A 71946-nucleotide genomic window follows, 5' to 3' on the forward strand; every position below is an offset into this window, starting at 1 on the left:
GCAGGAGGGTGACTTTAGGACTGATAAATCCTTGTTTGTCCAATGGCAAGGAAAGCAGTAAGACCACAGAAGAGTCTGCACAGCTGCTACCAATACTCCTGGTTCATTCTGGTGTGCTGGCTGTTACCCTTCTCCTCTGTGCTGTCCTTAGCTTTGTGAGGGCAATTCTCTCCTCTGCTTGCTGCAGAGCTAATTTCACAAGGATCAGTGCCTTTCATGACCTGTGTCCTGAGTTCTGTTCCTCTCAAGCAGGGTACCCTCCTGGTAAGCCAGGGCAATGCTAAGCCCCTCACACCCCTCACCTGAGAGCCCAGCAGCTGAAGGGCATCATCAAGAGTGCTCTGAGAAAATGTGACCCCAGTCCACTCTCAAAGAGCAGGGATTAGCTGACTTTGCTCTGAGATGCCCCTGGAATGCTGCCCTCCATCAGCAGCCTAAAGCCATGAGCCACAGCTGGGGGATGACCCCTGCTGAGGTGGGAGGATGGCCAGGGGTGCCAAGTATCTCCAGCCTAAGTGTGAGAGTGGGCTGTCTCAGCCAGCAGGGATGGTCGTGGCTCAGAATGAAGGAATATTCCAGTCTTCAGCTTCTTGATTTTTACAGGTATCCTCAGCCTGATGGTTCCCTCACTTTTTTGCTTGAAAAGTGGAAATTAATTCATCTGAAATTCACCAGCAGTTCGATGGTGCTGTCAGTTTACCATCAGTGTGCAAAAGCTCTTCCTCCCCTCCCTGCCTTAGGCAGTTCTCAGGTTGTGCCTCCTCCTTGCCACCAATAAGGTGGGCTTCAAGGCCAGCATCTCCTTTTAGGCCAGCACAACTCCTCCATCCCCGGACATCCTGGTATCAAAGGACATTTGAGGGCCTTCTGAACCATTCACAAATGTGATTCAAATCAATCACATTGATTTCCAGGGGGTCATTAGACACCTCAGTGTTTTAGGGGTTCCTGGCCTAAGGGTTTCTCCATAAGTGAAGCACAACATTGTCACCTGGCTGCCTCAGCCCACAAGGGTTTATGAAATGCTTAGCTGGCAAAACAAAAAGCATTAACTTCTTGGCTACAGCCTTCTGCCAAAAGATAGGCAGGTCGTGCTCCAATGCAGATGTCTCAGGGAAAAAATGTGCAGTGCATTAGAGAGCTGTGACTCATAGAATAATTATCCTTGTTTCTCATAGTTTATTAATAATTTAAACCCAATCTTGATGTTATTGATCTATCATTGAATTGGAGATTTATTTCAGATCTGTAGTCACTGAAGCAGTAAATTTAATCCCCCTTTCCTCCCGCCCTTCCATCCACTAAACTCACTTTATAACTAAAACATGATGTTTAGGCTGTCTCAGTAATAGCACTGGAGAATAAGAGCTCAGAGGCAGTGGGTGGCAGAAGCAGCCTTAAGCCCACATAATACCAAAGGAGGGCATGTAAGGTTCTTGTTTTAATATCGTTTTGACCAAACCATGCTCTTCATGTGGATGAAGAGGGATGTCAAAACGACCAGAAGCTACTTGCTGGCATGTGCAGCACAATCAGATCCTGGACCAGTTTTGCCTGTTTTTCACCTAGATGTGATTATCCATGCCCATGGTTAACCATCAGTATTGCACACATCATCCCAGTTGTGTATCCCACTCTTACTCTGTGTCACAGGTAAGAGCTCACTGAGGCAGAAGTGCCTGCAACACATGGGCTGTTGCAGGGCACATAAGCTCTTGGGCCCGATAATAATCTCACTTAAACTGGCAAAAACCTGAAGCAGCTGCCTGGGTGTCCCAGGAGCACTATGAGTGTAAAATCCATTTATGTGCATGAAGGATCAAGCCTAGAGAACTATAACATGAAGACTCCTACAGCAGTGCTCACTGGGCTGTACCATGTGTCTGGTGAATTCAATAATACAGCAGCGAGACTTGGCCTTTTAAAAGAAGCCAGGAATAGAAAACAGCATCCTTTATGGCTGTAATGTGCCCAGAAGAGTGATTTTTTTGTAGGAAAATGAAATACATTTTTATTAGACCAATTGTAGTGTGCTGTTGGGTAGGAAAATGTGTTCTTGGCTGTACCAACTCTTTCTCAGGTCTGAAGAAAACAAATGTGCCTAAACACACGTCTGTTCTTTTCATCTATATTAATGGATACAATTAAATATATTTCCATCCTCTGCCAGCTTATCCTTGCTGAAGACCTTAGACCCTGCAGCTGGAACCACAACGAGTGGGGTGTCTTGGCCACCATTGGGGTCCCTGCAGCTTTAGAAATGCATGACAGGGCCAAGCTGTCACAGCTTTGCTCTAAAAAGCAAACTGGATGGGTATCACGAAACAGAGGGGTTGTGTTGGAGTGGTCAGTGCTGCATGCACCCACAAGTGTGTGCTCTTCGTGTGTCTGGTGTTTCTTGCCCAAGTAGGAGACATTCCTAGAGAAGAACAGCAGTAAAAGAAGGCACAACTAACTCAATGTAGTTTATGTTTTCCAGAGGTATTGTTTTAATGAAATAGTCATGAAGCTCAGGTTCCTTTGTTTGGATGCGGGGAGGGTTTGGGTTTCAGTCATGTCAGCTAAACCTGAAATAAGACCAGGGAAAGGCTGCTATTTCTTTAATCCTGCAGGACAAGGGATGCTGCCAGCAGTAACACATCACGGTGCAGATGCTGGGTGTTGCAGGGCTGTTGGGAAGGGAACAAGCCCAGGGAAATCCATGGCTGGAAATGCTGCTGGATGGCTGGGTCCCTGTGTCACTGGGTCCCACCTGCACTGATGGGACCATTGTCATTGGCAGGTAACAGCTCCTGCAAGGCCCAGCCTCAGTGGCATTACACCTTTCTCTTCTTTGGAGCCTGAGAGCCTTCTTTGGTGAGTTTTCACCTGAAGCCATGAATTCCTGGGAATTGGGGCTTTCCTGCAATTGGAAAGGAGTGACCTTCCTTCCTCCCCATCCTAGGTGAAGGAGGTGGAGTGAGCGATCACAGGCATGGGTACCCATCACCAGAGCAAGTCTGTGCTGTGAAGGGAGCAGATCTGGTCCCTCAAAAATACATCACCTCAGCTCCCAGTTTAGTCCCACACTAGGCAGTCAGGAGGGTATTTTCAGTACTGAGCAGCCAAGTAGAGAAGCTGAGCACCACTTCAGGATTCATATCCCCCCAGAACATGCAATTTAACATGTCTAGGTCTCACTGCACACCCTGCTGAGGAAATATCTTTTGCTGCCCTTTTAGGGTAGGTAACTAGAGAGCTGTGCCCACATCTCCTTCTCCCCAGTCTGTGTGCCTCCTATTTCAACTTGCTTGCTGGAGGTGTCTGTTCCTTGCTGTTGACAATATTAGGCTCCCAGTTCAGGTTGAGCTCCACCTTGGGCCCTGGTTCAGCTCACACAGAATGACTTTGTCTTTGTGGGCTGTGAGTGCACACTGCTGGGTCGTGTTGAGCTTCTCCTCTCAACCAACACCCCAAGTCCTTCTCCTCAGGGCTGCTCTCTGCCCAGCCGTATCTGTCCTTAGGCCTGCCCTGACCCACGTGTGGCACCTTGCACTGGCCTTGTTGAACTTCATGAGTTTCACATGGACCCACCTCTCAAGCCTGTCAAGGTCCCTCTGGACGGCATTTGTCAGGTCTCTAGAGAGTGGTTGTCCACAGCAGAGAATGTGGTGAAGTCTGCTCCAACATATTCCAGAATAAATACCAGGCAGCAGGAGTGACACAGGTGTAGAGTCACTGCCTGTGCCACTTCTCTTTCCCTCTCAGTTTTCCATCACTGGGGTGCAGCAGCTTGAAATCTGCAGAGGGACAATTCCTGGAAATCTGGCTTTATGCCTTGCCCTGCCCTGCAGCTTGTCCCAGCAGCCCCACTTTTGCTTGCCAGGCATTTGTATAAATAGGATTAACATCCACAGTTACAGTTAGCTAGGTTACAAATTACACAGGCTATCACGGCTCGTGCTTCAGGGCATACACTGATTACCATCAGAGGGGCAAAAATGAGTTTTTCCAATAACAGAATATTGTGTGATTGACTGGGAACATTACAGGGCAGAGTGGATTAGCCTTTGCCATCAGTATCAGTTATATGTCATTACCACATCAAAGCACCGGCCCGCTCCCACATCCAGCGGGGAAGGCAGCTGGGTCTCAAGGAGCAGGGTTGGTTGTCAAACCCGACACAGATTTTGAATCTGTTTATAAAACGTGCCTCCAGCAAGCTGTGCTGCCTGCTTCTGCCTGCCTGCCTCCTGGGCTGCACACCCTCAGCTGCTCGGAGGAGCCTGCCCACCTCTCCTTTTGCCTCCTGGGCTTTCCTGGCTCTGGTGGGATCACGGGGTAACAGCAGATCTGAGATTCACTGCAACAGGAGCCTGGGAGGCACCTTTCCTTAGAGGTCTGCTGACGCCATCCTCATGGTGTTTCCAGAGGCTTGCAAATGTCCCTGTCAGCTTTCTATTACGGATGAACAGCTTCATCCACTTTCAGGTCATCCCATTTCCTTCATCTTGGCAGCAAATGATTGTCTCATTTGAATGGAAGAGCTGGAGCTGACAGAAAATCTAAAATAAGAAGCATAATTAGCAGCAAAACTTTTAATTCTCCTTTCTAAGCCATTTCTAAATGTGTTAGTGCTTATTTATTGAACCTGGCACTTAGACAGTTCCTTTTAGTGCTAATAGGGTTGATTACTGGGTTGAATACTACAGCTTTGAGGAAATGGCTGCTCAGTATTCAGAGATGCCAAGTTCCCTCGACACAAAAATACCCACCTTTCTTCACAGGAAACGTGTTTTATTCAGCACAAATGTATTAAAATAAGGCTGTCACAGGAGTCACAGGACTCACAGATGCCACACCAGCAGCCCATGCATGAGTTGTGTGGCTGTGGGATGGCAGGGCTCGGCCTTTCTGGGGTTAAAAACTCCTTAAACTCCCTCCAACTTGGGCAGGACAGTGCCAGCCTTTGTGATGGGAACTGGGCTGAGGCTTGCTCCGGATCATTGGGTTGGCTCTGGTGCCAGGAGCACCCTGGGGGTGGCAGGACCCCTAACAGTGATCCATGGGGAGATCTGAAAAGGAGGATTAGGGGAGAGGGTAAACAACCAGAGAAGACGAGAAAGAGGAGGAAGATGAAACTACCTGGTTTCCCCAAGTTACAGTCCAGACCTGGGGTTTCCTACCCTTGCCCACTTGCAGTTCACACTCAAATCCGAGCCCCTTGTCTTTCATCCAGAGCCAAACAGAGCAGGATCTCCTTCCTAATAGAAATCTGGGGGCAAGAAATGGGGGTGGGGATTTTTTTCCCTAAAACAGTCATTATCAGAGTAGTTGCTTCAGTGTGTGTAATGGACCTTTTGTGTTCCCTCTCCTGCAAATCAATCAAGAGGACAGATGTCTGATTGTCCTCCTGTTCCAATGTATATCATCATTACCCCTATGTAGCTGCTGCAAAATAGCACAGGTGTCAATAAAAACAGAATCTGGACTTTCATTTACTTTCATTTAGGCTTTATAGGTGAAAATGGTAGGTTTTCAGAAAATCAGCCTCACCTCTACATTACTGAGCATGTGATGTTAACACAAGGCTGCTTGGGTGATGCAGAGCCTCCAGAAATAGGGCAGGCTCCTAAAATCTGAGAGTGTGAAGCCAGCCCGGCTTGATAAACTTCGCCAGTGGCTAGCCAAGTGCAATGAGATTACCCTGTTTTGGGGAACAGAGATCCTTGAGCTCAGGAATTTCTCCCTGGGTGTGATTATCTTATAACAGCCACTATCCCTCATTCTCATTTCTAGCTGGGAAGGAAGTGCAGAGTGAGTTTATAGGTTTGTGTCCACCAGCTTGTAGACTGCCAAGGTATGGCTTTTAAGGCAGCCTTGGAAAAGTGCACAGGACCACGACTGTCTCTGTCATTAAGGCACTGAGATTTCAACCAGAAGGATCACTTGCATATTGTGTCAGTGCAGTGTCCAAGCCTTTGTTTTTAATTTACTGGGGGAAAATAAGGCAAATCACTCCATTAGAGATACTTGACCATTAGACATACTGCTATACTTTTTTTTTCCCCTCCAGCTCTTGTTGCTCATATCCAGCCATTCTCTTTCAATGGTGCCTTGGAACAATAAACCCAGGGTGACCCAAGCCAGACAAAGTGAGATGCATGTGAGAGGTCTGCATGGAGAACAAGGTAGCAGCCCTTGGTTACCTGTTGCATTCCAGAACAACTTGGCCTCCAGCTGAGAAGCCTCATCCATACAGGTGAAGACTTCTTTGGGAGCTAAAGGAAAATGCCATGCACCTGCCTGTGGGTCTTGGTGGAAGACTTTTTAAGGTGAACATTGTGTCTGATGTGAGAACAGTGACAGGCGAGAGCACCAAATGCCTCAGGCTCCATTTCAGCCATTTCCCTTAGTGAGACACGTGGCCTGGCGTGAAATGCAGGACAGAGGGATGACTGAAAATGGTTCAGGCCCCAAAATACACCTGGCCCATCATTCTGCCCCGGATGAGGCCCAGCACATGCTCAAGAAGTAATACAAAAATAGAGAAAACATTTGTTTTTTCTTCCCAGAATACTTTCCATTTCCCCAGTGGTCTGTGACTCAGGAACCTCCTGAACTGTAGATGCCATCTCTGCATTTAATAGCCCTTGATGGATTTCTCTTCTATCGATCAGCTTACACTCTATTGAGCCAACACAAACTTTAAACACCCACTGTACCCTATGGCAAGGAGTGCCACAGCTAAAAATCTCCTTTGTTTATTTTGAACTTGTCACTTGATCGTTTTCTTTGATGTTCACTCTTCCTTTGAAGAGCACTGAATAATATGAACAGCTGTTCCCAAGTCACATCGCTCCTCCTTTCACAAAACTCGGTCATATTTCTTCCTCAGTCATTTTTTTCCTCCAAGATAAAAAGTCTTAATCTATTCAGTCATTCCCTGAATGGAGGCCCTTTTGTGCTTTTGATCATCTTCAATTGCCTTCCTCTGTAACTTTTCTATTTCTTCTGTATCATATTTGAGATCAGTGAATCAGGACTGCACAATGGCATTCAAGAGAAGGGAGTCCATGGATTTATACAGCAGCATAATGATTTCCCCTGTTTTGCTCTCTCCTCCTTTCCTAATAATTCCTAGTTTTGCTGTTTGCTTTTTTGATTGCTAGTGAGTCTTGAGCTGGTATTTGCATAGAGTTATCGATTATAACCTGAGGATTTTCTTTCCAAGTGGAAATAGCCATCTTGGAGCCCACTATTTTGTATGTAAAGCTAGGATTGTCTTTTCCCGTGCACATCACTTTACATTTATCTACATCAGATTTTATCTGTGATTTTATTACCCTTTCATTCAGTGCCAAGAGGGTCTTTCTGAAACTATTTACTGTCAGCCCTTTGCCTCAACCACGCTTAATATCACCAGCAAACATCTCCTCTCCCTGCTTGCTGCTATTTTGTGATTATTTCTGGATGTTTTTAAAGCATGGGACAATGTTTTGGCTAATTTAAGAGCTTTCTCTCTCAAATTTGAAGTACCAGCTCTCAGGCAGATGGGAGAAATGCCACTTAGCTCCTGGGGTGTCACTGGAGACAGTGGGGATAAGTGGCATTGTGCCTGAGCAGGACTTCTACCTCTCCCCTTGCACACACAGGCTGGGGGGTGATGGCACCTGCTGGGATGTGTGTCTGCCCTGAACCAAACCAGCCTAAGGGGGGCCCAGGCCCAAGGAGGAGAGCAGAAGCCCTGGGGCCCCAGGAAAGGGCACAGAGCAGAAGCAACGGATGGCAAAGCCTTTCTCTGAGAAAACCTCTGCACACAAAGTTGTGTTGAATGAGCAGGAGCTAACTGGGAATTCTTCCTCACACAAAGCAATCTAGGAGCCTGTCAAGCTTGCCGAGGGAATCCAAGGCCAGAGTCAGACAAGGAGCCTCTCTGCGTGGGAGGAGAACACAAGGAAGATGGAACAGTCACTGCCCTCTGCCCAGGTAAGGTGAGACCCAGCTCTGGTTGTTAGAGAAAAAGCCAGAAATGACCAGTGAGCAGCACTTGCCCAGTGGTGTGTTTTTCCTGGCAAGCAGGACCTTGCAGCAGTGCCTGGCAGGGGATCAGTGTTGGGCAGCAACAACAGGGGCTCTTCTTTCTGCTGGGAACATCCTTGTTTGGGAGAAGAGGCTGGACAGTTGTTTCTACCACTGTAGGCAAAAAGAGCCAGACTGAGCATCTCTCCTGCACCACAGGGGAGTGTGAAACTAATTCACCTAGAGGAAAAAAACAGAAAAGAGTTCCTCATCCCTGTCCAGTCCATCCAGGCACTACTCAGAGCCACAGGGTCACACAGAATAGTTTCCTTCTGCTCTCTGGTCCTAGTGAATTCATGTTACAGTCTCTAGAGCCTGGCAGTGCAGGATTTGCCAGCTCTTTGGTGAGATGCCTTTCAGAAAAGGCACATGGGTTTTAGAAAATGCTCTGTGGAAGTGATTTGATGCTCCCGCACCTGCAAGGGGAAAAAAGAAAGTCTCCCTTCTCTGATGATAAAGCAAAAAATTGCTTCAAAGGGCAGAGGCTCTCCCCTTTTAAGAGACTTCAGCTTGACCATCAGAAAACCCCTAAATGTGCCCCTTTGGTTCCTGTTACCAACTTTGCATTTGATTCAGGTCAGAACTGGGGGGTCTTTGCCTGTCTCTCTCGGTGGGAGGTTTTGGGGAGGAGTAAATAATAAATAACAACTCTTCTCACCACCAGAAAGGCAGCTGTGGATCATACACCAAGCACAGCTTTTGTATAAAGAGCAGTGACAGCAGCCTGTGTAACTCAGCCTGCACAAACCCACAATGCCTGCAAATAAGCTGGAGGAAGATGCAAAATGCACAGGTGCCATTCTTTGGTCCTGGTGGCCCCAGGGTTTGTGCTGTCAGCCAGCCCACCCAGCCCTGCACCACAGCTGGTTGACAGATAAGGAAAACCCATCTGGAAAGAATCCTGGGGAAAGATGGGCTGGGTTTAGGTGACAAGACTAATCACAGCTGAAGGCACTGGAATGACTACTAAAAATACTACAGAGAGGAAAAAGACCCTCACTGCTTTTCAGCATTATCATACAATCACAGAATGGCAGCATGGTTTGGGTTGGAAGGGACATTAATGATCATGTAATTCCAATCATCTAGTTCCAATCCCTTCACCATGGGCAGGGATACTTTCCACTGGACCGGGTTGCTCAGGGCCCCATCCAACCTGGCCTTCAGCAGTGGGGCAGCCACAGCTTCTCTGGGCAACCTCCAGGTGCTTCATCACCCTCACAATAAATAATTGCTTCCTAATACCCAATCTAAATTCACTCTCTGACAATTTAAAGCCATTCCCCCTTGTCATATCATTACATGCCTTTGTCTAAAGTTCCTTTCCAGCTCTTCTGAGCCCCCTTTAGGTACTGGGAGGTTCTATAAAGTGTCCCTGGAGACTTCTCTTCCTCAGGCTGAACAACAGGCTGGAGACAGGCTCTCAGCCTGTCTTCATAGGAGAGGTGCTCTAGCTCTCTGACCATATTTGTGGCCTTCTCTGGAACAGGTCCATGTCTTTCCTGCCATTCAGGGCTGGATGCAGCACTCCAGGTGGGGTCTCACAGAGCAGAGCAGAGGGGCTGAATCCCTCCCTTGTCCTGCTGCCCCCACTGCTTTTGATGCAGCCCAGGACACCTTTGGCTTTCTGGGCAGTGAGAGCTCATGGCTGGGCCATGTTGAGCTTCTTGTCAACAAATACCCCCAGGTCCTTCTCCTTAGGGCTGCTCACCATCCATTCACTGCTTGGGAAATCTCCAGTCAAGAAGGAGGAGGGCTGACCATGAACGTCTTCATTGCAAATGCCTTGCAAGTGCAAGCTATTTAACTTTCCAAAATGCAAATTTTCTAATTTCCTTTGAAGATTCTTCATGTTCATGTTGTCTTAAAAACTGAGTGTGTCATGACTTCTAATGCAGTTTCTCAGGGTTTTCTTTTTAAAGAAGAGGCAGGAGCTGCTTTTTTTAAAATTGTTTTTAAAGCTTTATGCCTTTTAAAAAGGCATAAAACCTTTTTCCTCTCTTTTTTTTCCCCCATTTTCTGAGTGCTTCACAGGATGTTGAAAGAAGACCAAATTCCCAAGTTGTCCACATTTTCATATGAAAAACAACTATAACTTTCCATTGGGCTCTTAAGAAGGAAGTATAAATATGCCAGCTGTGTTTATGTGGGAGCACAGATAATTAAATATAACCTATATTTCCTGACATATTTTATATATATATATATATACATATATATATGCATTTATGAAAACAGTCTCGATCTAGAGTGGCTGATCAGAAGGAACAGCCCCAGGAAAATGGGAGTCTACCCATACTTTGTGAGCATGGCTGTAGCATAAGCTTCTTCCTGACAAAAACGAAACGTGACAATCCCATGGCAATGGCAGGGAAATGGACTCTACCCACTTCCATACCACCCACCTCTCTTGCCCTCCAAACAAGGCTGCTCCATTCAAGCTACCCTGCAGGGTCAGATCCAGGCTCCTCAGCCAGGAATCACAAGAAGTGCTCCTGCTCCCAGGCCAACAAAAGCTTTACAGGGTTCAGGCAGCCTTGAATTCATGAGTAAAGACATCACCACTGAGTGCAGTAAGGGATGTGGATATCCTGGGACATCCCCTCCAACCCAGCTGCCAGGAGAAGCAGTGGCCCAGGCCCTGTTGTCCCAGCTTCTGTGACCCTGGAAGGGTAAGTAAGGACTGGAGTTCTGCCCTGTGAGCCAGGATCTGGAAGGGATCTCCCTGACAGCTCAGGCCCCTGCAGCATGGCTCCTCTCTTCCCTGCCTGCTTCTCCTCGCCCTTCCCCAGCCAGGCAGCATTGCAGTTTCTGTCAGCATGCAGGAAAATTACCTGTGATTTATCACACAATCAATGATTTTGTTGGCTTTTTTATTTTGGACATAGAAGCACATTATACTGCTCTTCCACACTGAAATATAGGGGTAGCAAATCTGCCTGCCTGGGACTGTCTGTCTTTTTAGCCTCATAAAAAGCCTGAAAAATGAAAGCAGGAACAAAATCGTCAGTTTGTTGCTTTTTTGTTCCCCTCTATCCCTTACAAGCAGGAAGAAATTCTTAGCTATTCTGCAGAGCCAAAGCCTGCACCTTCAGGTTATTAAATTGGTGCCAGAGCTATGGCTGGAGTCACCCACTTCAAGCATACAAAATGCCTCCACCTGGGAGCTACTGTGGACGAGTCCCTCAAGTCCCTGCCACAGACACAGGCACAGTCCCTTTCTGCAAGTGAGAATTGGCTGCTGCAATAACAATTATCTCTCTGCTTCCCTCTCTCCCAGGTGCTTCCCCTGCTTCCTAGAGAAGCAGGTGGTAATGCTGCTTATTTCTGTTAGAAAGTATTCAGCCCTGCTCCCTTGTAATGCTGGGAGCTAAGCCCTTAGCAAAGAAATGTTTCCCTGTTCCTTGTCAGTACCTTGCAGGATAAATTACTTCTGTGTCTGATAAAAAGAGGGCCCTTAGCAAATTATATCATCAGAGAGCAGCTAATAACATAGAATAAAAAGAGTTATCTTTCTATATGGAATGTGAAAGCACAGAAGTGAAGGATGAGTTTTCCTCAGTTATTTGAAACGGTTTAATTAAACAGTAAGCAAACAAACAAAAATACCCAAGGTGGGGTTGGAAGCACAGAGTGTGATGGTCTGGCAGAGCTCTGGGGTTGCTATCAGTGGAGAGGGAAAGAAAGCCTGGGGCATCATATCCCTTCCACACTTCCAAGTGGAGCCCCAGGTGGCCACAATGGAAAAATGTAGGCTGGTTGCCTGCACCTGTAGGGGGAAGCTGCAATAGGGTTGGTTAGCTTTAGGTCAACATAGCTGCTGGATCGTTTCTCATCTCCAGTGAGTGTTCCTCACTAAAGAATAACTTAGGTGACTAATTTCTTGCAGTCTAAGTTGTTATATGAGGTGAGTGATGACTTTAGTAAAAGCTGCAAGCATCTGAGCCATCAAATAATAATTTTAACGTCCCATTCCCAGTCTCCAAAATTTCCCTTCAGAGATCTTGTATCTGGGGGAATCACTAAATCCCATCTCAATTTTACAAGTCCTCTCTGTGCTGAGGCTAATTAATGGACATCTTAAATGTCTAACCAGCTATTACAAATCATTTTAAATAGCTTTTGCAATAATGCTTCCATCAGCCTCCTGCAGTCCTGCCTTGGCCTGCAGACATGTTGGTGTTCCATCCATCACACAGCAGCCAGGTTTTACGGGCTGACACCCAGGAGATCCCGAGCAGCACTAAACGTGTCACCAGTCCCTCCTGACCTCACAGGACCGCACGCTTCCCATCCGTGTCAGCCACGTGCCGGCTGCTGGCTCCCCTCCGAGCTGGGGCTGCTGCTGCAACACACCCAGCCTCACCCAGCACCTGCAAACTAAGGGCAGCGCCAAGTGACCCCTCTGACAGCTGTGAATAGAATGTGACCGTTCTGATGGGAGGAAAAGAGAAAACTGACAGCTTGTCCTGCTCACCGACAGGCTCAGGCTTGCCCATGGCCAGTGCTGTTACACATCACAGATGCAAAGTCGGCTTTTTTTTCTCCTGATGTTTTTTCTGAGCTGCAGCACAAGGTAACAGTGAGGGAGCCACTCTTGCAGCCTGTTGAGAATCAACTTCTTCATGCTCGGGCAGGAAAAACTCAATGTGACACATGCTGTGAATGATAAAACTCGCTGTGTGCCACAGCTAGGGAATGCCCCAGCACCCAGAGCCACCTACCCCGGCTGTCATGAGATAGGGAATATCAATTTGTATGCGTAAATATGGGCTGTTTTCCCTCACATTGCTGCCTTTCCCTCCTCTCTGTAGTTTGGCAGGGCCATTTCCCATACCCAGCCACACACACAACAACACACACATGCATGGAAGACCTACTCTTAGGGACATCCAGCTGTAGATGTGCAACAGGAAGAGAGGGACTGTGGAAAGATGACAGGGGTAAGAAAGATCACGGTGTGGAAGTTGCTGTGGAAAATACAGCTGCTACTCCCTGGATGGAACTCAGTCAGCATACCCAGCTTTCACACACGACACAGCACAACCTAAAGGGAGGGTGGAGAGAAGACACCATGGCCGGGCTCTGTTGAAACCCTTGCAGAAAAGGGAACTCAGTGGTACTTTCCAGCTGATAAGCCCCACAGCAGCTGGAAACCAAGGGAGATAAAGGAAGCTATCCTGCTGTTTGATCAGTGACCATGGTGAAATCACTCACCTTGGACTGGCACATGTCCCTATCACATGGGTCCTAGCTTTCTTGGGGTGTTGGCAGACCGATCAAACATAAATGGTTTGAGTTAATCTCCCCTTTTCACATGACAGGGACTTACACACACATACATACACACAAACACAGAGCCCATACCCCACCCAAGGGGTTTTTTTGCCCCCCTCAGGGACTCATGGCTCTCCAAGGGGCCATCCAATTTCTGTAGCATGCACTGACCAAAGGACAAAAACTTACCAAAAAACAGCCCCTCACTTGATGCATCAGGCCCCAGAAGCAACTCTTGAATGGAAAAATGGAAGTCTGGTCTAATTGCAGACAAAATGTGGTACCTGGGACGAGGAAGCCATTGGGTCAAAATCCACCCAGCTGTGTATTTCTCCCCAGGGCCACCCTGGACCCATTGTACTGGGATCTACTTGGGGCAGGAAGGGGCCACCAGAAGCACTGATTTGCCCTGACTTCAGCCAGCACTCGCAGTCCTCCTTTCCAGTCCATCACCATGGAACAGAAAGGCCACATCATCATTAAATCCCAGATTTAGGATCAAATTGATTTACTGTTCCTCAGGCACAACAATCCTGTCTGTTTCAATGTGGGGTCCCAGTTCCTGGTGAGCACTTGCTGTTGATATCCCTGCCTGGCGAGATCCTGCCTACCAGCCCCTTGGAGAGCAGCAAGGAAACTCCCCAGTGGGGACAAACCTGGGACTGCTGCATGGGACTGGTCACAAATTTTCAAGCAGAAAAATCACTCAAAATTTGGTTTCATTCAAAACCAAATTTCCTGCCTGTGTGACTCCTAATGAAATTCCCTCCCAAGAAAGCATTAAAAGGAGCTGAAATGCTGTCACTGAAGGGTGAGAACAAGACTCACAAATCCATTTTGAAACACTCTTTCTTTTATAAGCATTAATATTAAATGTCAATATAAGTACAAAGTTTCTGATTTTATCTACACAGCATTTCATTTAACATGAAACAAGCACATGGGGAGAAGAACACCAAAATCCTTTGGCATTTGTTGTCACCCAGTCAGGTTTCCCTCTGACCCTTAGAGGTGGAAATGCTGCTCTGGCCAGGGTTGGGCCCTGTTTGGCGCCAGTGTGCCTGTCCCAGCCTACTGCTGTGTAACCCTGTCCCTTACTGGAGGCAAACACAAGTGGTCAGCACTGAAATCACATAATGCCCATGCTCAGTTGGGGGCTGAGGCCTCAGGTGGAAGGATTCAAGTTCTCTTCCCTGGTGCAGGCACAGACCAAATGTCCTTCAGTCTAAAAACATTCAGCTCATGAGCCTGCTCTCCAATAATCAGTGTTGCAATACTTTTGACAATCTCTTTCTCGTTGATATCACTCCTTGCATTTCGTTATCTTCTACCTGCAAGAAATACTGAAATGCAAGAAATGAGTGCTCATAGCAAGGAGTCACATCAGCATTTCAGACCAACTTCTCCCTTATCAGGGCGGTAACAGTCACTCTCCAATACAAACAAAGCTCCTTTCTTCTAGCTCACAATGCCCATCTGTACACCAGGTCCTTGCAAGCAGGTTTTCCTCAGCTGACAGCATGTGATGGCTCCCAGTCTGACCAGCAGGGTTACACACAGTGTCTTGAAGCACGTGGCTTTCATACTGCAGCTGAGAAATCAGAAATCTGGGAAATGCTTGTGCCGAGTGTGACCAACGAGCTTGCTTTGGCTCTCAGCCAGAGACACCTGGGCTGGTGCAGAGGGGATGGCAAAGAGCAGCCTGGGCACAGGGACTAGGGACAATGCAAGGGAGGGAACATGAGGAGTCTCTTGGGTTTCCAGGCTCAGCTGATGGCAATACCCATGGCTTAGTGGCATAGTTGGCCACCACTGGAAGGGACCAACGGATTCTTTTTTCCTTTTGCTCTATTTAGAGGTCTTTATATCAAAGAGCTGACTTGCTCCACAAACTGGCTTTGTTTTGGGGCTCAATAAGGATGAAAATACACAACAGTAGGATAAAACAGTATTTGTAGACAGAGCTGGAGCTACCTGCAGTCACCAGGATTTGCTTCAGTAGCACCTTTCCCCCTTTTCACACCCACATCACTTTGTCAATAACAAATATGCAGTTTGAGAAAAGGACTATTAAGTTTTGCTTGGAAACACATAGCACAGTGTAAGATTGTGCTGTAAGCATCACTGTTGACCAAAAGCTGGCCAGGCATTCACCTCATTTACAAGATGCAATCCAAAAGAGCCAGACCCCTAGAGGAAGCTCCAAGTGACCAGGAAGCTTTAGTCACACATCACTGCCCCATACCTTCTCAGACTAGTAAGAAGCCAAATTCCACAGGGAAGGAGAGCTTTTACTCTGATAGTTCATTCAAATTACATTGTGAAAGCCAGAGGGTGAAGGGAAGCTTCATGCTGATATTACAGGGGACAAACCACAAGCTTCTGCATGATGCGTTTTATACCACCAAAGACCAGAAGAGCACCACAGGGTAATGAGAAACTCTGGGTAGATGAGTCTGTGAGTAACCAGGCAAGAACAGTCATCAAACACAGTAAAACTTGTGTTTTCTGCCACCAGCTCCCAAGCTCTTAGTAAAAGCCAACTTAGTTAAATATGTTCTTGTATTACAGTTGTGGTTCACAGTTGTAGTTTCTGCCTCCTAACAAAACTGCAAGGAAAGAGACCATTTAGTCACACAAGACTGCTTGTCAGTAAAGAAAATACAAATTTACTTTTATTATAACCATAAAGAGGCATTAATTTAACAATTAGCTGTACATTCAGCACTCAGATATATATCTGTGCCAAAAAAACTCTTCTCTTACTGCTAAAAAAAGAACACTTCTCAGCAATGCACAACTTGTGCTTACAGGATGTTTATTGTCTCTGTATTACAGTTATCTCGACAGACGAGCCTCAGGATACAGAATAAAGCTTTACTCTTGGACCAAAATAGGAGGCAACATTTTTATTTAAAAAAATTAAAAACAGCAAGTTTCTAGTCAGATAATATAAAGCATCTTAAATTAATCTTTTGAAAGTATTTGCACTATTTGTAAACATAACTATCTGAAACTGTACATGTTTAAACAAATGTTCATTTAGCAAACAGGCTGTATAAACTGATTGCTCTTCTAATCCTTCCACCAGCTGTCCTAGAGCTGTCTGGGTACTCTGAGAGAAATAGATCCCAAGCACAGGAGTGACTACTGCCATGGTTTACCCTTCACATCTCTTCTGTACAATGCCTGTATTTAGTCAGTCATAACTCTGTACAGTGACCATGCAGTCCTTCTGAAAAAATTTATAAAAAACAAATATACATATATTACAATGCACTGGACATTATTTTACAGCCTGTATTTCTAAATAAGTAAAGGGAGAGGGCAAATTTTTCTCCTTGTTAGTTCCTTTACTTAATTTTTAAGGAGTCATGTAAGGTCCTGTAAGTACCATTTATGTATCTCAGCAATACTGCTGTAACACTTCTTGTGGTAGCTTTCAATCCTACCATCCTATACTCGAGCCTTGTTATTTATAACAGGACAATTATTAAATCAAAATATCATCGATGTGCAAGGAAATTTCTTCATATTCAAAAGTAAAGAACGGACTTTAAAAATAAGTTAAAAATCTGTCACATCACCCACTACATTTCCATTTTGCAGTGCTGCACAATGAAGATTTACACACTGAGGCACCCTGAAGTGTTCATTCCATTAAGGATCAGGCATTTAGCATCCAGCTTTCCACACTAATGTCCAATTAATGCTCACTCATGTTCACCAGTTACGGGTATTTATCCTGCCTTTACAATGCAGATCTGACAGCCTTGCATACGTCCCCACACCCCCTAATGAGCACTTTCTCCACGGCACAAAGGCTGTGCAAGTTCTAGACCCTGTTCCCACTTTAAACAATGGGACACCACCATCTGATCTTGGGAAAGGCAAAAAACCCAACTTTGCCGTAAAATTAGGGAGCTGAAAACCTCAATGCTAAGCACTGTTGTAAAGCATCTGAAAACATGCAGTTCCCTCAGAAACAACTGAAATTATGTTGCACAGCTTTCCATTGCAAATCCCAAGGATCTGAGACTCTTCACATAGAGAAAGGCTAGAGTACGACACTGCAAGGCAGACCTCACATCTCCCAATCACAAGAGTGTAAGAAAGACAGCCCATCCAGTGTTTCAAGAAACATTTCACATGTGGGAAATTAAGTTTTTCCAAGCAAGAACCTCTGAATTACTTTCAGGCATGTGGTAGATTACCAGGATTTTCAGGGAGGTTAAAGAAAAACTCAGGGCATGCCTGCTTAAGTCAAATTGTCATACCAATGTGATCATCTCCCAAGTCTCACAAATACCTATTGCTGCTCTCATTTGATTCCCTGCACTGTATTTCCAGCATCTTTTGGAAGTGTGACTTTCTATTGCATATATCAGGTCATTAAGGGAAAGCAAGAATGGTTTTTATATTAAAAAAAAACAAACAAAAAAGGTTTTGAGTTTTGAAAATATCTGAAAAAGGCAGTAATTGAGCTTCCATACGAGTGGTCAGCAAAGGGGTTTTAGTTTCATTTTCTTCTAGCCACTGCTCAAGCCAATGAACAAGAAGACCTTTACCAAATCAACAAACCCGTTCATTCTGGGTTTTTTCCCCTAAGCAGGGTTAAGCAGCCTGGGTAGTTTTGATGCAAACTGGACTGGACTGTGGGATCCTTTGTTTACTTCAAGCAAATGTCTCTGCATTCTCTTCACTGCCTGGCATTTGGCTGAAGCTTATTCCAAGCAGCCTCACTGCTGGGCTACTTGGACATTGACAACAGTAAGTTCACCTGAAAGACAAAATGAAAGCCTACATTAGACAGAGTAGCCAAGTTGCAGAACTGATGTGTCATATTTTAACCTTTAAACAGGATTCCTAGGAAGCAGATTAATCAGAAGATAGGTACAAAACAACGGCCAAAATTTCCAGTCAAATGCCTACTCACAGGCTTTTGAAAATGCAACCCTTGACCATGCTGACCACTTATTTCAGCAGTCACAAACTACTGGGATAAACTTCCTAAGATAACTTCATGTGCTGTCAAGAGATTCCAAAAAACAGGCCCACTGGCAAAAAAATGTTTACCATTTACCTCACAGTACTTGTTTCCCATAGATTACAATATGGCTTCCCACACACTTCAGTTTGTAGGATGATTGATCCTAAAGTTCATCAGATAGACAATTAGAGGAAGCCATCTCCAGGATAACCCCATCTCCTTATGGTGCATCACTCCCACTCGGCACTCCAAGACAGTTATTGCACATTCCTGTGGCCACACGCACTGCAGGCAACACCCTCTAATCCATAAACTAGATATTTACCTGTTTAAATACTGCACCCTGCCATAATCAAGATACTCACATTCCCTAGACTACTGAAGTCAAAGTGACATTTTTAAAAGCCTAGTTGGCTTCTGACAAAGAATCCTAATACAGGGAATTTTAAACCCAAATTATCTCTGAGACTAAAGACCATGTAGGGTTACAGTTCCTTAAACATCTGCACAGTTTTCCAATACAATTCACTTTAAATGCACTTTAGTGATTCATTCTCATGCTTCCTAAATGTAAAAGTTGTTGCTTTCTGTATTTGTCAAAGGAAAGAGTGCCTTCAAATGCACAGGTTTTTAAGAGGCATATTCACTGGCTTTGACACCTTTCCAAGAAGACAATGCCAGGAAATGGCAAGACTCTTCTACAATGCTGTACAACTCAATCCCCAGCAACATCAATCACCACCTTGGTTTAAGAAAATCTATCAAACATTCATTAAAAAAACCCAACCAAATAAAGTCCCCTCCTAGCAGAGAGTCTTAAGATCAGATAAAGCTCAAAGTTTAATCATCCAGGATTAAGGGGGATAAGAAATAAATAATGATTCTGAACAGTGGAAGTATGAAAAATGAAAAAAAAAATCAATGTTTATAAAAGCCAGTCACATGAAAGAGCAACTGATAAAATAAGGAGCTTCAATATATACCTGTTCCATTGAAGGGCAAGCTATGATCTGGAGGTCTTCATTACTAAATTCTTCCTTTAACAGAGCATGGAGTTTCTGGAACATTTGCTGAATGTTATTCTTTCAAAGGAAAGAAGAAAAAACAAAATCAATATTAAAAAACACAACGCCCATCTTAAACATGAATCAGAACAAACACAATGTACATGGAATAGTTACTGAAGTGACCAGGTAGGGAGAAGCAGTCAAGCTTCAAGAACTTTTCTAAAACAAGCCCCAGAACAGCTACAAGGAATCCACAGTAACTGTGAGATAAAAACTTCAGCTGAGTTGTGCTAAAGCAAAACACTGAGTCCTAAAGACTTAACCTGGAAGCTTAAAACTCAAGCTTGCCTCTTCTGGTGGTTTACAGCAGGTTTTCCACTGAATCTGTATCATCCTCTCTGCGTCCAGTGCTCCTCCCCATGCATAACTGACCAAAATCTACTGGTTTGGTGTGAGACAGAGTTAATTTTCCTTATGGTAGCTCATTTGGTGCCAAGTGGAGGATGTACTCAATAAAGAATAGCAGTTAACTTCCCTGCAATATATGTGTGCTGTGCAGTACAAGCATGAGCAGTACAGATGCTTGGATTTGGTGTTTCTCAGCTGAAGATACCAACATGAAACATCTACAGTAAAACATGGCCGCAATACTCACCCTGACTGGCTTGAACAGAATTAATTCTGTATCTTTATTGGACAAGTATAAGGACATGCTTCGTAAAGTTGATGGTAACTTTGTTTTTATTGTCTTGTAAGTGGAAGAGACCAGATCGTTGATCTTTGCTGAAAGTAAAAGAAAAGAAAATAGGTTTAATAGGCTAAAATGGAGTTCTGCTCACTGAAACCTACACTCCAGAAAATCACCTCTGCTCTCCTGGGGCGGATCACTACCACAGGTTTGAGTGCAAGGGAGAGAGGGGATGCTGGGCTGTGCAGTGTCAAACCCATCACAGGATCACAGCCTGCTAGACACTGCTTCCTTTCCCTGCAGAAAACGCACCTACCCCATTTCTGAAAGCTACCACAATCTCCTGAGGTTTCTAAAATCACAGACGTATAATAGCAATGAAGTTCCACATAGGCTCCCTCCCAGAAAACTTACCTGGAAAAGAAACTGTTGGGCAACAGTGCTACTAAAGAGAACAGAATATCACAAATTCTCCTTACTGATCATAGACCCTGTCTGTGAGAGGAAAGGCTGCAAAGAAATCTGGATTTTGAATTAACCAGACAGGAATTTTCTGTCCGACAAGACCTTCTTTTTTATTGCTAAGAATTTTAATGATTTTACAAGATCATTGCTTAAAGGCCAGGGGAAAATATATTTTGTAGTTTTAAAGTACTGAAGTTAATATCCTGTGTGGCTTTTCCCCCCAACTTAAACTTCTGCCACATCTAAATTTTCTGCCTAATCCCACTTCCCAGACAGATGACTGCAGGAAACAGCAGAAGCTCTGCTTCGATCTGCTTCTACACACATAATTATCTCCAAACAAACATTAAAAATACTCCTGAAGAAGTGGGAGATGTTAAGCGGAAGCTCAAGTTAGCCCTTGAGAGTGTCTGACCCATGGAGCAGCACTGAATTATGTATGAACATGGCTGGCTTTGCATCTTAAAAATATGATGCAACAGAAGGTTCCAATATATGATTTGGAATAATCAGATTTTTTCACTCAGAAGCACAACTTAGTAATGTGAAGAGCAGAACAACCGAGGAGCATCTAAAACTGCTCCAAATGTTCCTATGAAGCATTTCCATTTGAGTTTTTAAAAAAGAGGGAAACAAACCCAGATTCCATTTTTGCATAGTGACAGGAAAACTGAAAACAAAGCAAATACCAAATGTACAGACAATAAGGGCATCAATGAGGCTTCATTCTTTCCTACAAAAGCAAAAGCTTTATCATAACACAATCAATTAATTCCTTAAGCACATTCTGTATGCAGTCGCAGAAATGCTGTTTACATGCAAGAACAATCATAGCTCAAGACTCAAGGTATTCAGCTACTGCACCAATTCAATACATATTCTGAGGTTTGTCAGGTTTTTAGAACTGTCTTAAGACATTTCAAATAGCACACAGGTTAAAATGGAAGCTAGGATTTACAAGAAAAAGACAGTTATATGCAGAATTTTTCAAAATTAATCACCGTCTCTCAGTCCAAGTTATTCTGATCACCTCTTCAGATTTCTAATAGTAACATGAATATAAACCAAAGTAAATACCTGGTTGTGCCCAAGGTTGCTGTGAAAGGCTGTAATTGGGACCTCCTTGAGTGGCCATTGTTTTCAAAGCAGCAACCTAGAACAAGTAAAATCAACAAAACTATGCTTCTTTCAGGTGAGTTCACAACAAAATGACCAAGTAAAAATTACACAACTCTCTTAAATACCACAGTGCACAGAATCTCCACTGCTCTGTCTCTTCTACGACCTGACTTAACAACACACAGGGGAAGCAGCTTGACAGAAATGCAATTCAGAATTACAACTGTGATCAATTCTTGAAAGTAAAATTCAAAATGGGATTAAATTTACAAAGATGCTTAGGCACCTAAGGATATAAAACCTCGAAAGAGACTTATCCTTAAGCAGCTTAATCAAACTCCCCAGATTCCTAATGAATCATTGCGATCACTCTGACAAGCTATCAATCTCACCAGTTACCCATCTATATTTTAGGCATGCCACTGACCCCTATCCCAGCATGACAGGCATGAGTAAATTTAATACTGTAATCTTCTAAATTCTCAAAAAATCAGCAGCTGGGATATCTGCAGTCCATGCAATGCTGTAGCCCCAGCCTTTGAGGGGTCAAGTCACTTATTTTCAGGACCTAAGGTTCAAAATAGATCCTGTTGTGAGGTTTTCTCAAGATACCTAGAAATCCTGACCTCTAGAGCAGGTTCTAGAAAGAAATGTACTGTAACAAGACATCTAATACTCTAAGACCTCCCAGAAGAACGCACATGACCCAAGACTGTTTTTGAAGGCTTACAAATACAGTCAAAGTAGTTCCCGCAAAAAGAAAAAGCTCTTCCCAACCTTCACACACCTGTCACAATTCAAGGAAAAATGAAAGCTTCTTGATCAAAGAACACAAGGGCTGCTTTTAAAAACAAACTACAACATGTTCCTTTAATCCATTAATCTCAAAAATGCCTGAAAAATTGCTGTTGGAACTTAAAGGAAAGCACATTATCTTCAGCTAATCACACAGCATTAGCAGCTTGTCATATACACATTTTAAATACCAATTCCCTTTATCCTACCAGTACTCCAGTTAGGTTAACAAACATACAGCACATTTGTACCTTTGTCATGAACTCCTCCAGCTGTTCTATAAACTGTTTGGTTTGCTGCTGAATAAACTGCTCACAAGCTGATTTCAGATGACGATCTACGTCTTTCTTGGAGTCGATATAATGTTCTCTGATTTCTGGAGTACCCTTGAACAGAGAATGACAATTCTCTTCTTTTTACTTGCCAGAGATCACCACACACTTAAATGACCCAATTTTTCTTAATGCAATAAGACTCTGCATTACCTCCAGTAAGAACTGTATCAAGGCGTTGTTGCTGTTCAGTCTAAAAAATCTTGAAACTGCCTTAGGATTCAGGATTTTAAATGCTGCATCTGTGAACCAGAAAGTCACTCACACTGTAAGTCAATGCCACTCAGCTCCAGGAACTACAGACTCTAATCACTCATTTATGCATAAAAAACAGCCCAGCATGAAAGATTATGACTGTAACATTAATGATTCTAGCACTGCTTGGAGTGGACGCACAAATGCACATGCACAGAAGCATGCAAGGCTTAATTCACTATTTTTCAATGGCATCTATGGTACACCTGTACCTAACAGTTACACAGTCTAAACAGATAAATACATTACAAGAAAGTAACAAGTTGCTGATATTAACTGCAGTGCTATGAGCATGAAAACTGTGTGAGGTCTCCTCTTCTTGTTACTGTATATCTAGTGGAAGACTTTTACATAAGCTATTTAAGCATTTACAAACAATATGCAAAATTTTGCACACATTGCCTGAGGACACCAACTACAGTTGCATGAAATAACTTCGAATTTACACTTTTATCCTCTGTGTTTAGCTGCTTTATTTAGGACTAAACAACAAAACATCAAGGTTGATAAACATTCATGTTTATGTTCTCTACAGAAGTCTCAGGAAGGAAAAGCAACAATGTCTGTAATTAACACAAGATACTGAAATTACACCTATAATCTTATCAGTATGCTGTCAAGCCAAAATCTAGTCAAATTGGGAAAAAGAAAATTATTAGTTCCAGTATAGCTTTTTACCCTATTGTCAGCCATTTATCATCCTACACATCCATGTACTTTTTTTTTTTTTTTCATTTCAAAAGGAATTTTGCACTCTGTATAAAACAGGGGGAGGGAAAAAAGACATATGAGTAAAAAGACATCAAATAAAGAGAGAATACCAAACACAGGTTTGTAGGTTTTGCACTGAACTAAGAATCTGCAGTTCACTCCTATGCAGTGAAAGGTGAACACAGAGCAAGATTGCTGGTAAAATAATTCAGAGAACAAAACCAAAATTCCAAAGATTTCCCAAAGTCTTGATTAGAAGACTAGAAGCTAGTCCTTTTTCCCACCAAATATTTCAGCTACATGAACCTTAGCATTATACTACTTCCAAGAAATTGGGCAAAAGCATGACTTTTACAGCAAGCAGTACCGCTTCATCTGTAAATACCAAATTAAACCTTAAACCTGTGTGCAGGAAGTTTGACTAGAACACAGTAAAACTACTAGTCATGTTATTTTTCTTCTACAACTCATCCCAAATATAAAAGCCCTACTGGCTTATGCTACACCACAGTAAGAATTAAGCACAACATACACCTTTTCAACACCACTGCCACCACCACCCAATATAAAGAAAGTGTTTTCCATTACTTACCACTACCATCTGCAAAGCACTGGCTGGCACAAAAATTTATTCCATTAAATAAAGATAGAGAACAAACTTGTATGTCAGCCAGGGCAAGACACCAAAAGGATGTATTTGCCCTTTAACCTCCAGTCAACTAGAAACCACTCAACAGGTGGGAGGTTTCATTAATGTTCAAATGCAACAAGTGAAATGGTTAGTGTAAGAAATGCTTGCTTCAGAATTAAGAACTGCAGCATATTAGCAGGAAAGAGAAGTTATTTCTTCAGCTTTATCTTCTGGAATGGAAGGAGAGAAACTTGACATCTTTCCAATAATTTTTCCCATTATCCTTACAACTTGGAAAGTGCATGACAGCTCAATTTTGTATTGAGAGCCGTTTTCCTGAATTTTACAAGGGAACAATAGTACAATTTCAAAAACCATGACCATGGCCACTACTTCTGTTTTCCTACAAGAGACATGCTTGCTAAATAATACCATAATAACGACACTGTTTATTGAATTTGCAAAATAAGAAATTCTTCTCAAAACAAAAACCTCACAGAAAGGTCCAGGAAATCTTAATTTGCTCTTCCTAAGTTGACTATGTATTGTTAAATTCTCCTGCTAAGCAGCGGTAAGGAAAGACATTCCTTTTAACTGGTCAGAAAAGAGGAAAGACATCTCTCTGCAATAGAAATGTAGATTACTTAGCTGTTCTTAAAAGAGACTGCATAAATGAGTTAGGTCAGCAGCAAAAGCAGGCAAATGCATTTCATACAAAAATAAAGAATTCATTAGCTACATCTTGAATTGCCCTGACTATGACAATGGTTTTGGGTTTTTTTCAGAGCAGCTAGGAACAAAGCAAGAGATTAGAAAAAGCATGCAGGTCATTGCAAGTGAACATAAAATAAACCCAATTTTTTTGCTGGCACAAAGGGAGGATAATCCCATCCCATTCTGTAGCCAGCAACTGTTCAGTACCTCTAGTTTTCTTAAGGTCCAGGGAAATTTCCTTAATGGTGAAATCAGTGTGGAAAGGAGCAATTTGTTCACGAAGAATCAGAAGGTGTTTTATTAAGAAGAGCTGTCCATCAACTTGGGTCTACAGCACAAGAGAAAGAACATGCATTATATGTAAACCCCCCCCCCCAAAACAATTAAATGAAGAGCAAAGTTTCAACATTTCCACTCTTATTAGTTAACAAGCTTTTTCCATTAGTCTGTAGTATCATTAACTACACTCTGGGATCAACAAATCCTGCTTCTGTACCATTCCTAATACACTGCACTACAGAAGCAGACTTTATTGCCATTTCTTAGAAGAATTAGATTACACAGCCATATTACTAAATGTCCTCATTAAGTAAAGGTATCCACTATTTGAAAGATACAAATTTATTCCTCTTCAGAAAAAGGAATGATTTCATGTAATTCATATAATTTATAGTTGAAAAACATGAGGCTGTAAATTTGTTTTCATCATTACAATTACTAAAAAAGTTAATGTTCCTGTAATAACCTTGATTAACTGTGCTGTTCTGCAAAGGTTTTACAATGCATTTTTCCCATGTCATTAAACACAAAGCTTAGTTAATTTCTAAACAGTACAGCAAAGATACAAAGAGTAAAAGAAGGCCAAGTTCACACCATCAAAATGATCAGTTTTGCAGTGCCTGTTATTTTAGCTACATGCTTCATGCTGTGTGTTGATTTTAATCTTTAAAGTTCATGGCTCATTGAGGTAAAAGGAGGAGGATTCTAGAATTCAAATTTGCTTTTGCAAGCTGGAGGAGAACTTTCCTTGATATAATGTTAAACAAAACAGAAAAGAAGAAACCAGATTTAAATCTGCTGTTTCAACAAATAGAAATTTCACTAAATGTGAGTGGTGGAAAGGGCTTCTTGAATTGTTTGGGTTTGGCTCTTTTTTAATTCTTATATGCATAATTTCACCAGATAACATTAAATTATCGTGCATCATGAACAGAGTGGTAGAGATCCTAGTTCTGGGCCAACCTACATATGGTTTATTCCAGGACAAGTTTTATTCTCTGCAATACTTTTAAGTCAATGCTGGCCAGGTACAGAGTGCTGGAATTGGTATTTAACTGCAGAATTCTGAATCAGTTACACAGGAAATAGTTACCTGCTCAAGCTAAAGGGAAGTGTAGCTTGAATTTCTTTTTAAAGATACCATGTTTAACAGATATTTTTCAAAGGAGACTCAAAAGAGATACTTTAAAACAGATATTTCCAATCAGAACTAAAACCTTTTCCATTACTAAATATTTATTGCTTCTAAAAATCCAGTAATTTTAGCCTATTAAGACTTGTTGTTGTTGTTGTTCACTTCCTGGCTGTTAGGAATTAGCTAATTACTACAGGATTTAAAGGAACTGTGACAGGAAAAACAAAGTTTACTCCAACTACTTAAGCACATTTAAAGTTTAAATGACTTGATGAATCTGCACTGAATTCTGAGCAGCACATGAGATCAAATCTTTTGATAATAAAGTTCTGAGCAGAGCATACTTAAAACTCCTTCCCAGTGAACATAAGTTAGAAAGCTTTTTGAAAATTCAAACAGTGGAGGCAGAAAAAAAGAGAAAACAGTAACGGGCAGTGAAAATAAATACAGAGAGCAAGGTCCTCTAGCAGAAATTTCTCTTTAGGCATCACTTCACTGAATTCCCATGAGTTAGAGCAGTCTGCAAACATGATTGCTATGATCTGTATTCCACCTTTTCAAACAGACTAGCATGTGAACCATTTATCTTTACCCTGCAATACATTAACCGTAACTAAGAACTGGCAAATCCAGCAAGTCTCTGGGGGCAGAGCAACATGGTTTGACCAAGATTTTAACAGAATTCTGAACTGCTGCTTCGTGACTTTAGATATACAAGGGGCTGGGGGCTGTGGAAATCATACCCAAAGCACAGATTCTGACCTTGTTTTTGCTAATGGAATCAGCAGCTCCCAGCAGCGACTGGATGCAGGCAGATAAGGCCTCTTGCGATAATCCCTGAAACACTGCCCTCTGCAGGGAAGAGAAAATCAGACCAACAAAAGAGCTGTTAGCAAAGCTTAGGCAGAATTTTAAGTCTCGCACTGTGTGAGCAATGTGTTTACCAGCTTATAAAACTCGAGATTAACTAGCTACAAACATGTTGGCTAAGTGCAGTGACACGGGATGGAGCATTCACGTACAAAAGCCTGCTACAAGCACTCAGGCTGGATGCAGGTACCGACACAAGCACTCCCTGCTCACCCTGCAGCTCTGAATTGGCATCTGGGTAGCAACATGGTCAGTGACACCTCACACATTCAGAGCCAACAGCATGAATGGTGTGTGCTGGGTAACCCGACCAGACACTTCTTCGTGTCAGGGCGACTACCTGTGCGTGCAAGCTACATCTGCAAGAGACACGAGATCACTCAGTCAGCCTAACCTCAGGCAGACTCAAATTACCTCACATTTGTGACAGCTTAGTAAACAAACATGACAGCTGCCATGGCCCAGGGGACACAGAACAAGCCCTTAAGTGGCAGCAATATGATCCCAAGGCTGAGCCAGCCATATAGGAACACAGCTCATGCCCACCAGCACTACAACAGAGCACAGGAGAGCTCCGACTGCCCCAGACTTCCCAGCGCCACTCCCTCCATTCATGTCTTCCCAATCTACAGGGAGCAGGCAAGGGGTACCAGCTCTGCTGCAGTGTCTCAGGAGAAAACTAAATTAACCTCTGTGCTGAAACACCGAAAACAAGCCTTGCAAACAATGCAGAAATCACCTCATTTACAAAGCTCTAGCTGAAAACAAGGGCAAATATTCATCTGTCCTTAGTGGGATTGATATTTTAAGCAATAAAGCATTAGTATCTTCCAGCTTCATTTTTAGCAATAGCATCTTGGCAGGAGTTTGATGTAACACCCATCAAAGATATTTTTATATCCATTAAATGTATCTAATAAAGATACAACACATGCAGAAAAGCAAAAACACTTGCATTAGTTTCCTCAGAGATTTGTCAGCCTTATATGCTGTTAAGTGAGCAACACAAAGCAGATTTTAATGGGAAAGTCTTAAAATATGTGTTAAGTAAACACTGCTTTTGTTTCTGCTAGACATGAAGATTTCCACTGCCTTAAACTTTGGAAATGTGTTCCTACATTCTGGAACATGAGGAGATGTGCCACAAAAAAAAAAATTCAGAACGTTTTCAAAATGTAGAAGTAGTAGAGTCATCATTTTTAAGACAGAGACATCACACGAACACATTCATCCAGTAATTTCAGGAATAAAATCATTCTCTATAATTGACCCAGAACTTTCTATTTGTTCTTGTCCTACTCACTGCTCTGCTTTGGTGAGACCAGTATCTTGAACATCAGACATTAAATTATTTCTGTAACAGCAAAAGTAATAGATGTACAAATCAGTGCCATTTTTCTAATTCTACAAATATTAAACTTGGAAATGATGACCTAAATTTGTCAGTTCACTTGTTTTACATAGAGATAGCAGCAGAAAGACCAAAAGATTAGAGGCCAGTAATCGTCCATTCCTAGTTTATATTAAAATACTTAAGACATGGTGCCCTACACACTTTGTAACTTCAGCTAGAAATTAGATAAAGAAATAAAGAAATTTTTTTGCATACATCTATACATCTGTACAGTTTGGAGAGACACACTAGAGTCCTTCTGACAGTAGGATACCACATTCCATGCAGATCTGCAGGTGAAATCGTGCTCTGATGCCTGGGATTAAGGGATTCAGCTGAACCTGTTTAAAAGCAAAATACACACATGAAAAACTTGCCCATCTACCCCTTCAACCAAAGAACATGTAATATTGACTGCATTTTATATTCTCTACACAGAAATATGACATTTTATTTTACCCAAACAGCTGATTTTATTTTTTTCTTCTGAGCAGGTCAGTACTAGATTTCTAATGTGAATAGAGCACAAGCCTGTGAGAGACATGAATTTGCTATCTGGGGTGGCCCAGCTTGACCTTTCTTAATGAGTTAGTTTTACAGGCATGTCTCCAATGACACACCCACTCAGCTAAACAGCTGAAAGGATAGAACAGTTACTGAAAAAAAAATTGTACAGGAGAAATGAGGAAAAGAAATGGTTAGAGATCATGGAATTACAGGAAATTTAAAGGAAAAAATAAAAAAAAATCCTATTTTATTTTTTCAAGCTTTCCTTTCTGTCAGGGATAATCCTACATGGATGAAACAGTTGCAGAAAATATAGGACTTAAACATAATTTTAATAACTGTAAAAATAACAGAAAAAACAACTTTGGCATGAGTTTGTTGCAAACATAAAAAAGTGCTCCTCCTGGATAACCTTCATAATAACTCTGTATGCTCAAAATGGATTTTCACAACACCTGATAAAAGTCTTAAATCATTTTCATTTTGTCCTTAAATCAAGCTGGGAAACAGCTGAGTCAGTAGCATCAGAACTCTGATTCCAAATAGCAACTATTTTAAGAAAGTAAAATTTTAGGAGTTTCACCTACTGATAGAAAATGCACTTGTGTTTATGTGATCAGTGCAGAAATTATCTGAAATAATCTAGTAATATCTTTCTACCTCTTGCAACTATAAATTTATTGTCACAGTAATTAGAAAGCGTGTAAAATCTTATGCTATCAGTTTGAGGTTCCTAGGCTATTTATTAGTCACTTCAGCTACTCCTGCAGGCACGGAAATGGGAGAGAGGCACTTCTGAAGGGCAAATAATCCCAATTATCTCACACACATATCTTCAAATTATACCATATAGGTTCCTTCCATTTCCTGAGTGCAGGTGAGATTTACAGGACTTGCAAATTCCATACAGCTGGGGTGAAGTAAGATGAACTCCATTCTCAATGGGATTTGTGGATACCAGCTAGAAACACCCCTTCAGAAAAGCAGGGCAAAGCAAGCCAAAAGCAAGAAACTACCATGTTATCAAAAGGAATACAAGAAACAAGTGAGAAAGAGCTGAGAAAGATGCTGCTGGGGAAATAACACTATACCACTCTGAACAATGATAAAATAAAAGGAGAAATTCTTCATGGATCTTCGACAATAATTTAAAAATTTCTAACACTCAAATGACTGGCATCAGAACAGCCACATTTCCTGAAATTTTAGTCCAGTTTGCTGTAATTTACAGACACATGGGTCACATGTTTAAAATGTCAAGGACTAAATTCTGAATTATTGTAAATACCTATAACTTAAGAGATGTGCCTGACACACTAAATTGCCTTTCTCATTTTAACACAGTTAACAAACAAAAGCATCCTCAAGTACACATCTTAATGGCAGGGATATACAAAAGCCCAGGTTCATACAAAATACAACAGATGCTGTTGGCTGCAAAAGTAGTTGCTTCACATAACGGATTGCACTGGAAGCACAAAGAAATGGCACCAAAAGAAAAAGATTAGGCCATTTCTCATTAAAAATACAAAACTAAAACTTTGAGACAAAGTTCACCTCTCAAAATCGCTTACGAATCTGTCTAGGAAAATAACCCTTTAAGATACATGCAAGTTTCTCAAAGATGATTCAAGTTAATGTCACATTCCATGAGCTTCATGCACTAATTTGACAACATGAGAGAGATTTCATACCAGATTTAACTAAGCTGGAGGACTCGGGATCTTCTAGCCGGACATCTGAAAATGAAGCTTCCGATGGCACCTTCTTCTGCTCCTCTTTCAAACTCTGTGCAATTTGCTGCAAAGATAGATACACAATAATATTTTAATATCACATAACACTGCTTTGGTTACAACAGATAAAAGCATAATGAATTGCAAAAGAAATCAGCTACACTCAGCTTCATGTGTTTCAAAGACATTTAGAAGAAATAGTGAGATGTTTCCAAATCAGTAGCAGAAATACTGCAACATGATAGATTCGCAAATATGTATCTGTGTAAAGCACTGTTCTTTCCATTTTGCCTGTTTTACTGATCTCTCAGTGATGACCTATAAAGCCACTTAGAAAGAAAAGTTCAAAATAGGGTAACCCAGTTCAACACTTACTTGGATTTTAAACAGATCATTTTTGATGGCTGTATTTCCATAACTGATATGTGCAGATGGCCCAAAAGTACTCTCTAGTTTATTCCCTGCAGGAGTTCAACCAAAAGCTTTTCCCTAACATTACTCAACATTTCCACACTTCAACCTTTTCAACTACTTGGTCTGCTTCAAAGCAACAAGAGGCAACAAGAATGGGCAAAGAACTGCATTAATATTTGAGCAGAACAGCACAAGAAACACTTCTGCCCCGTGCTTTTAACATTTTAATAATTCATTTAGTAAGACAGAAGGTCTCTCTAAATAGCAAGGTTTTGAGGTTTAGAAGCAATCAAGTAGCAAAACGCATCTCAAACCAGGCAAAAACTGAAGCCGTACAAGGACATATGAAAAGCAGCATAATTTCTCAATTTGGAATGAACTTTCTCTTTAACTGAAGGGCCATAGGACTTTTGTTAGAAAATAAGGCCTCATAAAGCTCAAACAGCAGAATTACTTCCCTAAAGAGGCTTATTAGCCCTTAAACTTTCAATACAAAGACCATGTACTCAACAAACTCACTAGCTTCAGGGTTTAAAACCCTATGGATATCCCACAAAATTGCCAAGGTACAAACTGTAGCACAATAAAAACTTTAGATGTGTATACAGACAATATCATGGCAAAATGAGTTCACTACTGATAATTTTCTCACAGTGTTTTGTCTGTTTGCAGGCAAGAATTGAGCACAGTAAGGTACAGTTACACAATGTTAATTTCTTTCAGCCCACAGCAAAACACATATATTTTAGGTAGGTGGGTATGTAGGTAAGATAGATAGGTAGATAGCTTCTGTATTTTTTATAAGTAATGTTCTGATTCCAAAGTCAAACTGCAGCTTCTCTACCAACTGGTCAGCTGGAACTAAGTCCTACAATTTTCTAAGCACCACCAGCTATTCTGACAGCAAGGTGGAAAGCAGAACACAGCAATAAAATTTGGATCTTGCCAGTCCACGTTTGAAATGCCGTTGTCAGTCACCTAAGTCCTTTGATAGCTTGGGCCTCCCATTACAAAGTGAATGGCAATAATTATTTGGAGAGGGATTTTTACTATGATTTACTGCTTCCATGCAGTCTTCATGCAGTTGCAGCTTGTTCTAGTCAAAAACTCATTAAGGGTTTCTCATTAGGCATTTATTTCTTTCTGAAAGTTGTTACATTTCCAAAACATAGTATTAACACTTTAAAATAAGTAGAATTAGTCTGATCCATTTCAACACGAACATTAACACAAAGGGCTTGGAATGACTGAAAAAATGGCTAATACTGATAAGAACTTGAAAAAGGCTTCTGGAAGCCACTGCTAGCATGTTAAATCATCTAAAGCAAGTCTCCTCTCACACCGCCTGAGCACAGGATACACACATGCCTACCAAAAGCCAGTTGACCAGGAATTCTGAAAACAAACTTGCAGCTAACTGGGACTGTCTAAAGTATCTCTTCAATTCCAACTCAACTAGAAAATACATTGAGTCTTACGAATGTAAACGAAAATTCAGAACCTTCAAGTTTTGATAAAACTGTTAACTGTGAGAACTGTTGCCATTGTCACTAAGTTTGACATAAAATGCTGATAACTAGTTTAGGGTCATAATTTAATCAAGAAGGTATCAATTTAAAAATGCCAGTAACACTAAATTCACCTAAGAACAGGAAAACCCAAGCTGCAAAGCACCAACTGCATACACTGCATGTACAAAGTCAAGGCCAGTGACAAAGCTGAGGCTGTACCTCCATCATTTCCAGCTTGTCAGGATAGGCGAGATCGCCTGGCGCGGGCTTGTAGCCGGTGATGTCGGTCTGAATGTAAATGTGTGTCCTGTAGACAAGGCGCTCCTGTACATCCTCCAGCATCTGCTTGACACCAGCTGCAAACGCACCCAGTTGTTCAGCTGACAAAGGTAAGAAAAGGCACAAACTTGTTAATTACAAAACAAGCTTACAGAAACACAAGTTCGAAGTACCACATATAGAAGGACCATAAAAACCTGGCTTGCTGCAGATGGAGTCAGGCTATTTTTGGAATAGCGGCAGGCATGCAGAGAAATTTGTGATAATCAAGGAATTTACTGAACTCCATGCTGCACTTGCTATGGCTCCCCAGATTTTCATTAGGCTATGAAAATGCAACCTCACACTATGACATCAGATGCCTTGCTAGAATTAAGGGTTCTAATTATTTCAGACCTGGGTACATTAAGTGGAACTTTGGTCGGAACAACAAAACAAGGTGGCTTTGGTTCTATCACAGCCAATACCCGAGGTGTGACTGCTGGGAGCTGATAAAAACAGATGAACCAAAGCAGCTCATATCGAACTTAAGAATTATCGTATCAGCCCAAATTTGTGTAGTAGGAAGACACTTCTTACAGTAAGCAAAAAAAAAAAAAAAGTCAGCAAGTTTTTGCTCATTCCCAGCAGTGTTAAAATTATGCTTCCAAGAAAGTGAACAATTCTTCATGATTATTGGCACAGCTTCAGCAACAAAGAGCTTCACTGGGTGATATACCAGCTACCAAGGATGATTTCTGTTTATTGCCTGGTGCAATAAAGACTGCGAAAGGATTCCATTATGCACTGGTCATACTATGAAATGAGACACCAGGTCGGCTCACTCCTATGAGAGTTGGAGTTCTGCACTTAGAAAACTCCAAAATCTATGGTGCTACTTAACTCCTCTGATGAAGATACAATTTGTAGCCTAGGAAACATGACATTAAGGATTATTGAAAAAAAATCCGTCTGCATTTCTTTATCATTATTATGCAGAAACCTCTACATGGATGATGCATTAGCAGGGCTAAGTCAATCAACTTGTTCATTTGAAAAGCTGATTTTAAATCAACCCTAGTGCATGCATGTGCACTGGGTGGATGCTTGCTGGCATTTGTACAATCTAGGGAACACAAGACTAATATCAATACATAAGTTTATACAATGGTATGCACAGATCCAAAGATACAGACCTTCATAATAAATGAAAAAGCACAATTAATTTTACACAAACATGTCAAAGATGAGGTTAGGTTAAGATCTACTAGAAAGAAATAAGCATCTAGAATTTCTGACTATCCCATTAAATAATTTCACCAGTTCAGAAGACACTAAAAGCAATCATCTTCAATCTATGAGTTACCATTGTTCTGTACATGATCCTCAAGCATCTCATTTTTGAGAATCCCACAGAGTTCAGAAAGTGTCTCTAAGTGAATGACATGGATGATCATCGGCCTCAGGACATCATATAATGAAAGACACAACTTCTCTAAGAGTTCACTATGAAGGAAAAATAAAACAAAGCTAAATTCAGGATCTCATAAAAGCAAAAGAAAATTTTACCACAGACACAGATCATTTTGTGGCAAAGATATCTGAAAGGAGAATGAGAAAACAAGTGTCATAGAAGACTTAGACAAGACTGTTTAAAACATAGACCCATTATTTTCTACAAAGTAGGAAAAGTTTTCCTTTTAAAAAATGTGGCATACCAACAGCTTAAAAATGGTGTTACAGCTTTTAATTAATTTTAAAAAAATTTAAAAACCCAAATAAACCAAACAAAAAACCTACACAGAACAACCAACAACTCAACCTGTCATAAAGGGAAGATGCTGCAAACTGGTTTACTTGGCTTCTGTGGAAAAAAAATGCTCCTGCTGAGCTCAGAATCACAACCCAGATTTTCCCTTGAGAAAAGGCTCATCTGATTCCAAGTACTCAACACTGTATTAGAACCAGAAGCACACAAAAAGGGATGCAGGAGGAGAAGCTTGGTAATGTTTTCTGTAATAGCTACCAACATCTCAGAGCACACTTCCCAATCCAACTGAAGCTACATCAATACAGTGACACACCAGAAATCCCACTGCAATTTAGTTTTTTCTTTCATGTTCAAAGTGATGCACATCTTGGTTAAGACACCAGCAGCAGTCACTCTAGACATTTTTGCCATTCTCAATGCTCCCTTCACTAATCACATATTAAGGACTAATGCTATTGCCAGTAGCTGAAAATTCAAGTAATTTCCCAGTCAGAGTTGGGAATATAAACATCAAGAAGATTAAAGTAATCACAATGTGATAAAGATATTGGGTTCGTTGCACCATTTGTTTTTCTAATACACAAAGAATATCTATCAATAGGACAAGGACACTTCAGCTCCTCAGGCAAGGAACAAAAATGCTCATGGAAAGAATACTCAGAAAAAAACACTTTGAATGTCTCTTCCTGTGCATCCTATAGCACTATAAGCAACTTGATAAAACAGTAACTCTCCATGTTAAAAGCAGGAACAAAAGAGAAAGTTTCACCAGCATTATTATTAAATACAATACTCAATTTCAGATCTCTACTCTTGGGTAGAATTTTGGTAAAATCTTCTCTCTACCTAGGCACCTGGCTGTAATGTCTTCAGAGCCCCTTAGCATTCCAGAAAAGAAAATCAGGCTATGTATTATGTTAAGAGAAACCTAATAAAGTAGGTACTATTTGAAACATTTTTCTTAAAAAAAAAAAAAAAAAAAAAAAAAAAAAAAAAAAAAAAAAAAAAAAAGGAAGCAAGTTCTTTGGAAAAAAGATAATTACATTGAATAAAAAAAAATCAGAAGTCTATTCTTATTCTTGGTGTGAATAGCACTAGTGACAAAATTTCTGGCTGAACAACATTTTACACTGATTTCAATTAGGGATGTTTACTCCAGGATTTGGACTGAGATAGCTAAACTGATTCTTAAGCAAATTTATTTCGGTCACCTCAAATTCTGAGCATGTTCCACACGAGGCCACAATTCCTCAGAAAAGACTAGGCCTACTCTGGCACTGTGGTTTATCCCACTGTGGTGAGGCTTTATGCAGTTCTGGTTTTCCTTTAGCTTTGAAGGATGGGGAGGGTAGTGGGCAGTCTTTTTTCAGGTTACACACTTGTTCAACTCAATTTAAGACATTGCAAAACTCAAAACCAGAGTCTCAGTTATATTAATAGGAATACACTTTAGTTAGGAACTTTATAGCAAGGAAACATGACCTACCCGAATTTCAAAATCAAGTATCATTACTAAAACTGGAGGAGGGGCATAATCTATTAAATTGCTTTACTATTACAGTTCTGTTGTAAAAAACCAACACTTTTACAATTCAATTACTGTGTAAAGCAACAACCTGTCCCTCTTTTAGGTTTACACAGAGGAGACTGGGACACTGTTCTCATCAGGCATCCACTACCCTGCCTTCTGGTTCAGCCCAAATAAAGGCAACATGCAAATACTTCTTGACATTAAGGGCAGCTCATTAAATCCTTCTGGAAAAATACCTAGAGTTCATCAGCCTAATTTCAGACTGAAGCAAATGAAAGCACTTGTGCAACAGGCTGTGCAAAAGAGGCTGTACAAAACCAGCTGCAGACTGTATAGCTGTAGACTTCTATAGCTATTTTCAAAGGACCTGAGTAACTTACAGACTACCTACAGAGCATTTGCAAAGATTATTTATGGAGAATGGAAACTATCAGCTTTGCCTGAATAAAAAAAGAAAACATAAGAACAGCAAATTCTGATGCTTAAAGTGATTAAGCTGTTTTTTTTATCTTGCTAGTTCTTACCACTTGAACACAGGCCTGTTTGCCATATAATACTGTCTGCTACATCACAACACACTAAATACAACATGCAGTAAAACAAAACCAGCATGTACCACCTACTCCAGTTTTGGTGTTGGTTTTGTGAAAAACTCATTGTAAAGCTGGTGTTCATCCTGGCATACATGGACCATAAAGGCACAACCACTTCGTACCTGTATTCACAGAAATACAAATACTTGATTATTAAATTCTTTTCCTTGCATCAGTATCACAAGAGATATTACAGGTATTATTACTATATATTATATATTGTGTTGTGATTATTACAGCTATGATTAAACTGAAGCTTCATAAAATTCAAAAGTAATGAGATGAGCTCTCATCAGACTATGGGCTGAAAAGATTTTACTAGCCAAATAAAAGCTCACTGTACAACTTTTATCCCATTTTTGTTTCTGAAATTCAAGTAACCACATTTTATGCCTCTTTTTTATCCTCCCCCCTCTGTGAAGTTTGTAACACTGCAGAGTTTTTACAGAAACAGAACATGTATGGCTTGAAAATATTAGTAGAATGTTAATGATTCAAACTCACAGACAACAGTAACAATTCTGCATGTAAATAACTGAATTAAGTAAGTTCACTTCACCTGGGGGAGAGGGGATTTAAACGTAACAAACACCACACAACACATGACTACTTTACCTACCAGAGCACAATGATCTCTGTTATTCTGACTGGTTAATTCTGTAACAGTGCTAGCAATACTTGGACCAAGCAAAAGCTCCCGCTGGTCGAGGTAACATTGATGGATTTCATTGAGAACTTGCTGATACCTAGCCAAGAAATTAAAACAGTAACTGCATCCTGAACATCATTTTCTGGTACACAAAACACATTCCAACACTCTCTTTAGGTCGATGTAATTTCCATTTTTAAAACTTTCTTTTAAACAAATAATGTGTTTAACAGTAGTTAAACAAAAGTAAGTATTTTCAAAACTTAAAAAGTGTTGAAGATAAATTAAGCAGACATACTCACTCTGGCATTTTTTCAGATCTTTGCTCTACTTGTTCAATAAGAGTCTACCAAAAAAAAAAAAAAAAAAAAAAAGAGAGAGAGAGGAAGAGAAAGAAGTGTTATCAGTAAATTACTTTTTGGTAGTAATTGGGAAAGAGTTTGTAGTATTTTTCCATGGATACAATATGCAATCTTTGGACATTCACACTTGCACAATATGCAATCCTTGCATTCACACTAATAAATTCAAGCCTCATTTTCATAACTTCCTTTTTAAAAATTAGTTACCAGCTACTTACTCTGACTTTGGGAGCAGCTGCTCTGAATTTCACATAAAACAGTGTGAAGGCATTATCAGAATTTGGCACAGCTGAAGGATCCTGAAAGAAGAGATGAGTAATTGGTTAAAAAGCAAAATACTATATTTGGCTTCTAGTTTATAATGGTTGGGATAATTAGGCTCTAAAACAGGGTATTGGTTCTTTATGCCTCCAGTGGAACAGCTCTTTGCCTCTTCCTACCAACAAAGGCGTGCTGGTTTCAGAACTCAAAGTCAGATGGAAGAACAAAACCCAACCCAAAAGTTTCATCCAACAGCCTCTACAGGAAAAGGAACATTTCAGCAATTATGACATTCTCCATTAGAGACAATTTTCTCTGGACCTGCCAGAGTAGTACTGACTGTTGGTCCTTAATACACAGTAAAATAATGGAACAAATTTCCCTTTTATCTGCCAGTCCCAAGGCAGAGAAGCTAAGTCTCAGCTTGTATTCAAGCTCCAACCAGAATATCAAGTCTTGAGGCAGCTCCCCAGCCCAGCAGGGCAGACGGCTTGAACTTAGACAAATGCTAGCACTAACAAAGCAGAGCAGAGATCCAATTTACACACCAAGCTTTCTTCCCCTTATCTCTATATTACATGCCAAGCTTTCTTCCCCTTATCCCTACTGAAGCAAGAGAGAAGAGATGGACTCCCTTAGAAACATCATGGGGACAGGAAATCCACTATCCCCACCTCCTATTTTCATCCCTGTGAGCAACCCCATCATTTTTCTACAAACATACATCAAAACCTCCATTCATATGTGTGCATCACCAAAGAACATCCAGATCTCAGTCCCTTTCCAGTCCTGACAGTCTTGTTCTTTTACAATGGGAAAACTCAACACTTGATCACGGGTCCAGTACTGCACTTCTAGCAGAAGGAGCCATTTGATTTTTCAAAGTGTACAAAACATCCACAAAGCCCCTGCCTACATGGGAAGGAAAATGTCCTCCTTCCTGACTTAAAACTCCAAAGCACCAATTCAAATCCAGAAATTAGGTTACACACTTCTTTCTGTAGACATGCTTACAATCAGAGATGTTCAATTTTGTTTAAGTTCAGCTCAGTTTTGCCAATCCACTGGCACCAAACCAGGCTATGATACCTTTTGTTTTTAATAAAACCTAGTTTTGTACCAAACACGAAAAATGCTCAATCCCACTTAACCAAGATCTTCGCTCCAGGAGTACCCTTCCACAAGTTTCCATGAACACTGCCTAAAATTCCCTTCTTTTAGGTGTGCCAGTTCTCAATTCTAGCATCTTTCAGTTTCAGATTATCCCTCAGGACACCAAGTTTGCCTGTAATAGAACGGAGCACAAGATACCTAAGAATTATTTGGAGAAAGAATCAAAGTGTGTGGGAAGAGACATTCCTGTCTCCCTTGTGCTCTGCCAGAATATTGCAGCATAAGACTATCAACATTTTAATGAGACCAGAAAACCTCCCTGCTCACATTTATACCTAAATCTCACTGGAGTGAGGGGGAGTAAAGCGCTGGGACAGGATGTCTCTTCCCTGGGACACTCTAGTGCCACTGTCAACATTTTAAAATGAAACAAATACTGGCAAAACTAATAGGAACCTGGCACAGTTGTTATCTGCACTACACAAACCACTGCAGAATAAATGAACATTTACATGACCAAGAGCACCCAAGAATACTTACTGGAATGTAATACTGAAATGATCACAGCATGTACTCAGAGTTGTGCTTTACAATTACCATCCTATAACACCCAGCCCCTGTATACTTTTTTCAAGTATTCCCTTCAATCTCTCTCTGTCTCCAAAGCAATCCTTTTCCAAAACAAAACACCACAGTACCTCTATATATTTCTATATTTCTATATTTCTCTTGTATACCTTCCCCATTTGGCAACAGACCAGCAGCCAGCTCAGAGCCCCAGTGCACACTCTGGTTCAGGAAAGCAAACTGTCTGACCATCTGGTGTCTCTAACACAGTCCTTCATCCACCCCTGGCCTTCACTAGCTCGCTGCTCACCTACTTCAATTCACCAATGTAACCTTCAATTTCCAACGTTTTTTAATTATTATTACTTTCAAATCTTTTGGATCACTAGGCTGAGTATTGGACAACCTACACAAACACCATAGCACTGACCTATTTTCACAAAAAACTGCTGACACATCCCACCCTCAAAAAAATAAAAAGAGAACTGTTTGATTTTCTGTTATAATAGAAATTTCAGTACATCTCCACCTCCCACTTACTGATTCACCTTACCCTTTTCATTAACTGGGTTGTGAGGTTCTGTAGTGTATTCACAGTGTATGTCTTGATAAGGTGCATAGCTTTAGAAAGGCATTGTTTAAACTTAGTCAAATATACAGGATAGTCTTTAAAATTTGGCTGAAAGAAAGAAAGAAAAAAAATCCATTTCAAATAAAAATAGTAGACATCAAAAATCTACCCAGAGTTAAAATACTCACATAACTAGCTAGCTTGTACAAACTAAAAGCAGTATTTTACACAAATTAAGCAGAATAATAAGTATCTCCAATAAAAATTTCCAAAATTTATAAAGCACCATCCTTAACTTCTTCTTGTATTTGGCAGAGAAAACTTTTTATAGGAAAAAAAATTAAAAGTATGAACACACAGTTGTCACAATTTAACTAAAACAAATACAGAATGACTTACATGTGATGAAATATATGCAATACAATCATCAAGCTTAGCCAGCATTGGAATGAATCCTTCACTGTTCACGGACAGCGTAGGGGAATTCAATTTCTTTGGAAAACAAGACAAAGCATCATTGTAAGGAACCTAAGTACATTACTGTTGGTGACTAAGTTCAAAAGACCAGTACACTTTCATTTTCTAAGACTATTAACAATGAAATAATACTTACAGTGTTGATGTTTTCCAGCTCATTAAAGTAAGAAAGTTTCTGCTGGATGTTTTCAGCCAGGTCAACAAGTTCTGACTATCAAAGAAACAATATATACAAAAAAATCATCAACCTAGCATGTAGCTTAAATAAATATATATATATACACATGTGTGTATAAAATTTTTAAGCCTTCCTTTCCACTCTCAGCATGGATAGTTAAATACCTCCAAGTAACTTGCTACTAATTAAATACAACAAATGACGCAGAATACAGCAGTGCTCTCTTTGCTCTCTTGCCAGAGACTGACACATTATTTTCAGTAGTGTATTTAAAATAATATATACTACAGATTTGTCAATATCCCACAGACAATGCTGCATACAAACAGCAGTGCTGCCACCAGTATTATGGAGAATTGTAGAAATCCTCAGGACTGGAGTCTTAAAGCGTTCTCTTATCCAGTCTGACTATAAAAAAAAAGTTTGTTGTATCACTGTTGCAGCATTCTACATGAAAAAGAAAGTATCTCCGAAATAAACTTCCAACTTTAAGGATCTTGCAGTAATCAGCTCAAAATACTTCTGCAAGTGATACAAATTATTAATTTCAGTACAGTTTGCACTTGTCAGGCATCAGTTACAAAAGCTGCCCTCAGCTAGCTTTTCATTAAACCATAAACTGACACGTACAGAATATTTTACTCAAGAGCCAGACATCCCAGCTGCAGGTGAAACACACCCAAAGTATCAGGTCCAAAGCAAATGGAACGACTGTTATCACAGCTCACATGTTTTCCCAACCCAAGAAAAATAAACTTTCATTCAAGATGTCTTAGCAATTCCCAATAATCCTTCCTTCAAAGATTACCTGCTCTTTCAAAAGCTGTTCACAGGCCTCATGCAGCGTTCCTGTCTTTGTGGACACAAAAAGATACTGTTTTTGAAGTGACTCCAGGTGCTGAAGGGCACTATTCACATCATTCAAGATAGCATCACACTGCTCCTGAAAGCCAGACAAGTAATCCCTCATCTGTCTAGAAAAAAGAGAATCAACAGACAACAGAAGTAAAATTTCCCTTTTTGTATTTGCAAATCCAGCTGCCTGCAGGGACACTTTTCTCTCCCTAGGAATAAGACATCACTTGCACCAAACAGGAGTGCACAATAAGTAGATGTTTCATCATCTCAGAAATAACAGAGCTGAAGGGTCTGGAATAGCTACTCCATTTCCCTGACATTCCTTATAGCAAGGCTACCTAGAAAGCAGCAGCTTGCACCACAGCTGGTCTGGAGCACGATATACTGTCTAAATGGGCACCACAATCACAGTGATTTCTGCAAGCAGTCAAATTCTACCTGCCTTGCTCCCAACAGGGGTGTTAATTTGGGTCTCTTCTATATAATTTTCAGTTTCCACTTAGAAATTACTTTTTCTCTCCTGAAGTAGCTGAAATTATCTAGAGGATTCAAGCCCTACAGTGAGGATTGAAAGAGGCTTAGATGAAACAGATCCAGTGCCTAATATCACCAAATTTGTCTAAGGCTCAGTGCAGACAAAAACTCCAAATGATAACTAAATGTTAATGTCAAGCATTCAGCTTATCTAATCATATTAAAAATAAATTACTCATCGATGTCAGATAAAATTTGAGTTCTACTTTACCACTTACAAAGCTGCAAGTAAACAATTCCCTGTATCCATGTGCAACAGGCAAACCACTTATTTATTTTCCTCCTGCACACAGCAGCACACTAACCATCCTACAAACCACTGTGCATCACAGCACACTTGAGCACTTGTGTGCACCACTATGAACATGTCAACTGACAAAGTGCAAGCCTGCTACTCCTTTGAGGTTCTTAATGGTCAGATCACAGGATCAGTACATGCCTCACCCTCTGCTTTTAAGAAAAGTCAAGTTCTCAAATGTCAAAGCACAAGAGAAGGAAACAGCCCAAAGAAAAGCAGAGGAAAAATGGAGGAGGGAATACAGCAGCATCTCTTTGTGGCCAAGGGCAAGTTTGTGAAGTCTCAAGACAGAAGCCAGTTTCCATAAAAGCCACCAGCAGATCTAGCTAAGCCATTCAACTGTACTTTAGACTCCCAAGGAGTAACTGCCAAAGTCAGTGGGAAGAGGTTCTTCTGAGCCTGATGGGAAAGTCAGTTACACAAAAACAGATGAGAATGGTGAGACTCAAAACTGGAGTTGTGCAAAGTGTCAAGGGATGCAGGGAATGCAGATACAGAATGACAACCATAGCCACTGGTGAGCCAAATGGTGAGAACAGAAATGACCCCCAGCCACATCTGCTTACACAGTATCACCCTCAGAGGATGCCATTCCAATAGTAGCAGCAATTGAAAAATCATAGGAAAGCTCTTAGACTGCCCTTGTCTACAGCCCTGTCTGCTAGCTAAAACTAATTTCCATCTATCTAAATATACTGGGCAGTTTGGAAGGAAACCTGCCTCCCCTTTAACTGCTCTGCCACCTGGGTAATGGCCCTTGGGAGTGAGGCACACAGCCTTGGAAAGCTTCAGCTGCTCCAACACGTTCCCCCATTCCCCACCAGCTGAATGTAAACACGTGCTAACATTAATGGACAAGATGAAGTCCTTCAAGGGTGGAACTGCTAATACTGAAAAGAACTGAGGAAAAGCACATACCTATACTTGGCACCTTCATCTTGATCCATCTGTGTTTGCACCTGAGCAAACCAGGAGAAGAACTAGAAGAGATTTTATGGTGTGAACAATATAGATATCACATGCAGTCAATTAAAAAAAATCAAATCTATGATCTATGAAATGAAGATGAGCTTTTGTTAAAAACAGAGCTGTTTCAGAATTCAGTTATTAATCTAGGAAATAAATTCCTCACTGTGGGCCCCTTCCAACTGAAATACTCCATTCTGCTCTTTCATTGAGTTAAAATGGGAAAGACTGAATTTCATCTGGCTTTATTTGCATGAGAACAAGGGAATCACATTAGATAGTGGGTGTTCTTCTACTTCAAGAGCAACACCACTTTGCTGAAGGGATGCCTTACTCTCACATTAGATTCCACTCCAAATGCAAAAAGTACCTGTCACTTCAGAGCTAAGACTTCAGCGATGTTTTCCCTCCAAGTTCTCCCTTATGCATCTTGAAAACGGCCCAAAAGGTTTAGCAAACCCACCAAAAGCTAGGCGAGACACACAGGAACTAACAGAATTCTCTGAAGATTACTGCATCTTGGAGGTCATTCACTTACCTGCTGTGCTGTTTCAATTCTTTCATCCTCCATCCCTAGTGTTGCAAATCCCTTCAAAAGGACATCCTCTGTGGAGTCTGGCACGGCAGCTGTCAGCAGAACAGGCAGCGACTGGGACGTCAGGCTGCACAAGTCCTCGATGGGGAGCTGCTCACAGAACACCACAAACCCCGGTCAGATAACAACCCACTGAGAACTCGTACCTGCAGCTCAGCTACAGAGCATCCAAAGCAGGAAGATGAGAAAAGTACAGGCATCTACTTTTGAAGAAAAAAATGCAGCAGACATTTGATTTATCAATATGATAACCACAGAATCATTAAGTTTAGAAATAACTTCTGAGATCACTGAGTCCAACCATAACACCAAAAACTACAACCTCCATACCTTTGGAAACACCACACAGGAACTGTCAGGTTTTTTCTGCCAGACATTCAAGGAAAATTCAAGGCTGCTGCCATAATTTATTCAGAAGACAAAGAACAGCTCTGCCAAACAGGCATTATTTTTTAGCCACAATTATTTTATTTAAATGAGAAAACATGGTAAAAAAATAACTTGAGATAAACTGTGTTTAAGTATGACCAGAGACTATTTATTAGCCTACATGGAAGAAATTAAGAAGAAAGATACTGTTACATACACTTAACTGATATAATACCCTCTTTAATAACAGGATGATGAATTGTATGTTTTCTAAGAACATCAGTAGGGTAAAACCAGAAAACACTGCTTAACTACAAGTTGTTATCTCTCTAGAAAACAACCTGCTCAGTAAAATATTCTGCCTGGTAATATTAGTCTGGCAAAAAAAGAACCATCAGGATTTCAACTCTTTGAGAAAAAACAGATTGCCATACATTGTCCAACTTCCACACACCTCTCTGCCCTGCCCCCCAAAACAGGGCTGACCCCCTGCAGCAGGGGAGTCAGGGTTTCTCTCCTGTCTAATACAGAGGGAAAGGAGAATCCATCAGAGCCTGCTGTTTTAGGACAGCCGAGACACCACTGTCCCAATTCCCTGAAGAACTCAATGTCTTGGCTTTGCTGTTTTCCTCACTGGCAAACAGAGTACCTGCCTTTTTGCCAAGCTGACTTAGATCCTTAAGAACATTCTCTGATAGCAGGACATCCTTCAACGATCACTCTGGATGCCTGCCAATGTTTACTTTTTGCACACTGCTTACACAAAAAGAAAGAAACCCGGAAGGATTAAATTAAACAGGTGCGTTAGAGCAAGGAACTGCTTTACACTCTCTCTTTTGCAGTTCCAAACTTGCAGACACTTGCTGAGAGCAAGTTTTGTTGATTTTATGGCACTGTATTTTGCACTACAATCCAGTTTAAATACAAACCCTCTCCTGAAAAGCAAAGTTAGGAATGCATGCATTCTGTTCCACCTCCCTTTGCAGACAAGGGAGTGCTCATAAATAATCATCTTGTAAAAGTTTGGAATTTTACACAGTGGGAGACCATGTCCTCTACGGTGCTGACAAATTATTAAGCTTTTCACCACTATTCCTGGCTTTCCTCAGTCCGTTCGAGGATACAGCTCGTTTCAGGAAATAACGTCGGCGCCAGCAGCTAGGCATTGGCAAGGATCAATATAAGAGGACCAAAAGAATGAACTCCACGACTAAAGCTCCCAACTTCAAGAGGACAAACGCTGGTGGACTGAGGGAAGCAACGAGGGCAGGCAGAGGAAGCCCGTGGATTCTAAGTGGAAAACTCCCACGGCTGCCTACTAACTAACCCCTGCCAGCCCGGGCAGGTGGGCGGCATGAGGCTCCCCGGGAAGCTCCCGAACAGCGAGCCCTGCCGCGGGACGGGGAGAGGCTGCGGACGCGACCCAGAAGCGCTGCTGAGCCCCTAAAGGCCGTGGGCAGCCGCGGCCCCGCGGGCCCAGCCGCTCCGGGCCGTCACCCCCGCCCGCCTGGCGACGTGGCACCGCGGCCGCTCCCCGCTCCCGCCTTCCGCCCCTCCGGGCCGGGCAGCGCCGCCGCCTCACCTCGGCAGGCACCGGCAGGTTCTCGGCCGCCGCCTTCAGCTCCAGCACCGAGTCGGTCTGGCGGTCGCTGAGCGGCGCGGTGGGCTGCGGGCGGCGGTCCCAGAGACTGAGGCGGTCCCGCACGTCCCTGCCCGCGGGCGGCGGCTCCGCGGGCGGCGGCTCCAGCATGCTGCCGGCGGCGGGACGGGCGGCCGGGCCGGCACGGGCCGGGAGCGGCGCCGGGGGCGCGGCGGAACGCCGGGAGCGGGGCGGCGCTTCCGGGGGAGGCTCGGAGCGCGGCGCCGCGTCGCGTGGCAGCGGCGTCACGGGCACGGGGCGGAGAAGCGCGTCATGAGGGGCGGCCGGCCGGGTGGCGCCCCCTGGCGGGCAGGAGGAGTGCGGGCCGCGGCGGCACTGCCGCGTTCCCAGGTGAATCCACAGGAGAATAGAGTCGCCTGGAAAACAGCTCGCATCACCTGTGACCGAACGCCACCGTGTCAGCTAGATCACGGCACTGAGTGCTACATCCAGTCAGTCCTTAAACACCTCCAGGGACGGTGATTCCACCGCACCACTGAGCGGCCCGTTCCACTGTCTAATGACCCTTTCTGAGAAGAAATTCCCCCCAATGTCCAACCTAAACCTCCCCTGGTGCATCTTGAGGCTTTGTCCTCTCATCCTGTTACTGGTTTCCAGGGAGAAGAGACTGACCCCAGCTGGCCCCAGCCGCCTTTCAGGCAGTTCTAGGAGTGATAAAATCCCCTTCCATCTCCTCCTCACAGGACTTGTGCCCCAGCCCCGTCACCAGCCCCACTGCCCTTTCCCGGACACCTTCCCCAGCTGCGGGGCCCACAACTGGACAGAGCACTTGAAATGCGGCCTCACCAGTGCCAAGGACAGGGGCACAATCCCTGCCCTGGTCCTGCTGGCCACAGCATTGCTGATACAGGCCAGGATGCCATTAGCCTCCTCAGGCCCCTGGGCACATGGGCTCGTAGTCGCAGCTGAGATCCTGAACTACTGTTTCACTGTATTTTGACTGTATTTCACTTTGGGGTTTAGCAGTCAAGTCCAGCTCCTTTTGTCCAGCTCGCCCTCTGCAGCTTAATCTGTAAGATTAACTGGTATAGTGCAGCAGCTGGCTGGCAAATCCCTCATCCCCCTCAGAGTTAGTCCATGACATTTGTCCTACCACACATGAGCTCAAAAAACTCCACTCTGCTTGCAAGTGTGATAAACTTACGCTGCTGCTATACAAAACTAAGCTGATTGATCTGTTTCAGACTAAGCAGTCTCTCTAACAAAGGGGGAAATGATCTTGCTGTTTAAGATATGCCAAAGAGCAGAAAAATACCTGTGGTCAGTGCACATTATTCAGCAACAAGTCACAGGAATACAAGATTTTAACTACAAGCAACTTTAGTATTCCTTGGCTAAATAACCAATAACATGGAACAGTTCAATGCCAGCAGTAGCTTTCCTTTGTTAAGCACCTTGAAGTATTAGAAACTTCAAAACTGTTTTCAGTTTTAAGTCATCACAGTTGACATTTTAATGCTTTTAATAGGCTTGAAAATGTATAAACATATACTTTGCTTACATACATATAAAAATATTTACAATTTTTTTATTAAAGCACAGAAACAGTTGTAAGGGAAAACACTGCATATCAGCACACTCCTATATATAGAAAAATGTTTTACCTTAGGAAAGAAAGTGCCTTGTGCATTTAAAAAAAATCTATTTGTGAATTCAAAATTAGTAATTTAAAAGTGAGTATAGCAATTTTGATATCACAATGAAACTTCTTTAAGTGGAATGCATGATTCTATGAAAAATGTGTAAAAGATTAACACAAGGCCACAAAAATCCTAAGCTATGGATGCTGCTTTGCTGCTCTCTGTAAACACAGAATACCCATCCTACAACCTGCATCTCACATATTCCTTTTTCCTGGAATTCAACAACAGCATTTAAGAAGCTTGTTATAATTGTTGAGTTAACGGCCCTGAAGTTTTGATATACCTTTAAACCTAAAGGTAATGTTTATAGAAGCTGTGATTGATTTCTACATCTAGGGTTTCCTTGCATGTAATAGCAACTTGAGCCCCTTTGGTACATGAAAGTGTTCACTACTTCTGGACTTGAGTGTCTCCTTAAAGAAGGAAAGCAGTCTTTATAGTAGGTTCACTTTTGGAGGGGTTCATTCTTGTCACATAGGCACCCACAAGACAGAGCCTGACTGCTCAGTGTAAAACAGCCAGTAACCAATAGTTCTTCCCCAGGATGGAAGAAGCATGGAAAGTTTCTCTGCAAGATCAGCATATGGGCATGAACTTGTTTGAACTTCATTCCTACTTGCAATTTCCATATGAATATGTTGAAGAATCACTTAGGCTGAAATCAAGAATTATATGTTGGAAGAAAAAAACCACCTTTCTTCAAGCTATGCAAAACTGTCAAATGTAGCAACCACACTTGCTAATGAAGCTGTATTATTCCCAGAAAATTATGCAGGCATCTCAGGACTTAGAACACAGGAAAGCTGCAAAACCAGAAACAGACTTTGTACTGCAGCAGTTATTCTGCCAACCTGAAAGCTGGCAAAGATGTCTTGTGAGACTTCCAGTTAACTGGAAGCTTTAAGCTATTACAATCAAATTGCATACATTTCTGAAAGCAGGAAAAGCCCAGCTCCTTGGTTCTGCTTATCTTCCCTTACAGAAATACTTTTTTCCTTTACAAAAATATTTTTCTTTTCCTTCCTTTATGGAAATTCATGGTAATACAAAAAAACCCCCAACCTGTTCTTTGACTCTTATAAAACTATGCTTTGAGACTCAGATGCATGAAGTTGCATTGCAGATCTTTACATTCAAGAACACTGAAACAGTTGACAGAACGTATTCCACTATGTTTGGTTCAGTCTGAAAAAGAGTGCACATCTCCACTGAATCACGCACACAAATCACAGTCACAGGAGCCAATCTGCCTTAAAATCACTTCCAGGTTCTTCTCACTCAGTCTTGCAGTGACCTCTTCCTTTGGCCAGCAGCTCAGACAATAAAGAGCAAACACTCAAGACAACCTGCACATTGCTGTAAACTCAGACAGTACATTAACAGAATTCTGTACACAGTTCAGCATGTCAGGCATCCAATTTCTTCAGCTGTTCATATGTCAGAAAGAACTGGCACAGCTGATTAAGGAAAACTGTCTCTTGTTCATGCAGTGAAAACTGGTCACTTCACTACTGAGGGTCAGCTGCATCTCTGTTCCACTCCTTGTTCCTTCCTATGCCATGCTGCAGGTTGGCCACTTTTTTACACAATACTAGGCAGAACAATGAAACCTGCTTTAAGGCTGGTGATACAAATTACTTTCCCATCCCTCTTCCTCAGGATTTTAAATCCAGAACTGAGGAGGCAGGACAATACTGCAAAATACCTTAAGAGTCTTTACTCACTTAACTTTGATGGGCTAAAGAAGGTTTGTTTACTGTAAAAATCATTTCTACCAACCCAATCCCCATGGCTCTGATCAGCTGTCTCTTGAAACAAGCCAAAATTGTGAGAGCAAGACACACAAAAAGATTGCATCAGTAACTGCCAACAGTTTCCCCAGTTCTAGAAATAGTCCCTATTCCTAATTCACCTGGTGAACTTTGATTAAAACTAGGCTCGTAACACAGGAAGTGGATAGGTATGAAATTGGAAGAATAGAAAATTATTTTGTAACATCACATTTTAGTATTGACTGTGAATCACAAATTCAATCTGACTGGAAGCAGTTGACTTAAAAAACCTGTCAACCACACAGTTTTTCATTCATAAAAAAAGGGAATATATGCACTGATATGACACTTCCCACACAAAGTAATACTATAAAAAACAATATTTCCTGTTGTATGGCTAACTTAGTAGTTTTGCACACCTGTGGAAAGGATACAATAATATTCCAAGGACCAAGTCTTAACCAATTTGGCCAAAATCCTTTATACAGAGCAAAAAAGCCTTCATTCTTCCATGTCTAGGAAAAAAAAATAACAACAAAAACATAACATGAACACACTTATGTAATTCTTTTCTAGTAAGAAATCCAGACAGCACCTCAGCTAATAAGACTGTACCAGACAAGGGGGTGGCTTACTCCTGTAACCTTTAAATTCATTTATTGTCTGACAGGACAGAGAAATACATTTTATTAGATGTAAACCTGCAGTTGACATATGGCAGTCCCTTGAAATTTGCTGCATGTAAATCTGTAGCTAATATTTGGCAGTCCCTTGAAATATTTGTTTACTTTATGGACCTCAAAAAACTTCACTGGACAATGTGACTTGGACTGTTCAGTCAACAGCTGGACAGCAACAGCTTACCCTCCGTTCCTCTCCATGTAAAAGGCCATCATGATCCCACCTCATACCAAAGGTAGACTTAAGAAACCAAATCAAAGTAATCAAAATTGGAGGCTGACCTTGCCTCTGGCTGTATTAGGCTTTCTATTATGCAGTAAGCAACATAGAAAACCATCTGTTTCAGATCATCTTGTTCTTCAAGGACTGACCTATGAAATGATCATTTCCTGTCAGCCTGACAGTATAAAGCTGAGCAAGAGAGAGTGCTGCTGAGAGCCTTCCTCTCCTCATGCAAGCACCCAAAGGAAGTTGGAAGGCTCTGCAGACACTTTCTTCCTGCCTTTCTATCAAGACAGTTAGATACTTTTCACACTTGAGTGCATTACTGACAGCATAGTCCTTTTAAGCATTATGGCAAAAGGCATATCTAAGGCATATCTAAGTTATTAGGGAACACAGAACAATTTTGAGCTCCACAGCAAAATCATTGCTTGGTGGAAGCAGTTTCTATTTATGATGATACATAAACTACTTACCTGTAACAAACAATCCAAAGTGCCCTTGTAGACTGAGTGTCCCCCATTTTTTTGGCTTTTCTGATTCATCATGCGTGTTCTTACAACATCAACTGGGTTGGATGCAAGGGCTCCAGCTAACCCACAAAGAAAACTGGAACTAGTAAAAGAAGGGTTCAATGAAATCTTCTCTGCCACACAGATGTATAAGAACTTCCCCTTCCCAGGGAACACACAATAATAATGGCTAATTAATGCTTTTCATTAAAAATTAAATCAGCTAATGGATGTGAAAAGTTACTTTTCATTTACTATAAAAGTATAGCTTTGTAGATTTGCTATACAGCCCTTAGATACTTGAAAAGATGTTTGTGCCCCTGGGAATAATATTTGACTGTAAATTTCTTCTAACCTCAATTTGCACAGTTGAATGATTCAGACCACCCACAAAACAAACTTCTATATTTCAAAAGAAAGCTAAATCCAAATCTAAATAAAATTAGCTTCCATGCTACTATTTGAGCTGCTATTACATTAAAAGTTATACACACATCTGAAGTACATTTACATCTAGACAGATGATAGAAAATTCAAAAGACTCATCTCCCCTGTAGGAAGAACTAACCAATCACAAGCTATACCACCAGTTACAGAAACTTACAGGAAGTGAGTATATACTGTATCTCCCATATATCCAGACATTATTATGTGCTTCTTGGTAAGGTCATACACTGGCAGCTCTACTCCAACAACAATAGCAGCTCTCTGTGCTGTCAATGATACTCCCTGGCAAAAGAAAGGATATAGTTGAAGTTTAAAGTCAACCTTTGCCCACTGTTAGGAAAGCCAAGTTTTTATAATACAAAGCAAAACACCACAAATGTCTTAAGAACATTGCTAATTAGTACAAGTCTTAGATGTATGTGCTTCAAAAACACAGATATGAAATAACAGCTAAATCACTTCTCTACACAGAATGACAACTTCAGGTTCTTTAAGTTCTTTTCTATCCCTGCTTAATATCTCAATTCTTGCATCAACAGTCAGCTAAAACCTCAAAACAGTATTCCTTTATTGCTAGCTGAAAAACTGACAAAGTCAGGAAGATGAACAGAAAACTGGAGATCAAGAAACTTAGTGAGAAAAGCACACTAATAGGAAAATATTCCTATTTTCTAGCTATTTCAAACCAATTGTCCATTTTGGCTCTTCAGTTATACAGTCACTGGCTACAATTGGCCCAAAAGACAACCTGTAAGACTGAACACAAGAATTCCCAAGCCTAGAGGGGATGCTCAGTAGCTCCTTTGCTTCCAAATGTTCTTTAGCATAGGTTTTAAAACAGAGCATACAGATTGAGAGGTGTCATGCAAAGGGTTGTTGAACTATTCCTAGAGCCAGTCACCCTAATTGAATCCTACATTTGTCTTCCCTCTCCTAAATGGCAGCTAATCCTCACACACAAGGCTGGCCGTAACCCTTCACCAAAAAGCACTGAGACACCAGCAGTGAAGTAGTCATGACAAGTGACAGACAATACATCCTCCATATTTCAGATGAGAACACTGTAGGAGTACATGACATTGGCATGAGCAAGGAAGCATAGTTGAAGTGTAAGATACAGTTCAAAAAAAAAACCAAACTTGCCTTCCATAATCCTTTAGTGCCTTCCTTTTGGTAGATCTGTATGAAGTTGCCTATCATTCCTCCTTGAATCGTTCTACCTTGAGCTTGCATTCTGATCTGAGTCATTTGAAGACACAATTAAAAGATAAATACAACCAATAAAATAATAAAACTATTAAGTTACAACTGAAAGCAGTAAAGTCAATTTCTCTTTGAGTATAAAAGCAAGAATTGATATTATCACAACTGTAGTACAATCTTTTGCCTTAACTATCCAAATGCAGCTGCTAATTTTGAACAAGTATGTGGCAGCATTCTTAACTGCATTAAGTCACTTCTATTTCTGTATGGGTACACTGCTCCATTTAGATAAGACTGGCAGATGGGTTCTGCAGGATGTCCTTTACAGTCTTCTCACAGGAACATGTTGAAATGAAAGGTTAAAAAGATTAATGTTTCAGCCACTGAGAGCCAGGGTCTTCAACCCTGTAGATTTATAAGAACATCCTTAGGAACCTGCCAAAGTAACTTCCAAAGTTGTCAACATGTGACTTGGTAAGTACACATAATTCTAGGAAATAACTAACTAATTGAAGGCACACTTGAAATACAAGCTTATGTTTGAAATGCCACTGCGTAACCACACTAGCACTATGAAGGATTAAGCTTTTTAGTAGTTTCAGAAGAACATACAGTTATCTTGACTTCCTTTTCATTAGGAGCAGCTGTGTAAGTCAAGCTCCAGTTTTCAAGACAAATACCATCAACTTTTTCAAGTAACTGACTATGTAACTAAGCTAATAGATTCTTAGAGGTGGTTGTTTCACTAATTCACTTTGAATGACTGATGCTGGAGCACCATTTCCTTGGAACACAGGTTTGCAAAGCCTCTCTACAGTATTAAGGAATCATATGGTGCAAGTAGCACTCACTGGAATTCTTGCCTCTGAATTGATCTTCGTTTATTTTGAGCTCTAGAAACAACCAAGTGTAGCAGTGTTACTAAGAAGTACAGATGAAATATGCAGTGTGGCTTCCACACAAACACTACAGCATCAGTTATTCTCCCTCAATACTCAGAAAAATGTGGCTCTAACTACCTCCCCAGCCTTCACCTTCCTCATGCATACCTCCAAATGATTAGTATGGACCAGGAGATTCCAAGAATTCAGGATGTTACTGATTTTTCAGAAGTTAAGAGATGAGAATAAATAGGGTTACAAAACAAATCTTATATTCTTCAGGAGACTGTTTTTACTTCAGGAGAGAACAAAAACTAAAAAGACAAACTCTACATTACCTTTAAGACATCTGTAGGGTTGGCAATAGATGATGAGATTACTCCCGAAAGAACACCACACAGAACATTCATCATGAGTGTTTCATCTGTTTCACAGACAAAGAGTTTAGCTGCAGATTTACAAAGCTTAAAATACATTAGGACAGGATGCTGCCTCCCCTTATTTAACCGGAGACTGCCCATTACAAAACCCATAAAACCCGCTCAGACGAGTTACCTTTGCTGACTAACTTTGTTTCCATTTGGTATCTTACTGTAGCATTTGAACAAGTCTACCGAGAAGACTTTCTTTATATCAGTTACAACAATCAGCTTCAAGCAAATCAGTCCTCGATTTAATAGAAAATAACCACTCACCTTCTGGACGCTCAACAAACATTCTTTTTAAGCTCTGGTAAGTGCCTATTTTTATAGTTCCATATGAAGCCTGCCGTAGCATTGCAGGTGCAATCCTGTAAAAACAAGCAGCAATAATGTTTATGCTCAAGATCTCAAAAACTCATCAGAAAATTCTTCCTAGTGCAGAGATATCTAGCAGACAAAGCTTTTTTCATGTAAAGCAACAATTTATAAGCATAAAAAGCTTTGTTATAAACATAACTATAAACAAAACAAGCTTTGAAGCTTTTTAGGTTTTGGGGTTTTTTTAAACAAAGCCTGCATGAACATGAATGAACTGCGAAGGAATTAATATTAGACCATGCTTCAACTTGTAATGTATAAAATATCTGGCAGTCATGTCTGAAATGTAGTTCCCCCACCATCTTGCAGGTTTTGAAGAAAAGCATGCTCATATATAGACAAAGGTAAATTCAATTTTGATTCTGAGAGATGGAACAACCATAGCAGCACTGTAAAGAATAACTTCATGCTTAGCTATTTTGTTGCATGTAGGTTTTGTTGTTTGAGGTTATTAAAAAAAAAGAAAAAGAAGAAATGCTATGGCAGTGTGCAGCACTGAAGGTATCAAAGCTATGTCTTCCAATTTCCAGATTAAGGCTAGCCAAATATCTTGCAATCTTGAAACCCAAAAATTCACTTACAATGGGCTTATACTTTTATCAATAGACTGTTCATAAGCCATTGCTGTAACTCAGTTAATCTTACCCAGAGTATAATGCTTTCAAGCCTTCTTCTCTGCATATTCTGACCAGCGCATGCATCATTCCACGGTAGCGGATCTCTTTATATTTGGCATCATTAACTTGACCTTGAACCTGGAGACGTGTTTTGGTCAGATCAATGGGGAAAGTACCTTAGAGGAAACCAGTGAGAAAATTAATGTAGTACCTACCTAACTAAGGACAACAGAGCATCATACAAGAAACAGCAACATTTATTATATATCATAATGTATAAAAATACTCCCATGGGAAAGAAGCCTTTCTTACCAAGACTTTCTTTTAAAGAAGTAATTCACATTCTATCACCTTGTTTCTTCTAAAGGCCTATCAGAGGCCCTGCCCACCTCCTGTGTTTACATTCCACATTCACTATATTTTCAGGCAACACAGCATTGCCAGGTTGTAAGCAGCCACGCTGAACAGGACTCCGCAATCCAAATCAAGCACTGAGTTTGCACGTGTACTCTACCAACACCTTTGAAGAGGATGTCACTGAAGGCAAATAAGTTCTGTAGGACACACTATACAGATTCTGGCCTAGTATCTGAAAAAGCAATAGCAGCAGTACCTATTTCTGTTATTGCTTTCCTGTGGCCTACTGCTATGTTATGGTCACAGCATATTCTCCATGCTTCCCTTATGGAAGGATTCAGAAACCGTATCCATCCAGGAGAAGGATCACCTCAACATTCCATACTCACCTAAGCACTAACAGGAGTCAGAATTAAACCATCTGTTCAAATGAGGCTTACCAAACAAGCAAAGCTTTCATGAATTGTTTGTCTTCCTTAAAAGCTTTTGGAATTATTTGCCATATTCAGTCAAGTCAAATAATGACAGGTTTCAAACTTAAGTTTGCACAAATTTCCTAAGTAGAAATCCTTCTCATCCCTGGAATAATTCAAAGTCAGATTGGACAGGGCTTTGAGCAACATGATCTAATTGAAGATGTCCCTACTCAGATCAGGGGTGTTGGACCAGATGACTTTCCAACCCAAGCTACTCCATGAAAACAAAATAGTTTTAGGTGTAATTTTATATTGCATCTACTTCACTAGACATACCTTGCATGCAAAGCCACCACAAGGCAAACCATGTCCTGTTACAATGAAAATCCAGATTTCCTTTACTTTCATGTACATGCATTTCAGATATAACTTTTAAAAAATGCTGATATTTTATGTTTTCCCTTTAGAAGCAGGTCTAAAACATCAAATGCACTGTCTCACTACAGCAATTATTCTATGTTGCTCACTATTGAATTTAAATGTTAAAATCTAAGCAGCCACTTACATTCAAGAAACAAATAATTTAAACTTCAACATAGATACTCAGTAAAGCTAAGAGGAATTTACAAGATAAGAGCATAACTTGTCTACTGCAGCAAGGCAGAAGCTGTATCTACTTATGACCACTATCTAGGAACAGATCAAACAAACACCAAATAATAAAACAGAGGCAAAATGTGCATAAAAAGACTCACCAGGGATGAGAATTGACAGACACAAGTGTTCTGACATTGCAACAGAGATCAGAGCAACTTTTCAGTCAGCATTAAGCAAAAAACTCTATACTGCAGACTACCACATACTACTGTGTCACTGGCAGCATGGAACCAAACTTGTTTTACATAGAGACTATCCAAGTAAAGAAAATCATGTCAACAGTGAAAACAAACACTTACCACATTCTGCAGTGATTGATGCTAAACCTCCATAGATAAAGGGCTTCCAGTTCAGTGCTGGCATTATTGGTTCCTCTTTCTGTGAAAGAGGAAGATTTAACACTACTGTGAGTACATGTCAAATATATATGCTAAACACTTTGTGCTTTGTCCATTTAAAATGGGCCTTTCAAACACAAGTAAAGAGTAAAACAAAATCGGAAGAGTGGGGAAAAAAAAAAAAACCACAACATTTTATACCTTTGACAATCGGAAAGAAGAAAGACAGGAATAGCATAGAAAGGCATCTGGGTTCAAATCAGTGTCTGCTATGTATTTGGGGCACCACTCTCTTCACCATGAAAGGTTAAAGCAGTTTGTTTCCCAGGCACAGTGTTAAGGAGCACTGCAGTGAATAGCCTCCAAGGATTTTACCAAGCTGAACTAGTTTGACTACATCCTGCAGTTATTACAGAACTTCCATTTTTCCAGTTACCAACACTATTTAGCATGAGCTAAGCCAGCACACCTGGACAGAAAATAAGGGTGTGTCATGGTTTTACATGCACAATTTTGCTTCCATTCGAACTTATTTTTTCTACCAGTGTTCACAATATTCATTTATGTGAATGTTACATTAAAATTGTATCAATTAAGTTAATTTGACGAAGTGACCACACTTCATAATTAACTATAGTATATGCTTTACAAGATGTTAAAGTAATCCAATTATATTAGAAAAGAAATAAGAAATTCAAAACCAAACCAATTTGGCCAATATAATATTGCCCTTCCCAAAATCAAGCATGTCTCTCAACATCTTATTTTTCCCCTTCCTCAGAATAGAAATAGTTTTTATTCCCCATTTTCTATAATATCCCCCTAAGCATTGTGTTCTACAGTTATTTTTTGCCAATTAATTTTATGGGAAAATTGTATTTGGAAATACTTCCCTTGGCACTTACACTTCCTGTTATTCTCCCCTGCTTAATCACCTGTAGTGCCTAGCTGGAAAATATCACAAATACACCACTTACTTAGCCCTGCCTTTCGTACAGCTGAACCTTCTTCAGTCACTTCCTCTAGAAATGCCGATAACCCAGCACCTAAATGAATTTTCAGAATTGCTGACACTCAGCAGGCCTGAACAGTTTCTGCAGCTCTAACTCTCCTTTTATCATCTTTACTTAATGATGAGTTACCTGGGTCTTCTGACACATAAGAAAAAGAAGGAAACTAAAATCACACAATTTCACATTCTCAACACCTACCTGCACAGAAATCCATTTTACTCTTTAGACTACTAAAGAACACCATTAATAGAGGGGAGGGGGAAAAACAAACAACCCACAACCACAAGGAAAAGGCAACTAAGGTCACCCAACTATACTGCCAAAAAGAGCGCAGTACAGAGGCCTGGCTGGATGCACAGGCTTAGACCATGCCAGCTCTTCAATAGGAAGTAGGCAGAGCCACATGGATATGATACTGTATCAGAGGGAGGCCAGTTTCAGCTCCAAGTTCCCTGTAATCCTGTTCTGCCATGATTAATGGCAGATCATTTAATTAACAGAGACAAAGACAAGCTCAGTTTGTCCACTATCCAGTACACACCTGATCTTTACTCCCAAGAAACTCATTAAAACTGAGAGTTAAGCCCCCTCACACCATATTAAAACAAGTTTTCATCTAGCACAAATATCATAACACTAATAAAACTAAAATAGATCCTTCTTCTGTTTGTTTCATATTTCACTCTGCTTATGCAATGAAGGCTACTCACTTTTCCTATGTAATTCTGAGCACGGCGAAATAAAGTTTTCAATTTATTGAAAACACACAGATTTACAAATATTAGTTGAAGCTTCAATATATAAATAGGATAACCCTAATGCAAAAATTTTATAGCACACTCTTCCATTGACAGATCCCAAGGAAAAGGTCAAAGTTTGTACATCTGAAAGGCTTTAAAGTTTCATCTCCTGCCAGTATGCTGAACTAACCATATGAATCTCTCAACTTCTAACCTCCTTCTAGAAGCCGCCTTCTTCTAGATTTCCAGACTTTAGGAAGAAGTGTGAAGAAGAAGAAGAAAAAAATAGAGCAGAGAGGGAGAGTTTTTCTCAGAAAAAAAATGTAAAAGACACACCAGCCAGTAATTTCGCCCCATGACCTCAGGTGTCTCATTTCCCGATTATATTCCAAATTCTTGGTTTGCTTCTTAGTCAGAACTTCTTCCCTATATCAATAAAAATAGTAAGCGTCTCCTCAGAAGAATTCTGTATCAGCTGAGTGGCAAATTAGTTAAAAAGAGAATCCAGCCATCAATATAGAAAAAATTAGGGTCTCTACTTTTATTAGAAAGATACTGACTTTACAAAACATATATTGCCGTACCCTGAACATCAGCGATGACAGAAGAGATACTCGACCCTAAAGGACGTTGGGTTGAATTAATACAGATTCATCCACGCACTTTCTGTAGAGGTCAGAAGAGAATCTTCTTTCTTTTAACTACAGCGTGACTAGACTAAACCCAAAATCCCAGGTTCCATAAAAGAACTAATCACTTAAAGAGCTCGATATTACCCCCACGGGGCACAGGCTTGAAAAGTCACACATCGAATTAGCTGGAAACATCACTAGCGTGTTAAACACATAGTATACCCTAATCGTAGTTTTAACTATTTTAAACAGATTCGGGTCTAGAGAGGCAACAACGACTGTATAAACTACACACGAAAAATGGTCTCCCATCCGCCAAGAGCCGAGGGCGGCAGCAGCAGCCGCCGCCACCTCCCACTCACCACCGAGCCCTGCCCGAGCCCCGAGCTCTGCCGAAGCGATCCCGCCGTTCCCAAATCCCAGCACCGCTTCTCCCGGCTGCGGCGGCTTTTGGGGAACGCGGGGCTCCGCCCCGGGGCGGGCTGGCCCGAGGGGCCGAGCCAGGAGCGGGGTCTGGAAGGGGTGGGTTTGAAGGACCCGCCGAGCCGGCTGTAATTATCCGGGTGAAGATTAACCACGCTGACCTTGCAGTTTGAGGTCTCTCCTCGCCGCTGGCCTTGGGAGGCTGCTGGGCTGGCGGCGCAGGCTGGCATTTTCCATTAGCATTCCTGCCCCAGGAGAACGGAGCGGCTGTATCGAGTGTTTCAGCGCTCTCCGGTTAACGAGCAGGTCGCTCGCCCCTCAGGGTTTCTCCTCATCCTTACCTGTAATGACATGAATTTTGCCCCTTTACGATCATGTGGGCGCCTGTGCCGCCAGCGACAACTCAGCAGTAGCCGGGCTGAGTTTTCCTGAGGCAGCACAGGAACCTTTATCTACGTGAGTGGAGGAACAGAAAGCGGCAGGTGGGCTTAAATAGCTGCTTTGCTCTTTAAAATACCCTCTTGAATATTTTTGGCAGAACGGCTACACAGATGATTCAATAGTAGTAGTAGTACACAGTTCTGTGCCATTCTATGTTTCATTGCATTACCAGAGCAGAAATTACGGATTCAGTACATAAGCTTTACATTGCTGTGTTAATACATTTCCAGCACCTGTCCAGAAGAAAAGGGGCTATCTAAAAGGGCAGCCGCTGTAAAGGTGGCAGTGATCATTCCGTGAAGACTGGATGACAACCAGAACTTCCAGAGCCCAGGGCTCCCTGTGAAATACTTGGAATCGGCTCTTTTGCTGCCCCTAAAGGCAGAGTGTCCTGGCAACTCGGTGCTTTCTGTTTCTGACTGAAGAGCTGCCAGGAGTGCTTGTAAGGACTTAGCCCCACGGTGCAGCCCTGCTGCCGCTGTCAGTCCGCTGCCTTGCAGGCTGATGGCATGCCTTACCCCAGAAAGGGCTAAACATCCTGCGGGATTGCTCCCCGCGCCAGTCTCAGGGCAAGAATGGAGGCTGAGAACCTTTATTTAAGCTTACTGGCTGGTGGAGAAAGGGGGTAACACCCGTTCAGCCCTCATTAAGAAGCTGGATGTGGCTTTGCATGCAATCCTTGATAAAGCATAAGGAATCCAAAATCTGGGTTCCAGTTTGGCGTAAGTGCTTCATACAATAAAAACAGTTCTCTAAAGCAATCCAAGTCTATTACAGACTTCCCACAAATTTTACATTTCAGTTGTTAAAGGATGGATAACCTACAGAGCTTATGCTCTAATCAGTGTTGCCAAGTTGTCTTTGCAGGTGGGCCTCACAGAACTTAGCTACAAACTCCCACCTCAGAACTGGTATTCACATTCGAGCTCCCTCCTGAAACTCCTAGTAACTGGCTAGTACTTCACAGGTTTTATATCTACAGCAAGTAGTAGTACAAACTTATTTGAGATAAACTTTGAACAGCTCCCTTTTTTCTTTTTGCACAAAGACCATTTGGACTGATTCTAACATTGAGTATTTTGCATTTTGGTGCAGCTGCTTTGGTTTTCTGACTTCTCAAATTTCTGCTTCCTTTTAAGAGGGACTTTAATTCCACTCTGATCTTAAGTTAGGCAGCTCCTTCTGCAGGCAGATGGGTTTTATTACCTCTGATGAAAATCAGTTCCTGCTTGCACGTTGTATCTTGCACCCAATCACATTTCTTAAGTACCTAGTTGCTAGTTCTCAGCTGTGTACTTCTGAATATAGGAGAATTCAGGTTAACTTTTGTTACCACTAGTGACTTTTGCATGGAACCTCTGAATAACGTCTTCTGTTTTATTCTCAACCCAATTCATACTACGTGTGAGGTACGTAATGCCTTTGGCAACAGGCAGTGGACTACTTTTGGCAAGCCGCCTTGAGCCTGGCGTCTGCGTCATACCAGCATTGACTTAGGTGCTCAGCATCTTTCCACATGTGCTACTGCTTGCACAGTCTTACAACAACTTTATCCAAGCATCAGTTCTTTCCCAATGGGCTGTGTAAGGCTACAGTTTAATTAATTAATCCCAAGACCCCTAAACTTACTGCTCCTAAATTTCCTCACACATCTTTTGTTTCTTTTTTTTTTAAGCAAAAGAAGACAGCCCTCAAACCATTTTACCAGAGAGCTCTGCTCTTTGTGCATTCATTCCTGTTTCGCTATTTCCACTGCTGCTTAAAATGGAAAATCATTTCACTTCTGATCTCTGCAGTGGTGAAGACAGTTTTTGCGATCTCCTACTGCTTAAATGAATGGTTAGTGGAGAGATACAGATGGCTACAGGTATTGTTCAAATTGCCTTGTCATTTTGTCACTAGCTGTAACCACGGGAGAGTTATCTTTTTCCCTTGGAAACTTCCTCAATTATTAGTTACATAATTGATTCATATTTTTTGTGTTCCATTGGCTGTGTTCTGAAAGCAAGTCTAGGACATGGGAGTCAAGAGCTCCCTGCCCTTGGCACAGCCTCCTCACCTTCAGTTGTTTGCACTTTCTCTCTGAAGGGCATTTCATCTGACTCTCAGTCATACAGCAGATTACTTTGTTGGAAAAATAGACACACAGTGTGCTATTGGCATGTGTAAAAATGTAAGACATGATAAGTAGTACTTCATTGTGTTTGCCAGGGGCAAAGCCTCAGCCCAGGGCATTGCATCCAGCTGTGTGTGGTGCATTTCTGGATGGCTGTAGAGAAGACCTAGGAAAATAAGGCTAAGAATACAAAACACAGTCTGTAAGGAAAAATAGAAAGAAATACTCTTTAAAAAAGATTAGGATAATATAATCTTCAAAACTGAAAGTTATCCATAAAAAAGAACTTAATTATCTGTTGTCTACCACTTATATTAGACATAGAACAGACTTTCTAATGGTGTGGACAGTGCTAGATGAGACTGACTGTGGAGTTTGTAGTACTTTCATCATCACAGACATTTTTAAAACTGTTAAACAGCTCTTTTTGAGACATCATTACAATCTGAATTACCCAGCCCAAGCATTTGGATGGACTCTCAGGGATCTTTCCAGACCTTTTTTTCTGTAATTATTCCATGACATTTCCTCCTCCAGCTGTTAGAATATGTCATGTACGATGACAAGACAACTGAAATTTCTAACTTAGTAACAGAATCTACTGTGCAGAGGTCAAGGAGAAAGGAAAGTGAAATTAAAAGTAACAGTAAATGTTATTTAGTAGTCTTTTTTTCAATAAATAGTTTTTAATAATCTGATTTGGGCTCTGGTATTGGCAGGAACCAAAGGTCTTTACTGTGTCTTTTTTTTTTTTTGTGGATATAAAAGGGTCGTGTTATTTGTTTTTAATGGGTGAGGGGTGAAGGAACAGAGGGCAGCTCTGGGCTTTGAGGGTGAAGGAACTTAGGGCAGTTTCAGGCTTTGAGTGGACAAGAGTCCAGCAAGGCAGTTCTAGTAAATGTAAACTTGTAAACCAAACAAAATTTTCTGAAAGTGTTGCAATCTTGCAGCAGGTCCTGGAAAATTGATTTGTCTTCTTTTCTGAGACTCCATACAGAGATAATAACTCCATGTACGTCACAGTGTTGGGCTTGATGTTGAAATGAAATGAAAAGCTGCTCAGATAGGAAGGCACTATAGGAGATTTTTCACTACTACAAAATACTTTCCAACCTCAACAGGTGATCCTTCAGATCCTTGCTAAATAAAGATCAGTCACAGTTGCTTCACAGAGGCTTTTGTCCAACATTGCACTGCACTATACAAGTTGCAACTGGAAGAAACAATGCCAGTTTAAATGCTGGTAGATGCGACACAAAGAAAAGCAAACATTTTTCTATGTCCTACTAAAAAACAGACAGACTATGGTTTAAGATGCAGCCTAACCTTTCCCACAGGGGATATGATTCAACATTGAATGAATGACAGAGAAGTTGACGTGGCACTAAATAACATCTCACATATGGTATGTTTTCTGCCACTTTCAGTACATCCCTTGCTGGCAGTATTCAATATCCAGGGATAGTAGGGAGCATCTGTTGGGGGAAACATATATTTGTGGAAGCATCTGCTGGGGGAAATACACGTTTGCACTAGAATAACCTATGAAAGCAGAGTTGCAGTTGAAGTAGTTCTACAGTAAAAGAAACATGACTCAAGAAAATGGTCAGGGAGATGCACTGCAGGCGACCCCAAGCCATGTTCTTCACAGTGCAGGATTTAGGTTGATCAGAACACAGAACTGCCTGTGTAGGAAAACTTCAAGCTTTCAGTGCTGTAACTTCTTAAAGGAGCTTCACTAGTCTCTTTCCTGATTCTCAAGTTTTGATGGTGTTGTGGTTTCAATTTGGTTTCCTGGCCAATGCACCATTTATGTCATGGTTTCACATTCGCCAAATTTCATTTATTAACTGGGAGATAGGACTTTGGGAGAAAAGGGCAAAACAGACACAACTTAAAAGTAAAAACGGATTTTATTAATGTACACTAAAGAAAAAGAGGAAAAAAAAATGAGACATTCTGAGACATTCAAAGACCTTCCCCCTTCCCCCCACCCCGCAACTGTTCACTTTCCTACTCACCACAGAGGGAAAACTATGATTTTCAATCAGTCAGGATCCTACATTACCTTGGGAGAGGAGCCTCTTTAGGGTTATGGAGAACATGCCACAAGAAAAGGTCTGGTGGCTTTCACAGATCTGCAACTGCCCGGAATTTCTGCAGATTCTGTGCAGTCTCACCCATATAACAGTTTCCCAAGCTGTTTATGGGCTTCCACATGTTTGGGGTATCATTTAAGAATGCTTTTCTAGTACAAAACAGGGATTCTCTTCTATGTCTAAATTCACCTCTATCTCAAAAGAAATAGAGATCTCCTCATTCTTTCCCAGGAGCCAGGGACATATTCTATTCAAAATTCTCAATTAAAACCCATGTATATCAATACACACAACACTTTGGCTAGAACTTGCATTCCTCCAAGAAGCATTAGGATATTACAAAAGCAGTCTATTTCCCCATACATCACATCAAAAATGTCCACTTCCTCCACTCCATCTTCCAATAGTCTTTCTCAGTTCTTTCACTGACTTTGTCTCAATGCTGTCTCTCTACATTTCAAATCACTCTGTCTTCCACGGAGGAGGTAAAAGGGTTAAAGTCTTTGCTCCGAGGTTGTTTTTTTTTTTTTTCCAGTGGACTCCTGGAACTTCAAGGCCAGAGGTGATGGTGGGGGGAGGAAGGAGGAGAGAGAGAGAGAGAGTGCATGCTCAGGAACACTGATGGATGAAACATTTTCCACCCCTGGTCAGATCTAAAGCGACTCAGACTCGGATCATCTCCCTGGAGCTCTGGAGAAAAGTTCTTAAACTTTTTGTTTTGGCCCAGAGGCTCTGGCAACCAAGGCCCAGAGCACAGCCACCATGGTCCTGGCGCAGGGCCAGATTGCTGGTCTGCAGTCCTCCTCCTCCTCTCCCCATTGGAGGAGCCGGGAGGGGACAGAGGGGACACAGCCAGCCCTGGCCCCTGTCCCACAGGCAGGGCCCCCCTCCCAGGGCCAGCAGTCCTGGCGCGGGGGGCCCAGCCCAAACCCCGACTCACCAGGTGTTACCTTCTCATAGGCTGGAAAAGGAAGCAAGCATGAACTTCAGGAAGAAAGTCCTGGAACTTGTGATTTAAGACTGTATTTCCAGAGATGTAGAAACACTCCCATTCGTCAGACAACCTGTCAATCACAATCCATGCTAGAACTTCCTTTTAAAAACTTTTCACATTGATGCTAAACCACCACAGATGGTTTTCCTGTAGCGTTCACAGAATGCCTTGCACTAAATCATTACCTAAATAATACAGCTTTCTTCTGGTTATCCCAGTATGGCTTTGGGTAACCTAGCTTTTGCTGTCAGCATCTTGAATACCATTTCCTTCCTTTTAAATTTAAAAATGTACTTAATAAAATGTTGTCAAATGAAGCATTTAAATAACTTCTATTTTTAAAATAAAAATTCTGAAAAGTCTGGATACTTACTGAAGAAGTATTCTCCTGCTTCACAGGCCTGCTGATCCACAGGATGACAACACCAGAACTAACACAATGTTTGGCTGAGATGAGCTGATTGCTGTTAACCTTGAGCAAGACAGGTTATTCTGCACAACAGGGAAAAACAGCTGTAGGATTATGTCCTTGTGGTAGTTGTCTGTCACAAAAACCACATCCTGAACAAGTCACTCAGGACCTTTAATGTGCAGTGGGATCCCTTGCTGATGCTGCATAGCAGGAGTCATGGGTAATAACTCAAATCTCCACTGCTCCTAGAAACAAAGCCTGGCAGAGTGGGAAAACAATTGTCTTCCCGAGACTGAAGAAGCATAGACTACAGTGATAGACATCCTGGGTTTCCATGAAACACGGCAGCTGATTTGCTCATGTCCCTCTATTTCCCACAGTTATCCTTCCCTACACTTGGTTCAATGGATGCCAGCTTTTGGACACGCTCGTGCCTTAGAAGGCAGCACCAGAGAGCAGAGTGATGTGCCTCACACCTGTAAAAAGGGTCTTTGTTCTGCAATCAGCACTGATGTAGCAGCTCACTGCCAAAAAGGCAGATGCTCCCTTACCTTCCCATATTCCCCTCCCATTCCCAGACACAGTTCTGGCCCTTGCTCAGGCTAGTGATTGCTCTCATTTGACTAATAAGTGGGTTCAACTCACTAATTACAGAATGCACCCATCAAACCCCAGACTTCTGCCAGCTGATGCAGCTGAACTGGCTTCACGCTGGCAGCAGCACCAGTGTAACAGAAGAAGCGGCAGTGCATGACTTGAAGTGGGTTCCTCCTGTTGGGAGCATTGAAATATGAGACTGTCTCAACATCTTGCAGAGCTTAGTCACAAGTGTCTGGCAGAGCAAAACCTCTTGAGGGGTTGCAGTATTCATCCTGCCTTTAACACCCCATCCTATTTCCTCTGGCCTTCTCTCTGGCTTGCAGTAAGAACAGGAAGTGGCATTAATGCCCAGACTTCACACAGTGTGCTAACAACTTTTTCTGACTTTCGAGGCCAGAGAACAGAGGCAAGGCAGAGCCACCTTGCAGCCTGCAGGCTGCCAGCTGGATCATGAGTAATACCTCATCGAAGAGCTTTGGATGGCCTCCTACAACACAGCTAAAAATGCAGAGTTTAATTCATGCCAAAGACGGGTTGGCCTTATTTCAGCTCTAAGGCCATGGGGAATCCAGTCCTGCCTAATCAAAGAACCAGCCTACAAACTTCTTTGCTTTTCATTTCAAATGCAAAGCCAGCAAGAAGACAGGGAGAAGAGAGACAAAAAAGCAATTAATAGGAACAAAGATGAACAAGAGAAGATACTGCAAATGAATGTTGAGACAAGGGATATGAGGAGAACAGGCCTGTATAAATGGTGCAGACGGTTTTACTGGTGCTAGACTGTCTGAAATGACAAGAGGGGTTTTTGTAAGTGAAAAGAACAAGTGGTGTTTTGAAGACAGATGGTTTGCCAGTTCAGTGATAGCTGCCATGAGGACTAAGACATCCAGGTAGCTTGTTCCAGAAGAAAGCACTACAGGTAAAAGCTACTTCTGACACTTTCAGGATTCTGAGAGAAAAAGTGTTTAAACGAAGGTGTCTGGGGACTGAGTGATTGTCTCCACTTCCTGGAGGAGGTGTTGAGGGATCCTGGAAGGTCACAGCACTATGCAGTCACACCTCAGGATACTCAGCATGGCCATCCTTCCAGGCTGCTTGGAGCACAGCACTTAGCAATAGCGTGTGTACTTTCCACTGGATGGAGTTAAACTTTATGGATTTGTAATATCTGTAAAATTTATAGGAAACTAGCCCAGCTCTTGTAGTTCTTACACATAATGGACTTTATGTTATTCCAAAGAGCCACTGTTTTTATTATTTCTTTATCTTAAATGACACTGCCTAGCTGAAAGGCTTCTATAATGGAGGTAATTGTATGTGTATGAAAATGAGGTAACTATAGAAGCTACACAACTTTTGTTCCAAATGTATCACAGCAGTATGTAAATTACAGCACTTTTTTCTCATGTTGATTTTCACTGCAGACTCCATTGTAACATTGAGTTTTGGAGATTATAAACAGGCTGTTCTCTATTTCTAAAACCTTGAAGAACACAAGCAGTTCCAGAAATAGGGGAACCCGAGAAGATGGCTTTTGATCAGTAAGCATACAGCATCTGAAAGGAATGGGAGACGTGAAAGTGTGAGCAATGAAATGTCCAGTATAGATGATCTTTCTCACTCCATACAATCCAGCACATGGTAGAGGCATTCATATGGTGTGGTTAAAGACTAGGTGGGGAAAATAACAGTGGTGTGCAGACTCCTGCAGCTCCATCTGGTTTATCTGAACAGAGCTCATTCCATTGACTCAGCAAGTCTCTAATCAGCAAAAAAAGATCATAGTTTAACCACTGCCCACGTCACCAGTGCAGAAGGAATTAGCTCAAAACCGAGCTCCTCTGACCATGTTAGCACATAGTTAAGTGTCTGTCTTTTCCATGTAAAGGTTAACATACCTGACTTCACAGGTTTCAAGTATCGGATTAGTTGGTCCCAAAAGCCCTCTAAACTTAGCCAAGCACAGGCTTCTGGATACCAGCCTGGAAACAGTTCTAAGTATTTTCTTAAATTCTGCATTGCTCTGTAAACCACTAACAATTGTGATAGGAGATAGAGCTGCAGCAGCAGTGAGACCTTTAAAACTTCCTTTATGTGTTGCATGAGGACAGCATTAGGAATGAAGTCTCGGCGTGCTGTCAGAAGTTCAGAACTTCTTGCAGCAGGAAAATCAGAATCAGGACTCTTACCATCAAAGCTGTTCTGCCAGTGCTGCAGATGTTTTGTTTTGCTGTTTTGCATTAGAAACAATGAGCAACATTTTTGCATTTTCATTAATTAACATTCTTGGTCAAAATCAGTTTACCGAGAAAGCTCAACTGAATAGCTTTATGGTTTTTTCCCATTAAAACTTCTAAATCTACTGCAAAATGCATCTGTTCTCTGGAAAAAAAAAATGTTCAGGCAGGCCACAGCATTCTTGCTCCCATCCAATCTCTCAACAGTTCCTGCAATCCCAGAGTGCATTTGCAAGGTTTGGAGGCATTTGCAATTTGCTGACAAGTGGCAATGGCATCAGACCCTAGAGTTTCTCACTGATACTCAGTTCTTTCTCCTTTATTTTCCCCATTTTGTTTACTTCAAATGCACTGAAACAAACGGCCATATAAATGTTAATGAATTACAGGCTCATTAATCGGACATGGGTTTGCCTCCAAGTTTTAGCTGATCTCTCTCAGCCTTGTGAGCAATGTACTATGAAAATTCTTGAAAAGCCGGTTTAGTTTCAGAGGGTGGTGGTGGGAGGCCAATTATTATTTTGTCATGTTCTCAGACCATAACTTTTAGCATAGTAAAAATGGGAGGAAAAGCCTTGAATGGAAATCAAGAGCAAAATATTCTTGTCAGGAGACCAACTGCTCATCCTGAACTGAGTATCTGATCTTCCAATATTAGGCAAGATACAGTAATGTCAAAATACTCCATGTGTACCAGCACTTAAAGTGCTGCTGCAAAAGATGTAGCTGAATGCATGAAGCAGGTGATCCTTCCTAGTCTACATTACACCAAGAGACATCCTGTGACACTGGCAGTCAGTATTGCACTGTATAAATGCAGAGATGTGTGTTCCAACAGTGCTCTGAGCTCACAGAGGCTCTGCTGTGCTGATTCGAGTTGGCTGTGGCCATTGGGATGAGGAGTCAATGGTGCAAGGCACAGTTATAGTCACTCTGCATTTTTGACTGAGATTGGCTGGTTTTATTCATACTTAAAAGTTGGTCCAGCTTGGCTCCAGTACATCACAATTTTAAAATCTTCTGGAGCATAGACTGAAATGTTTTCCATTTCCATTTCCATCACAGAACACACGCACAAATAGAGACTCCACCCCACTCCCAAACTTACTTCATATTTGAAGAGGTGCTTGCGAATATGGATCTTTAAAAATACAGCCAGAAGGGCAGTCAGGAGCACTGTGGGACAAGTAAAAAGATGATAATAAATTTCCTCTGTCAGAACTGCATCTTAGTTCTCACTTCCCCTGTTTCTAAGCCCAGATTTGAATGTCTGAACTTTTCCCCAAGTAGCACATGACAGAGCCAGTTTGTGCCAGGTTCCAAAATCAGCTCCCAGAGACCTTTCCTGACCCCAGACAGGAGCCAGAGCAGCCAGTGTGACTTTACTGTGGGGTCACTCTGTGAAGAAAAAATAATTTTCTTTTTTGCCTTTCACTTCTGCAATTACATGAATGTTTTATTTCCTCTTAATATACAATATTAACATAATAACTGGTGTTTGAACTAAGTGAAAGCAAAGTCATGATGTCACTTGCCAGAGCATGGAAAATAAAACATTGCATTGAAAATCACAGCTCTTGTCTTGCAAACTACATGATTAAAAAATATAACAACTACAGCCAGCTCAATATTACTATTATATCATACACTAGGCAAAACCAGAACTCATGTATTCAACAGTCTTTAACTCTCAGATGTCTACTGGACTTTTATATTAAACAACTGAAGTACTTTCTCCATGAGTTCAATATGCAAGTCCAGATGTGCAGTATATACAGTCTGTAACTTTCATATATTTCACATAAAAATTATTTTTATATAGGCTAACACTAGTTAACATGGTGTGCATTTTTATATTTTTTTTTAAATCTTTGAGATAGATACATAGATGATAATATATTTTTTAAATGTTGTGGTGATAATACAAGTCTGTCTTTCTCCTCTTTGTGCCTTTCCAGTAAATTCATAGCTATTCTTAGTTACAGTTCTTAAAATAGTAGGTTCTTCACATTAATGATATAAAAAACCAAATAAAGGACTTCAGAACTCTGAATATGACTGAAATTGCACTGACCATGAAAAAAGGCTGTAACAGTGCCTACTGCTGTTCATATCTCTGCAACAGAACTTGAACAAGATGGTGCAATTCTTACAAGCTTTGTAGTACTCAGTCTTCTTCCTCGAGGCCTTAAAGGGATCTCATCCCATAGATTGCACTTCTGAGCTGCTGGCAATGAGTCTTCAGGGTATTTCTGTGTGGTCTGTTACTGCCCAGATGTACACATTATGAATCAAGGGACTGAAACCAAAAAATGGAAATCCAAATTGAGTGCTAAGAACAAGACCTGAGCATCACAGGAAGCTCCTGCCTCTGTTGAGAAGCAGAAAAGTACTTTGATTCCTAAAAACATACATACAGGCTTAGCCCTGAACACCCTAGAAAGCAGCATGGCTCCAGCAGGGCTGGGACATGGGAGTTCCCCACTGTCAGTCCAAAACTCAGCCCTTTTTTATGCTTCTCTTTCAGGATTAACATTTTGTAACTTGGACCAAATGCCACACTGTGAAAACAAGCCTTTTACCTCTCTGTAGACAAAATTTCAGCATCAGCACCACTGAAATATTATCATGGCAAGATCTCAGATTCTCATTATCCATCCTGAATATCCATGATCTCCACAGATTTGTTTCCCTGCTTATGGAAATAAGTAATAATTCATTATGACTGCATTACAGTAGAAGAGAAGCTGTGAATGAAGAAACACAATTGATCAATATAACTACCAACCATCATGGCTATCTTTGGGAATGGAGAGTATAATCAGAAGTCAAGGAAATTATGGAAAATAAATTTTCCTGGTCTTTAATTTTCAGTGGGCTACAAAATTCAGAATATTCAACCTTTATGTTTGCACTTTTCATGTGAAATGCTCAAAGAAAAAAAAATTGGAAATAAAAATCTTGCCCTGAGCCTTTGTCTGACTAGGTCAGACTCCAGGTAGTAAAGACACCTGCAAATGATCAGGTTGTTCCTCTGAAAAAGTTGACCCTCAGGGAAGCATCTTGCTTATAAACAAGAGTGCATGCAGAAACTGAAATGGTGCCTTTTGTGTTCAGCAGCAGCAGACTTGTTCAATAAACTAATGGAGAAATTGCTATTTTTCTGTCTGTATTTCTTGTGTGAAGCATGTG

At 41.3% G+C, this 71946-nt stretch overlaps 2 protein-coding genes across 7 annotated transcripts; both read right to left on the minus strand.

Moving 5' to 3' along the window:
• Positions 1-15984: 15984 nt before the first annotated feature.
• Positions 15985-46647, minus strand: COG3 (component of oligomeric golgi complex 3). Of its 3 annotated transcripts, XM_066313303.1 has the most exons (23): positions 46424-46647; positions 44416-44562; positions 43830-43891; positions 42030-42195; positions 41180-41254; positions 40966-41058; positions 40549-40674; positions 38273-38353; positions 37995-38038; positions 37663-37789; positions 37074-37165; positions 34515-34654; positions 33110-33270; positions 30924-31029; positions 28939-29063; positions 27222-27311; positions 25253-25373; positions 22888-22976; positions 22654-22788; positions 21566-21641; positions 19991-20118; positions 19312-19410; positions 15985-18118 (listed from the first exon to the last, which is right to left on the minus strand). In XM_066313303.1, exons 1-23 carry the CDS (start codon positions 46589-46591, stop codon positions 18089-18091), a joined length of 2481 nt encoding a protein of 826 aa, XP_066169400.1. In that variant the 5' UTR covers positions 46592-46647; the 3' UTR covers positions 15985-18088. The 3 variants fall into 3 exon arrangements, with proteins under 3 accessions (XP_066169400.1, XP_066169402.1, XP_066169401.1); XM_066313305.1 differs by lacking the exon at positions 46424-46647 and having other exon boundaries at positions 42030-42191; positions 44416-44478; XM_066313304.1 differs by lacking the exons at positions 43830-43891; positions 46424-46647 and having other exon boundaries at positions 44416-44558.
• A 1298-nt stretch (positions 46648-47945) lies between these two features.
• SLC25A30 (solute carrier family 25 member 30) lies at positions 47946-59861 on the minus strand. 4 transcript variants are annotated; one of them, XM_066313307.1, is made up of 11 exons: positions 59795-59855; positions 59137-59226; positions 57009-57087; positions 55308-55455; positions 54558-54652; positions 54201-54286; positions 52922-53017; positions 51936-52060; positions 51296-51434; positions 50351-50431; positions 47946-49592 (listed from the first exon to the last, which is right to left on the minus strand). In XM_066313307.1, exons 2-11 carry the CDS (start codon positions 59155-59157, stop codon positions 49551-49553), a joined length of 912 nt encoding a protein of 303 aa, XP_066169404.1. In that variant the 5' UTR covers positions 59158-59226; positions 59795-59855; the 3' UTR covers positions 47946-49550. The 4 variants fall into 4 exon arrangements, with proteins under 4 accessions (XP_066169404.1, XP_066169406.1, XP_066169405.1 ...); XM_066313309.1 differs by having other exon boundaries at positions 51936-52056; positions 52918-53017; XM_066313308.1 differs by lacking the exon at positions 59795-59855 and adding an exon at positions 59385-59409.
• Between the last annotated feature and the right edge of the window lie 12085 nt (positions 59862-71946).

The sequence above is a fragment of the Sylvia atricapilla genome, chromosome 2, assembly GCF_009819655.1.
Source record: "Sylvia atricapilla isolate bSylAtr1 chromosome 2, bSylAtr1.pri, whole genome shotgun sequence".
In the NCBI taxonomy this organism is placed as follows: Eukaryota; Metazoa; Chordata; class Aves; order Passeriformes; family Sylviidae; genus Sylvia; species Sylvia atricapilla.

Excerpts from the sequence above, each read along its gene's own strand:
- SLC25A30 (XM_066313307.1), bottom strand. The coding sequence starts at position 59,157 with ATGGGGCGAAATTACTGGCTG. Across the intron at positions 54,287-54,557 it reads GTTTGTTGAGCGTCCAGAAG|ATGAAACACTCATGATGAAT; the intron begins GTGAGTGGTTAT and ends TCTGTGAAACAG. Across the intron at positions 50,432-51,295 it reads CTTTGGATTGTTTGTTACAG|ACATGGAAGAATGAAGGCTT; the intron begins GTAAGTAGTTTA and ends TTTTTTTCCTAG.
- COG3 (XM_066313303.1), bottom strand. The coding sequence starts at position 46,591 with ATGCTGGAGCCGCCGCCCGCGGAGCCGCCGCCCGCGGGCAGGGACGTG. Across the intron at positions 21,642-22,653 it reads TGGAGGAGTTCATGACAAAG|GTTGCTGCTTTGAAAACAAT; the intron begins GTACAAATGTGC and ends TACTTGTTCTAG. Across the intron at positions 20,119-21,565 it reads GCAACCTTGGGCACAACCAG|CAAAGATCAACGATCTGGTC; the intron begins GTATTTACTTTG and ends TTTTACTTTCAG.